A 72,089-nucleotide genomic window follows, 5' to 3' on the forward strand; every position below is an offset into this window, starting at 1 on the left:
TAGTGGTGAGAGTGTCCCTGTGCCCTCTTCAGACACTGAGGATGGTTCTTCACACACCAGCACTGGCCCTGGCACGTGTGGATCTCGGGAGATTTCAGGGTGCAGCCTCCTCCTTCCCTGAAGGACAGGAAAAACCCTCAGCACTAAAGAGTTGATGCCTGAACATCTTTTTACTTAGGCTGACAAAGTCCTGAGGAGCAAAGCTCAGTTTTTACACAAGAAAACACGGTATATATTGGATATATTTCTGAAAGCAATCATTTCTCTTGGTGATAACATTCATTCTTGTCTCCAGTCACATTTTGTTTTCATGTGTAATTTGTGTGTAACTGTATATAGGGCTGAGACTGCAAACCTAAACAGCAAATGTTATAAATAAAGACCTTCACAGAAAAAAAGAAATGCAGCAGCAAAGTGCTTTAATTTGTATTTGCCAGTTCTGGGAACAATTGCTGTGGGATGAATGCCTGGCTCTTTCTGTCAGGGCAACTTTGCTATTAATTCCTCAGCCTGAGAACAATTCTCCACTTAGCAAAGAGCTTTGGGGTATTAAAGCTGGGACAGCAGTTTTACAGCAAGCACCCACACAGGATGGGCCAGCAGAATTGTTGGATGTTTGCTTGGAAGATGGAAACTCATCCCAGAGCCAGACCCAGTCATGGCAAACATCACCTGAAATTCATTAACATCTCACTGAACAATATTATTTTCATTTATTTCCCTTGCCCAGCATCCTCTCCCCTTTTCCCTTCACATCACCAGCTGCTTCCAGCCCAGCATTTGGGTCCCACACCAGGTCAGTGTTTGAAGCCCTCAGACAAATGGGTTAATTGTGCTTTAATTGGTTCCACAGTGATAGGAGACTGCACTGACAGAAGCTCTAGAAACCACTGAGAGCTTTTGGGATAGAAATAATGTGGTGTTATTTTAATGTTAAATTCACTTTATGAGCAGCAATATAGAGGGAAGGTATTTAATTAAATAACAAGGCTTATCTAGACATTAAACATTTGGCTTTGAGCAAATTAATTAGATAAATTTAGAGCCAGTGTGGGAGAACTGGACTGACACATAAACCCACTGTGCAGTTTAGGAAACAACCTGGAAAATCAAGAGTTCAATATTAAATGTACAGAGGTGTCCAGCACTGAAGATTTCAACACAAATCACATGGAACATTTATGACTTGGAGGATTTCTTATTTCTGACTCCATTTCAGCAGCACTAAATGAAGGAATATTTAGTGATGAATTAAACATTTGTAAAAAGGAAGGAGTTTAAAATGCTATGCATTAAGAACTTAAGTTGACCATTCCCCTTTTCTTGCCCTCTGCCTTCTGAGCTCTCTTATTGGAAAACCAGATTTCCATTAATAAAGTAAATTTATTTCACTCTGCCTGTTGAGCAAGAAAAAAGCTTTGTGCAACTCCCAGCTGTGGCTTTGAGATACCACTGCTCCCCAGTTCTTGGCAACTCCTCTCCCTTATTAACATGCCTATTTTTATAATATTTTAATAATGTTTTTATGAAGTCTCAGTGTCACAGCACTCGCTGGGTGCCCTGCAGAGGTTTGGTGAGCTCTGTTGCATTTGTAGCTTCTTTTCTCACATTTTTGATCCTCAGAGCTGCTCGAGGTCATCCCTGAGCGCAGCAAGCTGAGCTTGTTTGCCAAAAATAAATATCAGCAAGAAGTGAAGAGACACCCAGGGAAAGGGAAGCCTGGTTATTCACTGCACAGCCCACAGGGGCAAAGGTGGACACGCATCAGCCAACCCACGTCCCTCCCAAACCTCTCCTGCACCAGCTGGCACTGAATACATTTCCAGGCAAATCCCAACAAAAATTATGGAAATTGCTTCTCCTACTACAGCACAAGGAAAATGCAAAGCCTGTGCTGTCCCATCCAACTGGTAGTGACAACTTTAGCACCCAAAAATAAGTGGTGAGAAAGGAGGGAAAGGAGGAACCATCTGAGCTGACTTACGTGAGTGCTTTTTTTGGCTTGGAACAGGAATTATTGCCAGCAAACCCCCACACTCTGACAGCCAAGGCCACCACAACCTGCAAAACAAAGCACAGTGACACAGATTGAAGTTTCCTAAAAACCTCTGAAGGAAAAGATTGTGGCATGTCCACTGGCCCAAATGAAATTTTGCTCCTGTGCTTTGTCCAAGAGTCAGGTGTTGGTATCAGCTCAGGACTCCGAGCACACACGATGAGAGGCAAAGTCCAACAAAACTGATTTCCCATCTCTAACTGGAGCTCTTCGTCATTCTTTTTGCTGGGTTTGAAAGCAGAACTGAGCTGTGTTTGTTCAGCCCCACCACCCTGTCACCTTCACTGTCAAATCCAGTCACTCCTGACAGATGTAGGACAACCACCTCTCCCAGGAATCCTCTCACAAACAGGGAGATCAGAAACACTCCGTGTGGTTCATTTGCCTTTTTTGGCAGGGCATTGCTGCTTTTCCCCTCCTTTAAATCAGCACTTTGCTCCCCCCAATCTCTGTGCTTTGACAGCGCTGCCTCATTCAGCAAAACCCCCTCGCTTCCCTGTGATCTGCAACTTAACAACACATATGCAAATGAAATTAGTGCTGGCAAAAATAATTATAGTTCCTCATGGGAGGATTAATAACTGAAGCCTGCCCTGCTTAAGCTGGGGTTTAATTCTGTTATAGGCACTAGAAGAAGTTAATTCTGTGTTCAGTGTTGTGTGTGGCAGTTTAGAGGTGTTGAGTGAATGTAGAGGTAATTAAGTGGAGGGGAGAGGGGAGGTGTGGGGACACATCCCTGAGTCCTGTACAGAGAAAATCATGGAATCACAGAAAGGCTGGCATTGGAAGGCACCTTAGAGACCATTTAGCTCCAGCCCCATTCCATGCTCAGGAAATGTTCCACTAGAATGGGCTAATCAGAGCCCCATCCAGTATACAACAAAATTTTATATACATATATATATACACACACACACACATATATAGACATATATAAACATACCTATCTATATAGAGATATATATAAAAGAATACATTAAAATCCACTAGTGCTCATTAGCGGGCGGATGAATGAGCAGCCCAACCCTTTTCTCTGGAAACACCCCCTGCCATCCATCATTTGAAAGGGAGCAGGATTGACTCGTTCCCACCAGGTGTAATGATGTAGTATAAACCGTGCCCTCAGGCTGGGAGTGTTTAATAAAAGAACCAGCTCCTTTTTATACAACATTTGTGGGAACAAACCAAATTTAGAGCGGGCTGTAAATCCCTCCCTCGTTACAGCATGGCTGTACTCTGGCTGTGGAAGAGGGACAGGAGGGACACCCACAAAAAAGCAGGGATCCAGCAGAAATGCACAGGGGCTGCCCTTCTATGCCAGGAATTCTCCTCCTTGGGAAGAGCTGGGTGGGAAACCCTTCCATTCTTTCTGCCCCCTCCATCGGCACCGGCCCCAGCCCGGCCAGGGGCTCAAATCCCAGCCCAGGAAAGCCCCAGCCTGCAGGGATTTAGCACCTTCCAGGCTGAAATCCCCCGGCTTCATCTGCCTGTTTACAGCCCTGATGAGCTGGATTAGCCGAGTGCAAGCCGTGGCTACGGCAGCCGCTTTTCACCTAGGATTAGCATAAAAATCAATCAGCCCCCCTTCTGGAGCCAGCACACTCCGACTGGGAGAGCTCCAATGAAAACAACATCCAGGTGGAAAATATGCGAGTTTGATGGAGCCAAGGAACGCACGTCCAGGTTGGGCCTGACCTGCTGCAGCCGTGTGCTCGCGTTTGTTTAAAATCCACAATTTAGAGCTTGTTCAGGGCTGAAATGAGGCAAAGCTGATGTTATTTGATTAACTTGTAACTTGATTTGAAATTGCTGCACACATTAAGCTTTCCAGTGTTTCACCAGAGATGCTATTTACCACAACAAGCTGCTTTTTTTGCTGTGATATCTTCTGGAAAAACACACTTCATTAGTGGGTAGGACATCTCATTAAAGCCCACAAAAAGGGTCTCAGAAACATCCTCACAAACACACTACAGTATTTGAGAGTCATTGCAAATCATTGATTTGGGCTTTTCTCTATGGTCAATGTCAGGGTTGAAATAAAGGGAAGAATATCATCAATAATCCAGTAACAAATAAATGTACTGCTATGTAAACCAGCCAGGTGGATGATAATTTACAAGAGACATTTATACAAATTCCAGTATCAAAATACCCCATTCTTATGTGCAGCCAGACAATGTGATAGAACTACCAGGTCTCTGCATGGCTGTGATATTGTCTGGCTGCATTTGTGCTGATTTACTGGAAAGCTGCAGAATTAGAGCATTTGGTGTGAGGTGGAGGCAAAACCTGCAGGTGAAGGTCACAAACCCCCAGCCAACCTGACACTTCTCCAAAATTGTGTTCCGCTTGTCCCTGCAGAGTCCTCCAAGGCAGTCTGAGCTGCCACACTGCCCCGTGCCTGCTGAGCTGTTCCATCCCATGGCCACAGCTCCCACCTGCAACTACTGCACAGGAAAAGCCAGGCAAAACCCCTTCCCGTAACATTAGAACTGCTTTTTCCCCCTTTGGTAAATTTAAGTTAATTGGCAACTCACAGGAATGTCCTTTTAATATTCTAACACCAGCAGTGCCTTGGCTCACCACAGAAAAATCCATTTTAGCTTCAAATCCAGTGTGTCCCCCAGAAATCCTCATTTGCTGCCACAGATACTGCTGGTAATTTATTGTGGGTGTGTGTCAGGCACCCAGAGATGTTCCTGTGCTCCCACATGGAGAAAACACTGCAGAATTTACTCCATCTACAAGCAGGAAAATGGGTTCTGGTTTAGTTCTTGCTCAGCTGCTTTGGTTCATGCCCCACATTAAGAGAATCAGCTTTCCCCCTCAGAATAAGATTTATTGCATTAAGACCAATCAGGATTTCCTATTAACTCCTTTTCCTGCCTTTACTTTTTCTTAACTGATTAAACTCAGCATTTCTACTTCTACCTGTCTCATTTAAATACTTCTTACATGCACCTCTTTTCCATAATAACCAGAATTATGGACTTACCTCAGTTGTTCCCATTAACCACCATAAATGGAATTATGTATTTGTTTACAACAAGCACCCTTCAGGATCAGATTTTCACCCCAAAACCCAGTATAAATTGTGATTTAACCACATACAACAGCTTCCAGAGGAAAAAAGAGATTTACTGTGCAATCCTGAATTTAGTAGTTCTTTCTTAAACAGTGAAACCTTCATAAGTGCCGGTCATTCTCCCCAATATTCTCAGTTAAATATTGCTAAAAATTCAGCTTTCAGACACTTAATTGCAGAACCACCACTCCTGCAGCTGTTCCCTGACCAGACTCCGAGGACAAAAATAACTTGTGGAAGGGACAAGTGCTGAAGCACATGGGTGCCACAGCTGTGAGCTCATTAAATTTTAAAAGTGATTTGAATCAGACACTAAAACTCCTCTCTGCAGTTCATTCCACTGCTTCTACAGGGCCACAGAACAGTGAGAGAGCCTTTGATTCTCCTCTTTTCCGGGCAGGCTGGCTAATATAGTGTTTGCAGGGATCCCTGTGGGAGGGAGGAATGATGAGGAGGACTCCATTGATAGAAGGCTAATTAATTACTTTATTATGCTATATTATTCTCTACTATATTACATTACATCCAAACTGAATCTGCCAAGCACTCAGCTCTGCACACACTGCACAGAATCCCATGGCTGTCACCCTCGGTCCTGACAAACACACACACACCTGGCCCTGATTCGGCAAGGAACAAAATCATCATCACTTTGGGTAGATAATCTCCATTTCGCATTCTACTTTGGCACAACACAGGCACAGCAAATAAGATAAGAATATGCTTGGGAAGAATTGCGCCTTGCTTCTCTCTGTGAGGAGAAATGTGGGGTTACACACTTGGCCCTGCTAGGCCAAGGAACCAAAACACCACTGTGGGTAAACAATCTCCATATTGCATTCTACTGTGGCACAACACAGGAACAGAAAATAAGAATATTCTTGGGAGGAACTGTGCCTTGCTTTTCTCTGTGAAGAGAAATGTGGGGTTACACACCTGGCCCTGACAGGCCAAGGAACTGAACCACCATCACTGTGGGTGAGCAATCTCCACATTGCATTCTACTGTGGCACAAACACAGGCACAGCAAATGATAAGAATTGTTTTTCCTTTCTCTGAGGTTCAGAGAATGTGAAACCCAGAAATATTCTTGGGAAGAACTGTGCCTTGCTTTTCTCTGTGAGGAGGAATGTGGGGCTAATGCAGCAAGGCAGAGGGAACGGGGTGAGGGTGATTAGCCAGGTGCTAATTGAGTTTGTAGGCACTCCCTAGGGTCCAGCTGCAACTCGTTGGGGGATAAGATTACGTTCTACATTACCCATTCTGTGTCCTCCTACACCCCTGGATCCCTGGCAGTGCCCAAGGCCAGGCTGGACACTGGGGCTGGAGCACCTGGGACAGTGGGAGGGGTCCCTGCCATGGCAGGGTGGCACTGGGTGATCCCTAAGGTTCCTTCCAGCCCAGGGAGTGTTTCCTCCTTTCTCACAGTCAGATTGATGCCATCTCCTCCCCTGGGCTCAGCAGACAGTCACAGCTCTCCCTCGCCTCCCTCCCTTTGAGCCCAGGCCCTCCCCAGACAGACCAGAGGCTGTGCCAGCTCGCTCTGCCCAGGGGACAATGCCAGGACCCAAAGGCAAGAGGCCAGTCAATAACCTGGCACAGGCTTTCCTCAGAGGCAGCTCCTCCTCCAGGCCAGGAGACTCCTTCCAGAGCTAATTGAGCTGGAGGTGTTTCATTTACTCTGCTTTAGCAGCGATATAAAACTGCTGCAGATTTTGCCAATATCCATTAATGGGAATAACTCCAGAGCTCATTTTTGTCTCAGACTGATTCCTAAACACAAACCCACCAGCTATCTGACAGCACTTAATAGCTATTGCTTCTTCCTCTTTTTCCCCCCACAATACAAAAAAAAAAATATGTTTTCCTCACTTTATTTTTAAAGCGGAAACATAAAGGAATCTCAGAGCATTTCATTGTCCACCATCAGTAGCCACTACATTTCATTTATTCATTCATCTCCTCGCTGTCAAACAAATGCACCTTCACACTTTCCTGCATTTATAAGGACAAACTTAAAATATTTTATCTGTTTTCCACGTGGCTTTTCTCATGGTTAATTTGTTCAGACTTCCAGACAAAAACACCTGCATTTATCTCCTCTGGCCAGGTGGAAGGTACTCATCCAACTGTGCATGAAATAAACAAACATACCCATCGCTACCTGAGGGAAAATGTTCTTTATAACACAACTGCCAAATTGCTGAAGATGCTTGGAAAAATACTTTAAAAGAAAAACCAAACCAATCATGTGATATTTTGGAATGTAATGTGACCAGCAGGCCAAAAAGCTGACCTGTGACATGATATAATACTGTTTCTGGTGAAAATGGCCTGAACACAGTCCCAGGACCATCGAGGCTGAGGAAAACCTCCAAGACCGTGGAGTCCCCACCTTGTCCCCAGCCCGGAGCACTGAGTGCCATCTCCAGGGACACCCCAGGGCTGAGGACTCCATCAATTTGAGACACATTGCTCCACATGAGCCTGATCCTGAATTCCCTCATTCCCCTGGAAAAATACACTTGTCAGAGGTGTTAAACACAGAGTGATAACAGCAGCATGTCCCTGTCACTCTGCCACTGCACTTCTCACTGGGACAGGGTAAAACCCAAACTCCACCAGGATTTAATGTTACTGTTTAATTGCATTAACTGAAAACCTGAACAAAATAGATTTCATGCAGATGTTGCATGGAGCTGCAGCAGGGATATAATTGAGGGCTGTTACCCAGAGAAGCTGCAGCAGCAGAGGGTTATGGTACTTTTAGTGCCTTATTAAAACAGCACAGACAGGAACATTTTCAGGGACATCTTGTCACATAAATAACTGGACCATTACTTTCATACATTGTACACTATATAAAATGGTAATAAACCTTCTAAAACAGCTCTACATTATAGAAACATATTTTATATTCCATAAAATATTTGGAAGGTCAGGGGAGGCGCCTGGGGACCAGGGATGCTGCTGGAGCCAGGAGAGGACATCACAAGTGGGAGCAGCTTCAGTTCATAAAGCAAATGAAAACACAACCCTGCAGAGAGCAGGGGCTCAGGGTGGGCTCAGCCCACAATTCTCACTCATTATTGAACCAGAACATCATTTCTCACCAGATAACATCTATCAGAGAAGATATATGAGCCCCAGACAGGTCCAAAATATGTGCTGTGCTTTCCTGGAGTAGCTAAAGAGCAAAACAATTCAAAGTTTGGGCTGTTTCTTGTTTGACTCAGCATGTGGAAGTCATTGTCCTCACTGTGCTCTCCTGAGGAGGGCCATAAATCAGGTATAAAAGCCCAGAGTCAGACTCCTTCCCAGTGCTGCTGTAATTTACAGAACCCTTGCAAGGCTGTGCGAGGCACTGGGGTTTGATTTAAGAGCTCCCATAACCTGTTGGAGCCACAGAGAAACTCTGGCTGAACTCAGGCCTGTCTCAAGAACCCCTTCAAACTGTCCCAAACCCAGCTGGGGATTCCAGCACCACAGCCAGCAAAGCCATTTTATTCACCAGAGACTTCTCATGGGGTCAAAGGATGTGTATGTGAGATTGGGCAAGCACCAGACCCCACAGTGCTCCCACCAGGAGGTGCTGGGCATTATTTGTCACCAAGGCCAGCACTGGTGTGCCAAGTGCTTGGCAACTGCACAGGGACAGGGCAGAAAAATAAAACCACCTCAAAACTCTGAATTATTGCTGGAATTCACTGTTTATATCGGGAAGGGAAGAGCAAAACAGGAAAATTATAGAATAAATCATAGAATGGTTTGGGCTGGAAAGGACTTCAGAGAGCATCTAATTCCAACCGCTGCCATGGACACCTTCCACTAGACCAGGCTGCTCCAAGCCCCATCCAGCCTGGCCTAAAGATCAGATAGAATATTATATCCCCAGACATCACTTAGATATAAAATATAATATTATATCCCCAGACATCACTTACCCCCCTAAACCACAACATTTGCCGTGGAAATTGTGAACAGACTCACTCCAGCCCAGCACGGGGCTGTGTATCACTGGGTACTCACTCCCTTTTCCTGTGCAGCAGCAATTCCTGCTCCCACCCCTCTGCAGAAGCAGGATCTGCTCCAATGTGGAATCACCACACAAAGAAAGGTTTAGAAAGGCACAAAACCCACGGGTTGGGTTTCTTCCTCCCTTGAAAACTGAAGACTGACACAGCCAACTCCAGGCCAAGAAAGGGGAGAGATTGCTTGATTTAAATTGTCCTGTTCTGTACCTGTGAGAGAAAAATACTTACATTAATTAATTAGGCAGAGCCAGGAGGACAACAGGGCTCTCTGTGCTGGTTTGTGAAGAGCAGTCTCAGCTGCTGGGATGTTTCAGCAAAATCATCTCTCAGTGGCTGAAACAGAGCTCAGGCTTTAAGAGGAAAGGAGCATCAGGACCAAGCCCAAACGTTGCTCCAAAAAAAGGAAATTTATTTTCATTACTTTTGAGCCCATTCTTTCCCAGCAAAGATCTGATGGAAAAATTGTTCATGGCTGATATCAGTGAATTTAAGCTGCGAGTGCTTGGCTGTCCTGTGCAGGGCCAGGAGTGGGAACTGAATGATCCCCGTGAGTCCCTTCCAACTCAGGATATTCTGTGATATTTAAATCTGATATTTAAATCCCTGAACTGCCCAGCTGGGTGCAGAATTCAGGCGTTTCACTCCTGCTTTCCCCAGCCAGGAACCCTCAGTGAAGCTGGAGGAATTTTCATTCTGTGGAGACAAACTCCTCACTCCCACTTTCAGAACGCTTGAAAGAATTTTATATTTTCTTTAAAATAATAAACAAATACTTTAAAAATCCTTTTTCTACCATCCCCTTTTATGGTGCTTAGAGCTCTCCATCAGCTCCATGGATCCAGGAGCACACCCAGGGGACAGGCAGGGACAGAATTCCTGCTGCTCCCATGGACTCGCTGACTCACTGGTGGAACTGCTGGAGAAGGCAATAAAAGCCAAACACATAATGGCTGCACTGGAGAGAAAATGTTCAGCAATTAAATTAAAATGAAAGATCTTTATATGTGCCACATTTGCATCTTCTCACCAGGCAACTCAAAAAAATAACACACGTAAAGAAGCAAAGGAAATATTTAAAGTTTACTTTACAAAGTGCTGAGAAAAATGAAGTCTTACATTCATGGTTTTATTTAGGAAAGTGGAGAAACTAATTTATTTTTGGATAGGAATTTTTTAAAGTGCTAAAATTAGGCATTTAGGCACTGGAAAAGTGTTCCAGAAGTAACACAGCATACCAAGATTATCTACTTAATGAGGTTCCAAAAATAAATTGAATCAAAATTTTGAAGCTTAGGTAAAGTGCATTAAAAACTGATAAATTAATAACATGTGACATGTAAATGAAACAGGAGTCCTGCCTTCATAGCAAACATACATGGAAAACTTCACCTCAAATGGACAAAAATTAAAAGCTCCTTAAACATTCATCACATCTTCAGATCACACTGGAAAAACTATTTTTCTGCATTATACTCTCATTAGAGTCAATAAAATGAATGCATAACTATCAGAGAGAGAAAATATTAGGGAAAGGGAATCTGTAATGTTCTTCTTAGGAATTGTATTAACTAATTAATCCTGACAAGCAACAATTTCCCTCTTAAGTCATAACGATTTCAACTTGAGCTCCCAAATAGCTTCCTGCCACTCTTTATTTCTCATGAGTTAAGTGCTTTTTTTAACAAATGCTGACATTCCCTTTCACCCTCTTTTACCTTAAAACCAACCCCCTTTCCTGTCACTCTCTGCCTGTGAACAAAATTTGCTCTCCCTCCTTTTTCTGAGCCCTTTTTAACTCCTGGAAGGGGATTTAAGGTCTCCCTGGAGCCTTCCATTCCCCAGGCATTCACAGCCTTTAAATCACCCAGGTTTCTGACAGAGAAGAACTGCAGATTTATTTAATGTCCTGCAGAAGGTAAATAAAGAAGGGGACACCTTGCAAACACCGCCTGCACTGGCTGGGTGTGTTTAGTCCCACATCCAGCATGCTGCAGGTCCCAGGGCTGGGGATTAGCAGCAGCAAAGGACAAGGACAAAGGGTTTGGGCTGAGTTCTGGGACAAACAAACCCATCTGAGGTCTCAGGGGGTATAAATGCAAATGAGCAGCTCTGTGTCCAAATATTGGCTTTCAAAACAAATGCTTGCTCAGATAATTCAGGTAATTCAAATTATCAGGGCACTGGCAGAGGGAATTCCTGGAAACTTTGGCTGTCAATTAAAGGAAACAACCAAAGAGGGACACCCAAAGTGGGTTAAAAAGTTCAGCAAAGCTGTACAAACACCGTGTGAGATACAAAGGCTCACAGGCATTAAACAAGCTGGGTCTGGCTCTGCTGCTGCTCTGCATCCCTGAGCTTTGTGCCACATCAGGAATGTTTCCCTGGAGCTGGGGCAGCTGGCTGGCCCTCAGCCTTGGCTGAAGGCAGGACCAAAGCATCCTCCAAATGGGCTGGGAAATCCTGCTGGGACTGGGGGAAGCAGCACCCAGGGGCTGCTGGGGACACTGAGTCCCTCATTGCTCCCATGGGTAACTGAGCACTCCCCATGGCTTTCTGAAAACTCAGTCCTGCCAGCACAGAAGGCTGGAAAGTAGAAATAATATGTAATATTTACTACAGGCTGCTAATTGCAGAATTAGTGTCAGGGTAATGAGACTCACAGAAGATAATGATGTCCCTAGAAGATGCACCTGCTGCTAGCTCAGAAATGTTCCTGGTTTTTATAGAGCTCCCACTCAATCAGTGCACACAGAACCTACAGCAAGATAACAACCAGTCCTCTCCTCTTTTGAGCTCAAACAAGGAAAAGTCACCAAATCTCAGTGAGCCAGAGAAGACAACAAAACCTAAATCTATGCCATCAGCTCCAGGCCATTACCCTTTGTCCTGCCACTACAGGACCCCGTGATAGGGCACACTACATCCATACACACAAATATCTACATCACAAAAGTGTCTTTTTCATAATACAGACATCCCCAAGTGCCAAAAAACCAGCTCATAAAATAAGGAATTATTCATGTGTAATATCTTGGAATTTCACTTGATTAAAACACTCTTCACTGTGGGAGCTGCTCAGAAGTGTGGCTGGGCATGGACAGCCCTGAGCCCTGCTGTCCCCTCAGGAAGGGCTTTGGACATTTTATTGCTCAGACTCTGCAATTGCAGAGATCTGTGACCCAGCTCAGCCCCAGCCTTCCCAGGAGTGTTTGCTCAGGAAATGATGGGACAGGATTACAGGGCAGGGAGCCAGGCCTGAGCCCTCCAATCGCTCCTTCCAGAGAGTGCTGAGGAATTCCTGGGCTGCTCCTTGGGATGAGCAGCAGCTCCCAGGGTCACTGAGCACATCTGAGAGAGATACAGAGAGGGGCCCAAGAGTTTTGTAACCCAGCCACTGGGCACAGCTGAATTTACAGCTGCACGTGCGAGTCGTGCCCTGCCCAGTGCAACCATTCTGCCTCTGCGACTCCAGATGGAGTGTGCCTAATGTGAGGGCTGTACATGCATTTTTAACAACTGCTGCAATAGTTACATCCCCCTTTTCAAAGGGATTTGTGCACTGGTGGGAGAAATTCCACGTGATTCCACAGATACTTGGGCATTTTGGAGCTCTGCTGTTGTATCCTCCTTTATCTCAGCCCTCCACTGTGACATAAAACCTGATCGTGGACATGAATAGCTCTGAGAAATAACAGCAGATCTGAGATTGTGCACATTGTATTCAATATTAAATAAAGCTCAACATTTCCCTCTTTCTTCCTCTGCTGCTTTACGGATCCAATAACCTTTATCTGCATTCCAGATGTCGGGAGAAGAGGAACTGCTGTTTGCAAAGCATTTGCAAATGAAAAGCATTACATAAATGTAAGGTAAGCTATTATTGCTATAGTTCCTTGAAGCTGATAATACCATTACACCCCCAGGGATGCTGGGCAGCCTCTCATAATGAAGTATAATTCAGCACAGTGAATAAAGGAATTCTGCAGAAGCAACAGTTCCCTCTTCTCCTTGGACTAACTGCACTCCACGTGGCTTTCTCTGCTCTCAGACACCTGTGCTGCTTCCAGTGGGACATTGTGTTCTGGGAAAACAAGCACTCCTGCAGAAATTCAAAATGCAAATGAAAAACCTTTGCTGCTTTAGATTATCCTCAGAAACGCAGCATCAGAAGGGAAAAAAATTATTTTATGGCTTTAAACTGAAAGAGAGTAAGTTTAATTTAGATTCATTAAATTAATTGTTCTCTGGGAGGGTGGGCAGGCCCTGGCACAAGGTGCCCAGAGAAGCTGGCATGCCCCTGGATGTGCCCAAACCAGGTTGGACAGGGCTGGGAGCAGCCTGGGACAGTGGGAGGGGACAGATCCTTAATGTCCTTCCCACCCAAAGCAGTCTGGGCTTCTGGGATTATTTGTGGTTAAGTGTACCCAGCCATCAGTGCAGGGCTGACACACGCAGAGCCTGCCTCAGCCACACAGGGATGCTGGCTGCAGTTTTGAAACGTAAGTTAATAAGAGGAAATAAATAAGAATCCAAGAGAAACCAAAACCATTGGATTGCAATAAAAAGGCATCAGTCTGATCTAAATATCCTCAAAGCCAAGCAATCAAACTTGGCCAAGTGTTCCAGCCGAGTTTGGGAACCACCAGCTGCTCATTAAGAACAGGCCCCTGAGGGCCCATCAGTAACACGAACATTTAACGAGCTGGCTTTGGGCATTCCCAGCACCATCTTCCAGGGATGAGAACTGCAAACTTCTGCCTCCAGATCACTGCTGTCCAAATGGCCTCTCCCCAGAAACATCTGAGCTAAGAGTGCTTAGCAGAAGTTGATGAAACTCCAGTGCTGCAGATGCTGGGCCTGGCCTGGGCCCAGGAAGGCTGAGCCAGGCTGCTGGGCACCCTCAGCCTGCCCTGGGTGGCCAGGCTCTTACAGCATGAGGTGATGCCTCCAGGAGACACTAATTAGAGATTTAGGAGCCTATTTGGGCCGTATTTCTGCCAGGCCATCCCTCTGCCCAGCCTCCCAAGGGACAAGGACGCGATTTAGCGTCTCTGGCTCCAGACAAGAGAGGAGCACAAGGACTGAGAGTTTCTTTTCCGAGCAACCTTGCTGTGAGGAGAGGCTGAGGTTGATTTGTTTTCCCATTTTCCTCCCACTTACACAACCTGTATTTAACTTTGCCCTAAAAAAACTGCAGATTTAACGTTGCCCTAAACAAATACTGCAAGGGACAAAACTTTCCCTCAGTGCCCTGAGAGCTGTAAAGGGAAAAAGGAAGCCAAGCATGCCTGTAAATATATTTGTGACAGACACACAGAGTTTCTAACATGAACTTTAGGACTTTTTAAATAGTGCCAAGCTCAGAGGCAGAGGGTTACACAGGATTAAAAACACCAGTAAATTCTTTTCCTGCTTTAAGGTCATTGAAACTTGTGCCTGCAGATACATTACACAAAGATTTCTGTAGTAAATGCTCTATTGCCTTTGTCTCTAACTTGTTTTTCCTTTGCCTTTTTAGTGCATGAAATAATTTTCAAATCATTAGATACAATAAATTCTTCTAGATGTTTACCACATCCTTGGAGGTCTGCATCCTTTTCTTCCTCCACAATTTTCCTTTATCCAATCTCAAATCTAAATTGTAAAAATAATAACCAGGAAAGAACATTAAAATCTCATTGTCTTCTCTGCAAAATCCATGATATTTAACTCAGTTCTCTGTGACCACCTGCTGCCGTACATTTTCCCCACAGAGAAATGACTAGAAGTTATTTTATGAGGATTTTTGGTTTCATAAGAGTAGAATTGCAGAGTAGAAGAGCTCTAGGAGGAATTGCCCCCTAAGATCAGCCCAGCTCTGAGCTGTGCCATCACTGTACCTGCCCTGCTCACCTGGGACACCTGCCTTGCTACTCCCACACACACAGGATGGGAATTGTCCCCAAATGCACCATAAGGATATGGTGCCATGGCAGCTTTCAGCATGACAAACCTCAGAGAAAACAGCCACAAGAGTCGGAGCTCCCTTGTATAAAATAGATTTCTAAAAGCTCTGATGTTACCTTGAGGGAGGAGAAGTTAAACTGGATTTTCAGCCATGGCAGACAGCAGACTCCTGATCCATTTACCTCAGGGAATGGAACACCATACCAGGGATGGCAGGAAGAATAACACAAAGGAATTATTTCCCAGCTCACAATCTGAGCCCAGGGTAGTGAGCAGGCAGAATGTGTGGCCACAGCAGCCCCAGTGCAGAGCCCAGCTGGGGGATCCCCAGTTCTGGGCAGCCCAGTGAGCACAGAGCTGAGATTGGGAGCCCCAGAAAGGAGGAGCTGCCCTCCTGATACAGCTCCTTGGTGGGGCAAAGCGCTCCCAACCATCAATCACAGCTCCCCAAAGCACACAGAGTGCTGGGCATCCCTTGCACATCTCAGGGTGTTCCCCAAAGGAGCACACACACAAGGACAGAAGGGAAGGGGCTGGGACAAGAGAGATTTCAGATATATTAAAGAATACCTGAAAAGGCCTGAATATGGCACCCTTCCGCAGCTGTTATCATTTTGATAAGAAACACTATTATTTAAATTATGAGAAGTTAAACCAGACATCACCAGCCCCAGTCTTCACTGAGGTCAGTATCCATTGGCCTCCACACACCCCCATGGCTGCAGCAAACAGGAATTTGGGCTATAAAGGAGTGCACTGGGTTTTCCAACACAAATTTTCCATTTCATGCCCATTCCATTTTCTGTTACAGAATTATTCCCACAACCACAGAGATCTGCCGCATCTAAAAGCACAGCATGCAATCAAATTAATTTCTGAATGTGGAGGAAATCAGGGACTCTTCACTGCAAATTTCAGAGCCGAGCTCGGTTCTGAGGTGCATAATAAGATTCACAGCACTCCTCTAACAGCTCAGATCAAACATTTACTGCAGATGCACTGGAGGCCACGAGGAGAGCCAAGTGCAGCAGCTCCACGTGCACCTGCACTCCCTCCCTCCAACATCTTCCCACCTCACTGCTGCTGGAGAAAAAGCCCTCATTTATTTGAAATATAATCCTAATAATATTTGAAATATTTGAAATATAATCCTAATAATAAATCCTACCTTGCTGCAGGCCAGCTCTCTTCAGGATTTCCTTTCTCTAGGTGGCACCCTGGCTGAATTTTGGAGGTGATGCCTCCCAGCTCCCCTCTCTGGGTGCTGTCCAGGAGCTCAGCACAGTGTTACAGATGTCATCTGCCAGGGGAACACACCGTGCCAGCCCCTCCTGCTGCTTGCAGATGTTCTGTGAGTGCTCACCAGTGATGAGGACCTGGAAAAATCCAGCAGCAACATCTTGGGATAACGGGTGGCTGCAGTTTGCAAACTGCCATCCAAGGTAGATAATGGACTTGGCAGAGCACAAGCTGGAAGGGAGCAGAGTCTTCACACAAAGCAGCCTGGAGGCCATTCAACCATCCCAAAAATGCTGGCACTGGCACCCAACCTCCTCTGCAGCCAGACAACCCCAGGGAGCAGCACACGGGCACCCTGAAGGACAAGTTCACAACTTCAAGTGAGAGCAGCTCCAGTTTTTAAGTTTTTAGCGAGAGTTCATGGCTCAGTGCAGAGCTGGGATGATGACCAGCACTCAGTGCCCCCAGGGGAAGCAGCACAGCCTGGCACAGCACCCAGCAGGGCTGGGAACGCAGCTCCAGCTGCACTTCACAGAGTGCATCTCCCATCATGCGTGTCCCACTTACACCATCAGAGTCTGATCACCACAGGAGAAATCCTGCAGCACCTCCGATGCTCTGCTTCAGCTGCACGTGCCTCCAGGCCTCAAACTGTGATGTGCTAACTCAGAACCAGGAATCACACGCTGCCTTGGGTTAGGAGGGACCTTAAATCCCACCCAGTGCCAGCCCTGCCATGGCAGGGACACCTCCCACTGTCCCAAGTGGATGTGCAACCCGGCCTTGGGGATTCAGTGGCAGCCCCAGCTGCTCTGGGCACCTGTGCCAGGCCTCCCCACCCTCACAGAGAACAATTCCTGCCCAATATCCCATCTATATGTACCCTCCTTCAGCTTAAAGCAGTTATTTGTTACTTCATAAGAACCCTTTTCTGTTTGAACACCTCCTTTCCATTCTGCCTCACTGCATGGAGTCAGGGAGCTGTGATCACCCTGCAACAGCCATTCCTTTCCTTGCTCTGGCCTCTCATGCAGAGCAAATTTTTTATCTCCATTATTTAGCACTTACAGCATCAGATATTGTTTTCCAACACAGAAGAGGAACAAAACTGGTGAAACAGGAAAGAAAGGAGAAAAGAGAATTCCAGGTCTGGGTTATTACATGCCAAATTTCTACCCAGAATAAATTTTCACAATGGATCACATTGCAAATGCTGACAGACTCTTAATTGGAGCTCCACAGAGCTCACGCACAGCTACAGAGCAGCCATTTGGAAATGTCTTGTTTAAAATACATTGAGGTTATTCAAAGCAGATATTGATATTCTCGTGTAGTACGAGATGCCAACAACGCCTCGCAGGCATCGCGGAGCAGCAGAATCCTTTCCAGCAGCAGGTGGGATGAAATGCTGACAAATGGGGTGGAAGCAGCACACAGGAATAAACTCTATAATATCCTATTTGTTTCCCCAGCCTGGCTGCTGCTGTTGTTATTTGTCAGGGGCTGGCAGCTGAGAGCAGCCGGAGCTCAGCCCATTCCCGCAGCTCCGTCCCAAGGGAGCTCGGCAGCGATTTGGGCTCGCTGTGCTCTCCCCAGGAAAGCACAGAGTGTCCCTGGGGCCACTGCTGCTGAACAGAGCTCTGCTCTTCCTCCAGAGCAGCTTTATTAACCACAGCACCTCTGCCATCCCGACAGGGACAGGCTGCCAGCTCCCAGCCTGCACTGCCCCGCTGTCCCTTGCGTTGGCTGGCACACGAGGGACAAACGGCTCCTGTCGTGCCCAGCCTCACAGGGCAGCAAAACCCCTCCTCTAGGCATGGACTCAGACTCTATCAGGTGTACTTACATCTTGGGAAGAGCCACGATATAAAATCCTCACTCAAGCAGAATGAAATAGCAAAGGGAAAACAAAAAAATCGACACCAGGTTTTCAAAGCCTGTAAATTACAAAAAAAAAAAAAAGTTATTTTGTTCTATGAATCTTGTTTGGGACCCATGCAGGGAGGGCTTAAAACACCTAGAGAGACTCTCTTGAGGAGCACGAGCTCTTTGCAGGGCTCTGATTCTGCACAGTTTGGGCTCAGTGGGAGCCTCGCCAGTTCCTTGGCTTGGCCGGATTCTGGCCAGGCACCACGGCAGGTTTGCTCATCATTTATCATCATGTTGTCTCAGCTCGTGTTGCCTTAGCCATGAAATGAGACAATAAATATTTGCCTGCCTCCCACAGCTGGGGGGAGGCTTAATGAGCTCAGGCCTGCTCGCTGTCTGTGGGAATGCCAAGTGTGGAATTGCCTTGCAGTGGGGGAGCAGCACAGCAGGAAATGCAAAGGTCGGGCAAACTGTGCTCCAAACGACCTCCGAGGGGCTCCCTAATCCAGGAGTGTTCCGTCATGGAAAAGGGGTTTGGGGCTGTCATCCCACACAGCAAACACGGGAGAACTGCCCACAGTACAGACAGAGGAGTCAAGGGCACCTTGCCCTGGGTGCCAAACGTCCTTGAATGGAAGGGAAGCTCTATATTGGGATTTATTTTTTTAAATTCAGAAATCACAGCATCCCAGAATCACTGAGGCTGGCACAGCCCTCCCAGCCCATGGAGTGCCAGCTGTGCCCAATGCCCACCTTGTCCCCAGCCCAGGGCACTGAGTGCCACCTCCAGGGATGGGCACTGCAAACCCCCCTGGGCAGTGCCAAGGCTGACCCTCCTTTCCATGGAGGAATTCCTGCTGCTGCCCAGCCTGACCCTCCCCTGGCACAGCCCGAAGCCTTTCCCTCTTGCTCCTGGTGGCAGGAATGCTGCTCCCTGCCAACACAGGAGTGTAAAGTCAGACCAGAATCCTCATAAACAGCATTCTGCCTTCTTTAGTAAAATGGTTTCAATTTTTTTCTCTAAGCTGTCCATCTAAGCCTTCTTGGCACCCCATTTCTGCACTGCAGCACCTGCTCACAAACACTGTCTGTGGAGAGGAACCTGGATTTGCTCAGTCTGAGCTAACACAGCATTTGTTACAGATCCCTGAGGGAATGTTCCTCCTCCCAGGTTTGGGGAGGGATGGGGGGCACAGGACACAATGGACATTGAGCATCCTCTCTCTTTCTCTACATAGAGCAAAATAAATTAAGCTGAGGAAAAAATGGAGCCTTTTTTGGTGAATTTCCAGAAGGGGGTTATGAATAATGCTCTTTGAATTCCAGGATGAAAAGTGACTGAGCACAAGAATCAGGGTTCTTCTGTCAAGCTGATTCTTCCAGGAAAGGAAGCACAGAACATTCATCCTCTCTGTGCTGGATGCACTGCAAGCCTCATCTTTAGGGAAAACATGGGTACATTTTCACCTTGCTAGAGAAATAGTAAAGAGAAAACAACTCTCAGAGTCCTCTGCAGTGCTCTTCAAAGCCAGGGGCTGCCACAGCTCAGAAAACCCGCCAGGCACCCACAGGCTCTGCCCTCCTGGAACCACTTCACTCCAAGTGCTTCTCCAGCATTCTACAGCAATTAAATTGAGATTTATCACTCAGATGTCCAGAAAAGCTGTTTCATAAGTGATTTAAACTCTGGTTTAAGCACAAACACTCAGAACCTTCCCAGACCCTTGTATTTAGCGTGCCACAGTGCAACCAACACACAGCCCAGAATAATGCAGTCAGATCCAGTTAATGCACTGAGATTCAGCTCGTGGGCTGAAGGGTTAAAGTGCCTTCAGCCGCTGCTTTACTCTAGCACAGAATTTTAATGCTGCCTCAGAGCAAACATCACTTATCTTGTCTTTTACTATTGCAGTTTTTAAGTCTCACCACAATCATTTGATTACACTACAAGATGTGCATTTAATGCTCAATATTACCTGTGGGTTTCTGAAACAAAAATCACATTTTATGCATTTTTACATCTATAAATTGCTCTTTTTTTGTCGCTGTGGTAGAAATCCTACTCACTCAGAAGCAGTTTGCCTTTGAGTGGAGCAAGGACAGATTATTCCCCAATGCTGGTGTGCCCTTGCACAAAATTTGACTCAAAAGTTTCCCAAATATTTGGGGTCAACTTCAGAGAAGTGTTTTCTACTTTGCAGGATAATAAAGTCCTTTGCAGTAACAACCATGGGACTAAGTGACAAATACAACTTAATCAAGGAAAAATCTATTTCAAACAGAAGACAAATTGCCTCAGGCCTTGGTAATTATCTCTCCGGGATTAATAATCAACTCTAATTTAATAATTGGCTTAATATTTCCTTTTTCAAGTTTTCAATAATTAACCTGCAGTCTCTCAAAAATAATATTCCCAGGCACTTCACAGAATCATGTTATTTAATGAAAATAAAGTTAGATAAGCTGTCACTGGATTAAAACTCAAAGAGTAAATTCTAAGCCTTAGAAGGCTTTCACAACCCACAGATGTGCAGGGAACAGGTACCAGGAGTGCTGTCATTCCATGTGTGTGGGGGCAGCAGGAGGAGGTGCTGGATGCCCAAAGCCAGGCTTTAAAGCAAGGCAGGTGAACCTCTGGAGGTGCTGGAATGCCTAAAGCCAGGCTTTAAAGCGAGGCAGGTGAACCTCTAGGAATGCTGGAATGCCCAAAGCCAGGCTTTAAAGCAAGGCAGGTGAACCTCTAGGAATGCTGGAATGCCCAAAGCCAGGCTTTAGAGAAGGCAGGTGAACCTCTGGAGGTGCTGAATGCCCAAAGCCAGGCTTTAGAGCAAGGCAGGTTCCCCTCCAGGAGCAGCGAGGCAAGGTGCAGTCCCACATCCCAAACCCCATTCCCACAGAGCACCCACCTGGCACGTCCTGCACGGATCTGAAGTTTGTTTGCCATCAGAGCCCCCTCAGTGTTCTCTCCTGGCCAGCTAAGGCAGTGCATCACAAACAGCTGAATTTATAAAATCTTTTCACACCAGAGCAGCGCAGGGGCTGCCAAAGGTCAGGAAATAATCAGATGATGTTGGGAAGGTGCTGGCCCCTCTGCAGTGGGGTCTGGCCATTTTAAATACATTTGTGGCTGAACTGCTGAAGGTCATCCCTGGATATTTCAGGATTTTCTTTTCTTGCACAGGAACTTGAAGCCTCACAGTATCTCCTATGTGGAACAAGACTTGATAAAGCATTTAAAGATGCTCAGCTCAAGGCACAGCCTGAGCAGAGGCAGGCAGGGCACACCCTCAGTCTGTGGGGGCTGATCTGCTGCAAGCCCTGGGGCTTCTCCAGCATTTCCAGCCTCCCTCATGGCTCCTGGCACTTGTGGAGGTGCCCATCTGAAGGGCTTTGCATTCTCCAGCTTTGATATCTCCTGGTGTTTACTAGAAAATCCCATTCTGAAAGCAAATCACAATGCAGAACTTCACATGGCTTTTCAGGTGTCACACATTAGCTCTAATTCTGCTGAGAAATGGGTTTTCCTTTCATGAAACCCCAATCCTCTCCAGCAGCATGACACAGAGTGCTCTGATTTCACGTGGCCCTTTCATTGCCGGAGCAGGGAGAGCTCCCACGCTGTCTGAGGAGATTGGGATTGGAGCTCAGCATCCCCAGGCGTGGCACAGGGGCTGCTCGTTCACTCCGTGAGCCTCTCTCACACTGGCATCAAGTAATTGCAAATCTGAAAAGGTGAGCTACAAATAACAGGCTGAAATAACACCGAGATCTCTGACCAAACTCACCCACAGGACTGAATTATTCCCTCCTTCAGCTTTGTGAAATCAGCCCAAATGAGGTATTTCAGAGCAGAGTGGCTGGATCCTGTTAGCTTTTTGTCATGGTTCATTTCAGGGAAGTTGGGTCTCAAGTCAGCCTCAATTTGGAACTTTGGCAGTACCTGCAAAGTTAAAATGCGCTGGGCAGAGAAAGTCTGTTCATTTATTTTCTAATATCATTATGGATCCAGAAATCAGTTACCACTCATTTTATAAATAGAGAAGAATAATAAAAATAGTTTAAAAATCAGTCTCCTAGCCTCTTGGGATTTCTAGGTGTTTTTTTAAACCTGTTTTCTTTTCATAATCCTCTTTCACCCAAACACAGCACTCCCTTTGAAGGCAGCAGAGAAAGAGCTGTTCTCACACTGCTCCAAAGTCACCTTCCCCCTTCAGTTTGCCTGTTTACCACTTTATTACTCTTCTTACTCAAAGTTTTCTACCTTATTATTACCTGATTTTAAACAGAGCTAATCCAGAGCTGGAAATCAGATTCAGCTGATGTGGGGGCAGCTGCAGCCATTCCTTAAAAACCGCCCCCATCCCCATGACCAGCTTACCTGGTCCAACACCAAAACCTCTGTCAGTTTTTCCCAGCTCACAAAAATCAGGGGAAAGCAGGATTTCAACCCATTACAAATCCAGATAACTCAGGGTCCAGCAGTCATTCCTTAATCTGCTTTAAACTCCATTTCCCTTCTGAGCTGTTCCTATCACAGTGCTCCCTTTGCCCAAACACAGCTGGTATTTCAGGATTCCTCACAGAAATGTGTTGCTTTTCCATTTTTTTACCTCTTTATGTTAATTTTCCCCTTGATTTGCAGCCTCTGAAGGGAAGAAGCATGCAGAAAAAAAGCTGAAAATGTTTTGAAGACCTCTAGCAATCAATAAAGGCAGGGCTCCAGAAAGCAGAGTGCTCCCTCCTGCACTGCCTGCCCTGGAAATATTGATAGTGTTGTGGGAGAGCTTTTTTCCTTCCTGCTGCCTTTTGAAAATACTGATAATATGAATGTTCCCATTAGCAAGAAATGTGTCACATCAACATTAATGGCATGCAGCCAATAACAATGCAGCTCTGGCTGCCACGTTAACTCCATTCCAGGACAGAGCAGTCCTGCCATGCAGAGCTCACTCAGAGGCAGAGATGGATGCAGGTGATTCTGCAGGCTGCAGAGCCTTGAGGAGAGTGCCCAGATGCCAATGACGAACTGCAGCCTTCACAAAACCCTTTTATTGCTGCTGGGCACCGCCCTGACCCCACACCTGCAGCAGCCCCAGGGCAAGGAGGGAAGGGGGAATGCTGTCACTTCACCTCCTCACAGCCAGGAAGGGTCAGACCTGCTCTGGGTGTTTGACCATCTTGCTTTGCTCAGTTTCAGGTCTTAAAAGCAGACCAGTGTCCTCTGCATAATATTTGACTCCTTTTTATTGAAATATTCAACAGCAAGTTAAACACTTGTAAAGACAATGGAGATAAAAGATTTCTTTGCTTGCTTTTCTTATTCAAAAAGGACTCTCAAAAGATAAAAATGTGTTAACAGCTTAGCTAAGCTGCAGCAGAACCAGACTGGAGGTATCTGCCACAGCCTCCAAGACTGACATTAAGTCTTTATTCTGCAGAAGGTTATGGACAGATCAATGCTCCGGGGTGATTAAGTGACTAAATCATTTCAGATGAGCAGCAGATGTTTCACGGGCAGGCAGTGGACAAAGGGAATCTGAAATGAGGTTGCAGACTGAGGGGCCCACAATGACACTGGCACAAACCTTAAATATTCCAGGTACAACAAGAATGTGACATTGTGACAAATTAGCAATGCCAGCAGCTCCTGTGGTATGAAATTGAGCATTAATGACAATAAAAACACAGCTACCCATGCTCCAGACACTTTAACTGTTTCCTGGCATTCCCAGTGGTATTTTGAGAAATACCCAAGCATTTATCCTGTTGATATGATTAGATAAACACTTCTGAAAATTATATTTGGTGCCTTTAAGAACAAGTCTGCCAGACCTGGTTTGATGAATGCAATAACTTTTAACTCAATCTGAATTTCCTTCCAGACTAAATTGCTCCTCACCATGACTAACCTGGTTTAAATATTACAGCTTAAATTCAGAATTTATACCTGGAAAAAATCCTTCTGTGCTTAGCAAACAGGTTTTCTCTTCTAGCTCCAAATCCTGTGGCATCCCAGCCAAACTGTGGCCAGAGTTTCCTGCAGACCTCATTGCACTAGGCATTCTTGACGATTTCCTTTAAATTCCCATCAGCAATGTTTGGTATGGGCTGGGCCATGTCAGAAAAGATGTTTTCTCAGTTTCACTGCCAGTGACCAACACTGGTTCCCATTCTCCAGCCAGGCAGAATTCACAGGGCAAGCACAGCAATAAACCCCAAGGAGGCAGCCTGGCACAGCAAACACAGCTGAAATCACCTTGGCTGAGGATCCCTGGGGCTCTGGCTGGTTTCAATCAGGACCCCCTGAATGCCACCTTGGAGGGGATGGAGTGCTGATCCCCAGCAAACACAACGAGCTCCCACAAGAGCCTGCTCAGGACCCATCACCTCACAATAAGCAGGGGTGGATCACGTCGTTAACAAGCAATATAATGAATTAATAACAAGAAATCTGAGAGCAACAGCTTCAAAGCAAAGACTCAGAGCATCCCCTCGATGTTCTGGGAGCGTGTCCCCCCCAGAGCTCCTGCCCAAGGCCCCCAGGGTGTCAGAGCAGGCTCTGGAGATCAAACCCTGCCCTGCCGCTCTCCCTTCCCCTCCATGCACCTCCATCCCTCTGTTGTGTCAGGGAAAACGCCTCCACCAGGCCCTGCAAGCCAGGCTGGAAACACGAGGAAAACAAACAGTAAATTGTTATGAGGAGAGCACAGAATTAGATGTAAAATTGCTGTGGACTCGCTGCACTTTCAAAAACCTATTTGGCTGCTACCACTAGAGAGTGATCTTCCAATATTTCCCTTGCTTTAGAACAAGCACGGTTTGTTTTGCAGTATTTCTGCAGAAAGAAAATTACTCCTGATTATACTCTCTGCAGGAATCTATTTTTGAATCTATTTCTTCTTTTTCCCCCCTCGACTCTTTTTTTCAAGTTCAGATATGCTCTTTTCAGGCTGACAGTAAAATCAGGAACTGATTGGAGCCGCTCTGAACAACAAAATCATCTCAGAAGCCAAGAGGTGATGGGAGAGGTATGAATGTAAACTAAGGAACTCCTGGTTTTCACCTGTAGCACAGCACAAAACATCCAAATGAATCAAATGATAATTTCATTTCTTTAATCAGTCAAATATATTTGTTTTTATACCAAGTGCTTGAGGTTTTTTGAGCTGCATTTGTTTCATGAGCCATAAAGAACAACTGTTTGCCATCTGAGAATAAGATTAAAACAAACAGATATTTAATCTATTTATTATATTTAACCATGAGCATTTCTTGAGTAATTGTTCACTATTTAGGATCTGTTTGATTGCTCTTTGACCCCACACTCAAATACAAATTAACTTCACTCACAGATGTCATTGGGATTGTTAGAACTGAGTGAAGGGATCAGGGCAATGCTTTGGAAGGTGTCAGAAATTATGGAATTATTAAGATTGGAAGAGACCTTTAGGATCATGAGTCCATCTCCAGAACAATGGAGTAAGTACTACAACAATATCAAAGTTGTAATATGCAAGAACTAACCACTGCTGTTGCTTCATGAATATTTGATGGTAATATTAAAATATTATAATCACCTTTTCTAAACCCAGCTCTGCTGAAATGCCAATGAGATCAAGGTGATTAAAGGCACCACAATATTCATTAAGGCTCAAATACCAGCACCAATGGTTTCTTTTCCATCACAATTACACTGAATTATTAAAATATGTATTCCATATGTTGTACATCAAAGTTTTACCTGTGGAGACTTTGCTGGCATGAAAATGCAGATCTTAATGTTGGTTAACAGCACAAATGAGGGAAAAGCCCCATCAGAGAATGTGATCATTCAAAACATTTTTTCATTGCCACATTAAAACTTGGAATGAAGTGGCAAAGCAGCTCCACTTGCTCTTAAGCACAGCAGCCAAAATCCTCCATGGAGAGAGAGCAGGAACTGTCCAGAACAGTGTTCAGGGCACCACCTCCACACTGAGACATTATCTCCATGTATTTTCATTTGAAGTAGCCACAATTTTCAGACTTATTTTGTGCATGTGAACATCCCCTAATTTCAAAGAAAAAAAGGTCAGGTAAATTTACAGGAAAACCCTGTAAATATATAAATGTATTATTTATAAATTTATAAATATATTTATGTAATCCATAAACAGATTTTGAAGCTTTTGGAAGCCTCAGCCCTGCAATGTTCTCGGGCAGCTGAGTTACAGACACTCCTGAAGGAATCTGTCGCTCCGGATCAATATTGGTGTAGGAGGCGTCTCCCTTTCCCTGGGTCTGACACCCTCTATTGCAGGTGAATCCTGAGCCCGTGCTCTTACCACAGTGACTGCTCCAGACCTCTCCCAGCTCCTGCAGCTCCAGGGGATTTTGGACAGCTGAGTCTGATACAGCTCCTGGCTCATGGGTGGCAATTTCATCCTCCAATCCATGGTCACTTCTCAAAGTCTATAAATATTGGAGTTTGGAAATAAACTGCCCTCTTCTCGCCTTGGACATCTCAGCTTGTGCACGTTGTTCATTTTGTGTCCTATTGTGACCCAGCCTGAGCCCAGTGAGCGGCTGTGGAGCTCCAGCCAGCCTGGCCAGCTCCTCAGGGCTGCAGTGAGTCCCAGGCTGCCCTGGAGCAGAAGTGTCCCAGGTTGGTCACGTTTTCACAGGGGGAAATGCTCCAGCTGGGATAAAAGACTCCATCCTCTTGCTGAGCTCTGTGAGCTTTAATGCCTCTGCGTGGTGGTGCTCTTCCTTTGATCTTAAGCACATCTTTTATCCCACAGCTGCCCAGGGGAGATGAAAGGAGGAGACAGGAGGTTAATCAGAGCTGACAGACTTGGTGGCGTTCTGGGAGGGAGCCCTGGTGTGGTGGAGAAGGGAGGAGCTGGGCTTGTACCGGCACTGGGTGCTGCCCACATGCCAGCCTTGTCTCCAGAATGGACACTGGACCTGGAGGGATGTCACCCTGATTTTTAAGATTTTTTTAAGCTTTCTGATGTTTACATTCTTGTAAGGAACTTTCTCAAGCACTTTCTGTAAATAACTCATTGTTTTGCATTCTTTTATGGAAGAAGAGAAATTTGATGCACTGTTGGTTTGTGCAGTGTCATTGGAGAGGTGGCACTGTCACCCTCCAATCCACTGCCACTTCTGGAAATCTATAAATATCGGAGTGAGAAAAGAGAAGTCTCTTTTTTTACCTTGGAAAAAGCAGCGAGTCCACATCATGTTGTTTTGTGTCCTACAGTGACAGAGGGACAGCTCAGGATGAGGAACTGTCTGCTCCAGGAGCTCCATGTCCATGCAGGGAGAGCAGAGAGCAAGGATGGCACTGGCACTGACACTGTGTGTGTCACACTGACACAGGCAGGGGGATTGGAAATTGGAACACTCTCTCCAGGTGTCCCAAGACACCACAGTGGGTGCTGCTGGAGGGAAGGGATGCATCCAGAAGGATCTGCTGGATCCAGAGGGATCTGCTGGAGGAAAGGATGAATCCAGAGGGATCTGGCCTCGCTCCCTGCAGCAGAGCTTTGTCTGCTCAGACAAAACCCAGCAGAGACAATAGAAATGTCCTGGACTGTCACACACTGACGTGCCACAATTCCACCCATTCCCACTGGGAACACTCTCCCTGCTGCTTTGTGTCTCCTCTTTTGTTGGAGTGTAAGGTAGAAAAAGGGAAGGCCATTCATAATTCAGAGCTGCAGAAACAAAAACATCCTGAGGGCTGCAAAGTCTAGACAGACAACAAACCAGGTTTGGGCACACCATCTTTTCTCAGGGCTCTCTTTAAGGACTCAAACAGCCCAGTTTTCCACAGAAATCCTTTTGACCTTAGTTTTGTACATCTTTAGCTCAGTTTCTGGAGACTTTTCTACAACTGTGCCTGTCTCAGGAATGAGACAAGTGCCAGAATTGTGCTGGGATGGGCCTGGAATATTTTAAATGGAAAAATTCATGGGGGAAAACGTGGTCAATCTAAGGGGCACCAGGGCAGAACACCCCAAAGGGCCTTGGGTACTTCAGACCCAGCAGTATCAGGCTTGAGTAGACAGAAAATCACCCAATTATACCCCTAGATCAGAAAAATCCTAGGCACAGCTAAAAATCACTTTAACCCCCACTGTGGGCACTCAGAGCTCCATAGAATTTTAGGCTTTGCTTTTTTAATTGCCTTTAGGGACATTGCCAAAAACCTGCACTAAAATGAGCTTTTTACTCCAAGCAAGTTCCCAGAGAATGGGGCCTTTCTACAACTGTATCAGCTACAACTTGTGTTTTAAGGCAAAAATGTTTTCTGAACAAAAATAAAGAGTTTAGTGCAGTGCATAAACGGCTGAAATACAGCAGCTATTACAGGAATGGAAAGAGGACTACAATGCCTACATAAATTGATGGCTCCATTTCTCAGTGAGATACACAAGCTGGTAAAATAAACCATGTATTACAGTAATGGCAGAGCAGAGGAGCACCTGGAGAGGTCTCTGTGCGTAACAAATGTACATGAACTCGTCTCTGCCATCTCCCAACACACAATTACTGATTTACCGAGGAGTTTCCAAAGGTATCCTCACAAATGGGAGCTGGTGGGGAAGGCTCTGTTAATTCAGTTTGATTTGTACCCGACAGCAAAGCAATGCTGGGAAGGGCTCAGCTCCTCCCTCAGACTCAGGGCTGGCAGCAAACACGGGGTGAAGGAGCAGCTCCTGCTTCTCTCGCCCAGGTAATCATCATTATCATGGGCAGCTACCCACAAGGACATTCCCTCTGATGTGCTGTGCCATGTTTCACACACTGCTCTCCTCAGGCTTTTCTCCCCTTACAGGATTTTATTTTTTCACATGGCATTAGCCAGACGAGATAAAAATGGGATAATTAACACTTCAGCCAGGGTTTTCTCTACAGAAAGCGGCCAGCTGCACTGACTGGGCTCTCTCACATTCCCTGTTTATTCCTGACTACAAATCCACCTGTGGAGCACTGCAGTTGGGAGCTGGCAGCATCCCTCACTGGTGCCCTGGCAGCCAAAGGTCAGCAGCCAGCCTGGCAGCAGAGACCAGGAGCTCTCTGCCCCTTTTCATCAGAGCACTGCCCAGGAGCTTCAGCTGGAACCAGGGGCCTGCCCCAGCTGCCATTGGCAACCCAAAGCAGCCGCATTTCTGCTGCGAATGATCCATTACAGATCATGTACAGCACAACATGGGAGTGTAAGGGACCGAGGGCATGGCTCAGTGACCCTGCAAGGGCCAGCCCCTGATCCTGCATGGTCAGAGCCCGTGGGCAGCGTTGTCTTATATAGCACAGGAGTTCTATTATCATTATAGTGCAAGGATTCCCTACTACCAGTTTTGTACCTCCTCCATGTTTCTCACAGGCAGCCCTCCAAGCACTGACTGTTCTGGTCCTTGCAGCAGCCATCTGACTCCAGATCCCACCAATCCACTCTTTTATGCCAATGGTTCTTATTGGCTACAGCTGTGGCCTGTTAACATCAGGCCTGCTCCTAATCTTCAGTAACTGCTCCAGCTGCAACTCGCTGGGGGCTAAGATTACATTCTACATTACCGTCATTTACCCATCCTGTGGCCCCCTCCGGGGCAGGGCTGGGAGGGACCAGAAGCTGTGCAAGGGGCCAGGACCCTCCATCTAACACAGCCCATTCCAGCAGCCCCCAGGCTGGGCAGGGTCTGGCACCGCTCTGGAGATGGTTCAGCATCAGTGACCCCCCAGGCCTGCAGCAGCAGCAGCTCCCCACTCCCAAATCCTGCTACAGAGCCCCCAGCACTGTCCATGGCAGGCAAACAGGGCCAGCCCTGCATGGTGAGGGCACATTCAGGTCTGTCCCCAAGGCAGAGCTCACCCACACCAGGGTTAGACTCACCCTGGCTGGGCTGCACTGCAGGACCACAGTTCTGCCTCTGAGCTCTGCCCATCCTGCAGGATCCAGCTGGGTTTCATTGTCCCCGGGTCCCCGAGGGTTTGGCAGGAATGGGGCTGGCTCTCCTATCATCCTAGCTGATTTACCCTGCAAAAATGCAGGGAGAATTGCAAATAAACAAGGCACAGGGTGTTGCAGTTTGCAGGAGTACACAGAAAGGGGAATTCGTGGGGTTTTCCTCCTTTTGCTCTGTTAAAAATGAATGTGAGAACCATAAACTGTTCCATTTGAATACTATTTCTTTTTTAATTTTGAATGCCGTTTTCTCCCTACCCCCAAGAGCCTGCTGTTCTACAGGATATTGTCATGGCTCAGAACTGCTTCTGTGGAAATGGTCTGCAGCTCTTGGCAGTGAGAGCAGAGCTCCAGAGCAGAAAGGCAGCAGCAAAGAGGCTTTGCTGGTTCTGGCAGATCTACCAGCAACCGCGGGCAGACCTGCTCTCATCAGCTGCTCAATTGTGTCCCCAGGGGTCACCCAGTGCCCAGCACATCCCCACCCCGGCTTTGCCTTCTCTCACCTGTGCCAGGACAAGGAGTGAATTCCTTCAGAGCCCCAGGCACAAACTGGGGTAAATAACCACACACAGTCCTTGGGCTCTGTCCTTTTTCCAGTCAGTTTTGTGCTGTTCAGGATGCTCCAGTGAGTCAGAAGTGGCTGAAAGCACAGGAACATTAAAATGGAGCCTGCCATGGGAGCAGAGTGCCAAATCCCTGCCTGTCAGGAGGCAGTGGTGGGCTGGGAGCCATCCCTGCACACCTGCAGGCTCAGCACAAGGGATCTCCTGGGACCAGGCTCTGTCCTGCTGCCCCTTGTGCCCAGGAAAGGTGGGAAGGGGCAGCACCACCTCCCTCCATCTAGGAATGTATAAAAATGAAGATATTTACAGACATCTGCTTTTTAATAGATCATGAAGCCATTTAGGTATTTGTATTTATCCCATGGAGATGCCATAGGACACACCTTTAGCCTCAGCTCTGAGCTGTTCCATGCCTTCCTTCCATGTCCTGACCCTGCAGGTACCTGGGAGAGGCAAAGCCCAGCTCCCAACCCAGCATCTCACTAAGCCACACTTCATCTTCTGGGCCAGGTGCTCCTAAACCTGCAAGAAGAGAGGGAAGGAAAAAAAAACTGACCTGAGGGGGCACTTCAGACAGTGACAAGGAAGCCCAAATTCCATAATCATTTGTTTCCAAGACAAAAACTGAAGTAGGAGAAAAAGAAACCAGCAAATGGGCTTCTTAAAATATAAACTTCTTAAAATAAAATATAATCCTGTCAACTGTTGTCTCACTGAGAGCTCAAGTGCTATGCTAAGGCTGCAAGGTGTATTAAGAGTTGAAGAACCATAAACTGGACCATAACTCTCAGTAATTTATGGCTGCCTGACAGTTCCCTTCTCCTGAGCCATTTACTTGATGTATACCTGACGTCACCTCCAGCACACATTGAGAGAGAAACACAATGGCAGGGGATAAACAAGTTTGCTTGGGAGACTTTCCAAAGTTGGCCTGGAAACCACACCTGGCTGAGGAACCTTCTCACTCCTCCCCATCCACACGTGGCCCTTCCCACACACAGAGCCTGGGCCAACATGCAAATTCTGAATCTCCCCTCCTCAACATCTATTCTAAATATATGTTTGTTTGTTTCCCAGCCAGGGAGAGATTCAAGAGATTTTCACCAGGATTCTCTGTGAAAGCTGATAAAAACAACTTAAAAGGTGCTGGAAAGGGGAGCCTTGTCCCCATGGAGGGCCCATTGCCTCACTCCAGCACCCAGACAATTTCCAGCACACAAATAACGTCACTGTAAACAGTGCTGAAAAGCAATTTATAAGATCAAGGCTAGAATATCCACAACCTTTCCTCATGAAGCCTCAAAAGTACGAGGGAGCCTATTAAAGCAGCTTCCTAATAGAACATCTCCCTGAAGAGCTGATCCTGACCCTTTTCCTCTGCACAGCAAATGTTTATGGAAATCCTCAACAATTAGTGCTGGCAAGGAGGAAAACCTCACTCACATCACCCTAGAGATAAAACGCTCATGGCAATGAGCTGCTGCTCAGCACTGCTGCACTGCTCTGCCCTGTCCTTACCCTGCCAAGGCTCCCAGAGAGGAGCTTGGGTTTCTCCAGGCATCGCTCCTGCTCTGCAGCACCCTGGCAAGGTCCATCCATAACCCCTGGCCAGCCAGGAGCAATGACAAAGGCAATTCCTAACGCTGCCACTGCAAAACCCCTGTCACCAGCAGCACAGTACCCATTATTAGCTTGTCAGGAATCTCTGATTTAAAGGCCGTAAAAGTGGTATTTTTCCTGGATTTTGCTATCCCAAGGAGTTTCTAGCCTGTGTAGGATGAAATTGCCAGGGAAGGAGAACTCTCCAGCCCTACCTGCTGCTGGGCACGTGGCTGTGCAGGCACAGGGTGAGGGAAATGAGATGTCCAGAGAAGCTGAAATGCTTCATTTCAGACACCTCTCACTCAGTCCCCCCGCCTGCCTGCACCCTCCCTCTGGCACAGGACAATGTATTCCAAGAAGCCGATTGAGGTACACAACAGATTTCTTATAAATTCAGAAAATGAGGTTAAAAGTGCCTGCTCCTTGTCACGGGCAGTTTTTCCCAAGGAGCTGTTTGCAGCAGATTTTGCAATACTGTTTTCCCATAACGTGGAGGCATCTGCATCCTGTTCTCACTTTGAAATCCAACAGCAGAACTCTCATGTTCCATGTGGCAAGAGAATGACTGCCCAGCTTCCCTTCCAGGAGAGCAGAAATGGCTGGGAGGGAAAGAATCTCACCAATTTGGACAGAGCTGCTTCCACCAGGGAAGAAAAGAGTTATTTCCCTTCTGTCAAAACAACCTGTCCTGAAATGTGCTTCAATTTTCTCACAAAATGGACCAGAAGGGAATGAAAAAAAAGCCCATATCAGAAAGACTGCTGAAAAGAGAAAATGCTCTCACTGAAGAATGATAATGTAAGGCAGAAATATTGGGAACTGTTTCAGGGAAAGGAGAGGCCTTGGAGCTGCCTGGTGCAGGCACAACCTTGGAGAAATTTGAATTATAGGACAGAAGCTTAAATCCCACCCAGTGCCACCCCTGCCATGGCAGGGACACCTCCCACTGTCCCATCCAGCCTGGCCTTGGGCACTGCCAGGGATGCAGGGGCAGCCACAGCTGCTCTGGGCACCTGTGCCAGGGCCTCACCTGACATGAAACACTTGGAGCAGATCAGGAACCCCTCTGACCCACCAAAATCCTTACTGGAACCACCACTGGTTAATGGGAAGAAACCTTCCTTGCTCCTGTTTGCTTGGCAGTGCCAGCCCTGTGGGTGACAGCCCTGGGGTGTCCCTCAGTGCCCCCCAACAGTCCCAGCTTTGCTGGCAATCCTGAGTACTCCAAGCTGAGTTTTCCCACCAACAAGGTGAAACCCAGCAGTGCTTTGTGCCTCCTGTGACACTCAAAGCACCAAGGAGAAGCCCCAGGACTTCCAGGAGCTCTCCAGCCTTGCAGGAGGAGCTGTGACCCCAGGGAGCTCACACAAGAGTCAGGAAAGGCGTGAAAATCCCTCCCGGGTACAAACATGTTCTGTTTGTGCTTTCTGTTGGGTTTTCTTAAAAATTCATGAGGTCTTGAGCACTGCACAGATCCAGTGAGCGTTGAGCTATTAAAAACAACACAGAACATTAAAAAGTACTTGGGATTTTTTCCCCTCCATAAAAAAAACAGTGCAGTCAAGTGGAAAAAAACCGGGAGCAGATCTCCTGCCTTGTGAAGGTTCCTGCAGAGCACAAACCAGCCCTGCTCCTCTCCTTGTCCCTCTGCAGGCTGGTCCTGCCATGCCCTGGACCCTGACCTGCCCTTGGGCTGGGTGTCCTGGGAGATGCTGGAGTTTGTCCCATGGAACACCAGACACTGGAACAGGCACTGAGACACACAGATCTAAAATCCCATTAAGCTGTGAGTCAGCAGAGACAAATCAAACTATTTAAACAAGTATTTCTGCTTGGAAAGGCAGGGTGCTGGCATGCAGGGCTGGGCAGGAGGGGATACTCCCCTGGAGCTCTGTTGATGTGGAAATTCAAGAGTTTCACCAAATGCTTTGAGTTACTGAGTGAATTCCCAGCAGAAGGCAGAAGAGTGGGGAATTTTCATAAATGTAAAAGGAACTCACCACCTTTGGGACACTGTTTGATCCATCAGCACTCTGCTGGAAGCAGAGGGGTTCCTGGCACGTCCTGCCCCCTTTTCCCCCTTGCCCAGCTGGGCACAGCCTGGTAATGCACAGTGAGAAAGGATTCCTGCAGGTGCAATCAAGAGGCTCCTTCTGTCTGAGGCAGCAGCAGCTCCTGCCCATCCCATCTCAGCTGGAGTTTGCAGATCCTATGGGCAGCACAGTCCCACGGCTCTTTATGTGTTTGCTGAATATTTCCCTGAAAGCAATCCACCGGAAATAAATAAATAAAAATAAACACAACCAGCAACAGCGCACTGAGCAAACAAGGAGAGCTGAACAGCACTGCTGCAATGCACTCTGCTGGAGGAGAGCAGAAATCCTGCACACAGGGAGGGCGATGCCAGGAGAGCAGCCCTGAGCCCTGCTGGCTCTGGCACCCCTCAGCTCCAGGTGCTGCCTTCCTAAAGCTCTGCCCTGAACAGGATAACCTTACCCAACACACAGAGAGGGGCAGGAGCTGGCCAAACGCTTCCTCGTCACCAGGATGTTCTCTGAAATATCCCTTCGCCAGGAGCTCTTCTCCTGGGAAGCTGAGAGGCCTCAGAAAAGAATGAAACAAGAATTATCTGATTGCTTGGGAATGTGGGCTGGAGATCGTTTACCAACAGGTGCATCTTTGATTGGTTCCATGTGAATTGGTTTTAATTAATGACCAGTCACCATCAGGGTCAGACTCTGAGTCAGTCCCAAGCTTTCACTATCATTCCTTTCCAGCTTTCTGATGTCTCCTTTCTCTTTAGTATAGTTTTAGTATAGCATTCTTTTAATATAATATCATAAAATAATAAATCAGCCTTCTGAGAACATGGAGTCAGATTCTCATCTCTCACCTCGTCCTGGGGACCTCAAACACCACACTTCCTGAGTGACAAAAACCAGCAAAGAGGTGCAAAAGTCCAAAAAACCAATTTGTTCCTCTCCCCGGGAGCCTTTCAGAGCCCTGCGCTGCGCATCAGCACCAGGGACAGCTCCAGGGTCTCAGGGGCGGCTCTGGGCCGCTCCAAGCTCCCGGGCCGGATTTAAGGAACAGCTCCCATTCCCAGCAGTGGCTCATTTTCCTGCCTCCCAGGAAATTCCACCCTCGGAAGCCACCAGGACCCAAATCAGGATTTTCTCCTGCAGAAGAGAAACCTCTGGCTGTGTTTGCAGGAGAGCCATGCTGGGAAAGTGGGACAGCATCAACAGCCCAGCATCGCTGCTGGAAAAGGGGATGATGAGCATGACCAAAGCACTGGAACAGCCATTAATAAATAATAGTGATGATAATGGGGGAATAATAACTTATTAACAGCCAGGAATAAAGAAAATTTCCATGCTCTAGGGTGCTACTCAAGATGAGGAGCCACTCCAGACATCAGCTCATTAATAAATTGTATCAGTTGCTCCCTGAAATGATTTGGAGGACGTGGTTTGGGTTTGAAAATGCTGCACTGGGGGATGGCAATCACAAACCTCAGTCATGGCTCCAGGAGAAACGAGCAGGTTTAAAATAAAAGAGCAACAAGCATTCAGCGGTATCACAGCAATGAATAAACCCAACACTGGTGATTTTTGGAGGGGTCCCCACTGCACATGGCAATGGCACAACACCCACCCCACAGAGGGGACACTTCTGAAGGACATCTGAATAAACCATAAATAAGCTATAACATGGGAATAAATGCAAGAAATGTCTCAAAACTCCACAAATAAGGAGCTCTATTTCTTAAATAAATTGTTTCCTAAGCATTATAGTTAATAATTATTTCTCCAAATTTCATAATTTTCAATCTGTCCATTAAAAAAAAAAACATTTTTACCTGAGATATCCATACTATTTATATTACTTTGACACTCACTCACTATAAAATTCAACCCTTTTGGTGACTGGGCATGCTTATTTGCTGCTTAATAAATAGCATTTATATTTGTCACTATTTTTCTTCTAAATATTAAATCACACTCTGATTTTGTTAAATATACAGTGTGATGAAAAATTATATGTGATACTTAATCAGATCAAAATAAATTCAACCTAGCACTGACATCTCCACAAGATAGAAACATTCTTTTATTTTTATTTTCCAGTTCATTTGAGCTCTATTTATGTCTGTGGAGTAAATACCAGTAAAATTAAGCACTATTTATAATTTCAAATTATAGCTGTGCATATACAGCAGGATATTTGTGTTCCCAACAGCTGCTGGGAAGGAGGGGCAAATGGAAGGATGAGGTTTGCTCTGCCCTTATTCCCATGTAAAACAACCCCATTACCCCAGATCCTATGGAATGTGGCATTCTGCAGGAATAAAAACCAAACTTGGATAAATGGAGATTTTAGAATGATTCCCAGATTGGAACCTTTTTCTCAAACCCTGGCTGAGGTTGCTCTGAACCCATCACTGGAGTTACTTCCAACTGGAAATGAGCTTTAGGAAGGGTTTTCAGGCAAGTGTTCCCCAAAGTAATCCTCCCTGGGCACTGGGAAAGATTGAAGGAACTAATCTGGCTCTCCCCTCTGGAGCTCCAAATGTATATCTATTAACAGGAGATAATAAATCATCAAAGCCTGGCACAGCCAGAGACAACAGAATGAGTTGGACAGCGAGGATTAAATAAAGTTTAATAAAAAACTATTATGAAGCAGTGATAAATGGGAACCAATACTTATTGTGCAGTTCTGCCATATTTCTCTGACATCAAATATCCCAAAATGTCCAAGTTACTCCCAATATTATCTGGTTTTCAGCTCAGAAAACATTTCAGGGAGAGCCAGAGACTCTTACTGGGGATCCCAGTAAATGCTGGCTATTAAATAACTGGGAAGGGACAGGTCCTGCCTCGGCTTGTCTGGGGATGGCCAGAGCAGCCTTGGGAGGAATTGTACTTACAGCAATCCAGGGGAAAGCAGCAGATGGATTCTCTGGGAATAAAACAGCCAGGAAAGGGCAGGGGAGGTACCTGGAACCAGGGGATGGTCACTCACAGGACACCTGGAACCAGGGGATGGTCACTCACAGGACACCTGGAACCAGGGATGGATGGTCACTCACAGGACACCTGGAACCAGGGATGGATGGTCACTCACAGGACACCTGGAACCAGGGATGGATGGTCACTCACAGGACACCTGGAACCAGGGATGGTCACTCACAGGACACCTGGAACCAGGGGATGGATGGTCACTCACAGGACACCTGGAACCAGGGATGGTCACTCACAGGACACCTGGAACCAGGGATGGATGGTCACTCACAGGACACCTGGAACCAGGGATGGTCACTCACAGGACACCTGGAACCAGGGATGGATGGTCACTCACAGGAGGCTCCAGGTCCTCATCTTCCCATGGCCACTCTCAGCTCCTCTCCCAAGGCTCTGCTCCAGTGAAAGCAGAAGGATCTGTTTAAAACCTTAAACCTGGAATTTAGCACAGTTGGCATCCTCATTTCTCCATCATCTCCAGCCTAGTGAGGGAAAACACAATATTAAACACAATGCATTAAAATTCAAACACAAATGAATATTTTGGGCAATTCTTGCTGAGATTAAAGGGATTAATTAATTATTTCAAGAACTGCCAGGAGGTCCCATACACTGAGCTCCCCCTGGAAAAGCCCAGCTGTTATTTTAGAGGGGATAAACAAACGGGAATGTCACAGGAACTGCTGGTGTCACCTCCCAGGTTCACAGCTCCATCCTGCTGGAGAAGCACTGGACATGGCCTGGGTTTATTCCTGCACACTGGGAGCAGGCACGAGGGGAATTGAGAAGCACAGTCTCCTGAGGAGTGTTTTGTTGGGATGGATGGATGGCTCGTGTTTAAAGCTTAATAGAGCTCAGGCAATTTCACCTCGCTGCCCATCCAGATGAGGAAGAGCTCATAAATGAGTGAACTCTGAGACAAAATGAGACCTTTTCCTCCATCCAGGGAGATTGCTGCACCTGAAGTGCAGGAGCCAGGGATATTTCCCGTTTGTAAGGAGCTATTCCCAGTGATCACTGCTGCATTCTGGAGAAAAATGCCTTCAATTTCCACCACCAGAATGCACCAAGCGATTTGGCCAACTCAGATCCTTCTTTGTTAAACATTCCATTGCTGCTGGCAGAGCAGCGAGAGCCAGGCCTGCTGCTCAGTGGAACCACAGCCCCTGGATCCAGGCACAGGGGAGATTCCCTTGGGCATGACCCAGGGAGACAGGGGGTGCAGAGCCCCAGCAGCACCACAACGATTTCTGCCCCTGCCCTGATCCCAAGCACAAGGAGAGTGATGCCCTGTGCAGGCTGCCCTGGAGCAGGGAATGGATGGAGTTCCAGAGTAAAGCAGGGATGTATTCAAAGCATCTCCTCCATGGACCCACCTTGGGCAGCACCAGAGCCCAGCCAGGGCTGCACCCAAGATGAACCAAAATGGCCCCAAAATGCACGGCCGGGCACGGGCTCTGTCCCTGGGATCAGCTCTGCTCCATTTGCCCCTTGCAGTTCATTGTCCCATTGCAGCTTTAGCCCTGCAGTCCCACCCTGCTTGTTTTTCTCTCTGCAGCCCACGGGGTTTGTGCTCCTGGGCTGAGATTTGGGTCATTTGTCCTTGGTGCCCAGCTGGAGCAGGAATTGTTTTGTCTCCCTGCTCTGTGCACAGAGCTCAGCATGCCCTGATGTGAATCCCAGATTCACACACTAAAGCAGCACAGAATGTGGAAAATAGAAAAGCCAAACCTGAGGCATCCAGAGGAGCCCACTCCCACTCCCAGCCCATCCCTCACCCCTCATTCCCAGCCCCAGCTCTGCTCCCTGCAATCCCTTTAAGGCTGTCAGGCAGCCCAGGCAGGGTTGGGATAATTCAGCTTCCTCTGCTCACAGCAGATTAGATACCGTGGTCAGTGAGTCTGAAAAGAAGAAATGCACAACTCATTTGCATCAATGCTTTCAATTTGCTCAGAATGTTTTCCCTTTTAATTATTAGCCCAGAGTAAACTACTTATCAATTAATTGCTAGAAAATGGAAGTGAGTGTGTGTTATTGCTTAAATCTCTAATTGGCTAGACTGTTGCTTTCTTGTTAAATGCTAATTAAAGTTTTGAAACAGGCAAACATTACTTAACTTTAAATGGCTTAACGAGACCCACCAAGGTACAAACATTTACATTACACATTAGTTTTATGCCAGATCATGGGAAACCCAAAGCAAAGATGACAAGAGTTGATTTTCACTAATAAATTACACAATTTATTTGGATTTTAATTAAATTAAAAAGGTCTTTTTCTTAATCTCATTTGTCAACTAACTGGTAAATATTGCAAATAGGACTTATCCCATCAGTGTTTAGATGTATTTTTTTTCTTCTCAGAACCACAGAACAGTTTGGGATGGAAGGGACCTTAAAGGGCCTCTGGTTGCAACCCTCTGCCCTGGTCATCTCATTGCCATGAGGATAAATTGGGATTTACCACCAAGTTTATCATGCCACCATAATCACCTCAGCAAGAACTTCATTTTTGACCTCCACACACTTTCTAAACCTATGGGACAATTGAAAACTATTCCTGAAAAAACATCAAACTAGATACTGATGTTAAATTGAGTTTGTGGAACTCAGCCAAAGTTAAGACTATAGGCAGGAGAAGAGCTGCAGCAGCCCCAAATGTTATTTTTAGTGTGGCATTTCAAGCCTCAGATTGAGTTCAGCGACTGGAACCAGAAATGGGAGAGATTAAAGCTCAGCCACTCCCTGAGGCATTGCTCTGTCTGGAGAGGTTTCAGTCAGAAAAGGAAGGTCCCACATGGGCAATGCCACCTTCTCAGGGCAGTCTCTGACCAAAGAGGGAGGTGTTGACACAAAAATGAGATGCAAACAAAGCAGTTTGCAGCCAGTACAAACACTGGGGTTCCTTCTGATGCTTCCAATTTGGGAGTTACAAATTATTTCATTATAACCCCAGATCTCAATGAAAACGTATCAAGGTTCATTGTTCACTTCAAGCAGATCTGCAAACTCCATGTTGAATTAGACTTTGGGCAAAGCTGATTTATTTAGATCCTGGAAATCAGACAGGGAATTGAGGCCTTGACAAAGAGGGATGAGGGAATAACACAGAGCTTCACCTCTATGCTCTAGGTTGGTATCAAGAGTTTTAAAAATGTGATTTAACCCCCCAAGGTGTGCCCTGAGCACAGCTCCCAGAACCTTCCTCACCTTTATGGAGCAGAGTCAGACAGGCCCAGGTGGAAGTGAGGAGCTGCAAAACCCAACCACAGCCATGAGTACTCGTGGAAATGAGAGTCATTTAGAGCCCTAAAGATGGGATTTCTGAGAGTGCTTCAGTCATTAGAAGTGTAAAAATCCCATTGATTTTCAGTGGAACTCAATCTCCCTGGGCAGTGACAATCCCGATCTGAATGCCAAATAAAGAGGCCAGCAAGGAGCAAGTTTTGGCTGAGATCTGAGTGCCACAATCCCACCTGGATGTGCCCTGAGCACCTGCAGGGCCATCCAAGCTCCTGGAGCAGTTTCAAGCTGCTCTTTGAAGCAGGAGCCTGTGCCAGAGGGTTTATTAACCTGGAAAGGATGAGCAGGGACTGCTCCAGAGCTGTTCCACACCCCACTCCCAGACAGCTCATAAAGCAAACACTGCCTGCTTACAGCCAATTATTGTCACTGCTCAGCACTCTCTTCCTTTCCTGAAATCAGCAGAAATAGAAAACTCCTTTTTTTTTTAAATCCCAAATTGTTCTGCAGACTGACTGAGCCATTAGCAGGCCCTGGATGCCCCTTCCCTGCCTGATAATGAGCATTTTCCCAGGTTCAGTCCCAAAGTCAGCCCTCGAGGCCGTGTTTTGCAGGGATTCAGGCGCACGGGGAGGGCCCTGCTCCTCCCCAGGCAGCTGCTGCTCTCACACTCACTCTGGGGGCACCAGGGAATTCAGCTCCATTTCCAGCTCCTTTCATTAACCTGAGACACAGCAACAAATTAAAACTTCAATTACCTGCGAGTCAAAATGGAGAAGCTACAGAGACTGAGGAGATAGGCGAAAGCATTTAGTCTGCTGAAGTGATAGCCCTTTTTCCAGCCTTAATTGATTCCTAATTTCAGGCTGTTGCCATGGCAGCCACACTCCTGCCCGGCCCATGAGCCAGCCGTGTCCCTCTGGATGCAGCAGCACCTCTGCATCAGGAGCACTGTGGTGCCAGGGATGTTGGAGCAAATTCAAATATTGGGCAAAAACACGTCCTCCTGTTGAGACTGTCAGCTGCTTGTGGGAAAGCTGCACGGGTACAAAGCAAAGGTTGGAGAGCTCCAGGAGGTGGAAACGTTCTGCATCTCCACGACACCCAGTCAGTGCCTCCATGAGAGGCAGCAGGGACAGAGCTGCTGCAGGCTGAGCTCCAGCATGGGTTAAAATCCCTCCTCTGGCACAGCTGATCCCTATTTAAGATCATCACTGTGAAAAAATCTCTCCACGTTGAAGGTCCTGCAGGGAGAAAGGAGAAAGTTCATGAGAAAATTGCCTGATAAAATAAGAGGGGGGAAAAAAACCAAAAGAGATTTAGGGAAGAGCTGCCATCCAGGGATATTAGACTGAGCTTGAGAACAGATTCTATCTGATCAAAGCTCATTCCTCTCCTGGAATTTTAATAAGTCTGAGGCTTGTCTGGCTATTTGCATCCCCACCTTTCCCTGGCAGAGAGGGGCTGGGGGTCTCAGCCCCAGGCTGGGGAGAGATAAAGCAAATCCCTGGAGCCCAGGTTAATTAGAGAGAAACCTCTGCTTGCTGTTTAATGGAAATAAACCATCCCATGAGACAAACTGCCCTGTTGGAGGGGAGCACAAACCTTCTGGAGGCTCTCCTCATCTGCACCTTGCGCTGGGCAATGACGAAAAAACATATTGGAGCATTGAGAGGATGACACTTTCTCAGAGGGACATGTGCTGCTGAGGCCACACTGAGGGCTGGCCCAGCCTGCAGCAAAGCCCCTTTGTCCCCAGCAAAGCCCCTTTGGCACCTGCGGGCAGCCCCACCGAAAGGGAGAGCTGGAAGAGCTGCCAGGAGAGGTTTCTGAGCAGAACAAATGTGATTCAGGAACTGGAGCCCAGGTGAACAGGAGCCTCGAGTTCAGCTGGTTTAGAGGAAGCTCAAGGGTAACAGCCTCCTGCAATGCAGAGTGATAAACAAAATAAGCACATAAATTAGTGATTTCTATTAAAAATAAGCTCCCCAGCACATTTTGGGACAAGCACCCAAACCTCCCCCTTAAACACAATTCCAAAAAGAGCCAGTTGTGAGCTGACAGTGTTTGGTGGCATTGTCACATAAATGTTTATGCCCATTTCTACACATATATTTGTTTTGTTTATAGTTCTGGTTATGATTTCACATTTAAAAGCCAAATCCTAAATAAAATGACAAAACAAACAGCATCAAGTTCCCACCAATATCCTCCAAAACCATCAAAATACCTCCACCAGCCACACAGCTGCCAGCAAAACACCACACAGTGCTCTTTTCACTAATAGTTCTCATCTCTCCTCCCAGCCAAGGGGATGCAGGGGCAGAGGGGACCTGGTGGCCATCCCTGTCTGGGGAGAGAGATGGCACCTGAAGGGAATTCCCCACCTGCCTGAAGAGCTGAAAAATGGAGCTGCAGTGGATATTGTTCATGTGATTTGATGTCAGTGGGCTGCTAAAAACCACCCTGCCATTGGTAAAAACAATATTTCAATATTAACTTTGTTATTTAGATGAAATGTCTGTGGTGTAACAGCATTGCCCTTACAGCTGTGTGGGTGATGTATTGATGCGCTGCACATTCTGGCTGAAGGAAAAAATAGTTGTGATATTTTTAATAAAAACCTCATTTTCCTGTTCATTTTTGTACACAGCAAACAGATTTCACCGTAGGTGGTTGGATCTAATTCATTAGCTCCATCATCACTGATACCACAGAATAATCTCCCCATCAGCCCAGCTGCCTCCTTGCAGCTCTCCTGAAGGTGCTTGGAAATCCAATTTCCATGTAGAATATCCATCAGCCCGTTGTGACTCGGCCAGGGAGGCACAAAATGGGATTTTGGACCCTTCCCCTGGGTCTCCCTCTACTTGGGCTGGGACATCCTGGGCTCTCCTTGGCCCCCAAAAACCAAACCCTGTGAAACAAAATGCTGCAGGACTTCCCCCAGTCATGCAGGGGATTGCTCCTGGAATAATCACAGAGGCTGGAAAAGCTGCTCCTGGTCATGGAATAATCACTGAGGATGGAAAAGCTGCTCCTGGTCATGGAATAATCACAGAGGCTGGAAAAGCCCTCCAAGGCCAGGGGAGCGGAATTTCCTGGAGTTCAGCTGGTTAACAGGCAGCTCAGGGGTAACATTCTCCTAAATTAGAGTGATGAACAAGCTAAGCATATAAATCAGTTATTTCTATTAAAAATGAGCTCCCCAGCAAGTTACCAAGGCCATCAGTTCCAGCCACACCCAGCAGTGCCACATCCACAGGAATTTTAAAGCCCAGCAGGGAATCCTGCAGGACAAGCACAGGGATCTGTTCACACCCAGCCACTCCATGCCCTGCTCCCCTCACTCCAGGCAGGGAGTGTCACCCAGCCCGTCCCCTCTCCTGAAGGAACGTCACCCCACAGGGCACCTGGGTCTCTGTCCTTTCCTTTCACCCTTAGATAATTTAGATGGGGGAAACAACTCAACAAAACCACAGCTTTTACAAGTGTATCCTCAGCCAAAAAAAATATCCCATAACCTTGAGGAGATGAACTTCCCCAGCAGAGATTTCAATGCATATTGCTACAATCAAAAGACAATTTTGTTCCCTGACAGTTATGATATTTCTCAGAGAAAATATGGCCTATCACTTCCATTTCCACTGATTCATAAATCACATTGTTGCATTCTGCAATGCTCTTTCCAAAACATTTCCATGCACTCTGGCTCCACCCTGACTAACCCTTCCAGAAGGGCTTTCAGTGCCCCTGGCATCAGCAGGTTCTACAGAACATCGTGGCAGGAATTCTTTGGCACTGGGCTGTATTTTTAAGGATATTTGCCATTTCAGCCCACATTTCCCACCAGTAAATCCCACCCACCCATGGCACTGATCCACTCTGAACACCCCAAACCTTACCAAAAATGGGTCTGAGTGGTAGAAAGGTCATTAAATAATAACAGGAATTTCATCTCCGAGATAAGCAGCATGGGGAAAGGTGTGTGCTGGGTTTGGGGAGAGGGAACACTACAGGGAGAAGGCTGAGCCTGAAGGACTCAGGAGAGGAGAAACCAAACCACATTATTGGGATGTAGCAGTGGCCTTGGAGCCCACATCCCACCAGTTACTGCACCCCCGGGAAAACCTCCTGGCTGGTAAAATATTCTTTCCTGGAATTGCTGCAGCTCACAAGCAAGAACCAACACAAAGAGAGAACAATGGCATTTCAAATTGGAAAAAAAAAAAATTCTCAGGTTCTAAACCAGTTTAGGAAACACTAAACACATCTCCACATTTCTAAATCTCTTCCAAAAGCAGAGATGGAATGCTGGCTGTGGCAGCTGATGGGCTTCCCCAGGGACCAGGAGGGTGTCCCAGCATCAGAACCTAGCCCTGGAGCTCCGGTTCTCCCCCAGGGACCAGGAGGGTGTCCCAGCATCAGAACCTAGCCCTGGAGCTCCGGTTCTCCCCCAGCCCCCAGATCTGAGGGCATTTAAGGGCAATTTACAGCACCAGCCTCACATGCATGAGGGAAAATCCCACTGGAACAAGGGTTTGCCAAATGTTTTCAACCATCCTGTTTCAAGGGATGAGCCTCAGTGGTTGGTGTGCAGGTCCAGCCCCACAACAGAGGGGAAGTTTGTGAGAGGGAATTTCTCCACAATTCCTGAATCCACGTGGATCCAGCTTCGGCAGTCTCTGAGCTGGAAGTGGCAGCAGGCAGAGAGGTTGGAGCAGGACATTTCTTCCTCTTCTCTCTCAGATCCCACAGGTGGCACTGCCACACCAAAACACAGAACAACCCTTGCAACCCACAGGTGACCCCTGTGGGCACCTCAGAACTTCCATAAGGAACACAATCCATCCTTCCACCACCCCTGGAGCCTCATTCCCTCCGTGGTGGCCACAGAACGGCAGCAGAGGAGCTGGTCCCAGCTGAGGGGCCCAATGCAGAGCCCAGGTGCATTGGGAGCTCTCTGGGGATTTCTCTGTGCCTGGCAGAGGCTGCGGCTCCATCCCCTCAGCGCTGTGCCCGCTCCATGCACCGATCACTGATCCCAGCAGTGACTGATCATCGCTTCAGGAGGGATTCACTAAGAGATCCCTTCACACAAACCCCTCCCAAACCACGCTGCAAACTCCTTCAACAGAGCACCAAGGAAAGGTTTGAGCAGCCTGTATCAGTATTGCAGCAATGGGAGCGAATGCAGCCCGTGTCCACTGCTCAGGGTGAAGCAGAACAGCACGAGGCACTCGGTGCTGTTATTGCCCAACCTGCCAGCAGCCCTGGGCTGGCTCTGGCACAGGATGGGCTCCTCTGCAATCTGAGCTCATCCTGGCAGCTGTGGCAGCAGGAAAATGTGTCCTGTGCTGGAGCCCAGGCCTGCCCAGTGCTCCCAGTAAAGGCTCTGCCCTCCACAGGCCATCACTTGTACCCCAGGCCTGCCCAGTGCTCCCAGTAAAGGGCCAGCCCTCCACAGGCCATCACTTGCTCCCCAGGCCTGCCCAGTGCTCCCAGTAAAGGGCAGGTGACCAGGTGACCCTCCTGGGTCACCACTGGCACCCCACTGCAGAGCACCCTCATTCACGCAGCTCACCTGCTCAGGCTGAGCCCCTGGCCTGCTCAGCAAAAGGGATTTATACCCAGAGCTCTCTGTTATCTATTATTAATGCAAAGTTCTGTGTCCTTATCAGCACAGCCCATGTCACCCTGCCACTCTCCTGACCCAAAATGCAACATTTTATTCCTGTTTTACTCTTTCAGTTGATCTCAGAACCCAATCAAGTGCTCAGAAGCTGCCGTGTGTGTTGTACAATTTAAATGAGCTATACTCTAAATTACATGATGTACAAAGCACAAGCCCAGCATACAGAAATGATGCTGAATTTTGGATTAGCCTCTTTGGGGGATTGTTCCTGTTATTTTATCCTCACCTAGAAATGCAACTTAGACTAAGCTCCAGACACTGATTGGAGCCAGCAACTTCATCCTTTCTCAAGAACTGCAGGAAAAGCTTTGCTAAAAAGGGTTGGAATCAGCTTCATCCAAGCATTTAAAACTGTGAAAAGACAAAGACAGAGCAGGCAATTGTCTGTCTGTTAACTCATCATGGAACAAGGGGACAGAAATAGCAACAACCCCAAATAATGAGCAACCAGCCCCCAATGGCAGAAGAGGAGAGTTTGTCTGACATGCACAGAGCTGGGTCTGCCTCCTCCCAAAATCTCAGTCCCTTATTGCAGTCAGGATTCCTCAGGAACGCTGGACTGTCCTGCTTGTGGCTTTGCTGCTGGTTTAGATATAACTGATATCAAATAAAACAGCTGAATGTTGAACTGCTCTGTCCACCCCAGCCCTGCCAACAATAGCCGTGTCCAAACTGCTGGTAAGGTCTGGGCTTTGGGGCTCCCATTTGTTCCCACTTTGGGAATCCAAGGGATTGGGCAGGACAGCAGAGTGGCAAATATTACAGAGCAAGCTAAGGATATAAGAAAATGTAAAAGAAAATAGTCCCTAAGCAATTTAATACTAAATTAAAAATTGAATCCTAAACCCAGTTGAATCCTAAATTCCCCAGTAATGGACTATTTCTAATTAATTACCTTGTGTGTCTATAAAGATTTTTGTGGACTTCCCAGGCATGAGTCATTTTAGCAGGGCTGTTTCTACAGGAACTCGTTTATCTCAGTGAATGGGGCTCAAACCACATGGAAACAGAGCTGAGCTTCACCTCCCAGCCACAGGGGCAGGAACATGTGCTGGGGAAACTGAGGCATGGGAGGATCAGAGGGATTTGGGCTCTCCAGACACACAGGACTCTGTGGACTTGCAGGATTTACCCAAATTGATTTACACAGCAGAGCTGTGCCTGTCTCTGCAGGGCTGGGATTAAAGCCTGCTGTTCAGGAGAGAGAAACTCATCCAAGGCAACAACACCAGTTCCTAAACTTCAGTTTGACTCCAACTCACAAACAGTAACAGTGACCCTGTGCAGTCAGGAACAGCAGGGATCAAACAGCTGAGCAGAATTTCACAGGAATTATTTCGCCATTTCACCTCTGCAGAAGGGCAGGGATGTAACAAAGCCTAAAGATCAGCCAAAATCCTGATGAAAGCACCAGAGCATCCAGGAGAGCTCGGGCCCATGGAAGCAGCAGGAGCAGTTTGCCCCACTGAGAACTTCCCTGAGAGCAATTTCCTGATTGAAAATAAAAAATTCTAGGAATTATATTGTGAGGCATCTGTTAAGCAGTTATAACAGGGCTCTTTCCCCCCTCCTCATGTGCAGGTTTTTCAGGAAAACACCAAATCAGAGATCAATTCCCTGTGATTTCCCTGAAGAGAGAGCAGGTGCTGATCTAACAGCAGAATCCCACTGAACCAGAATTCCAGCCCAATCAGGAATGGGCACAGGATAATGGGAACACTGGTGGGTACAACAAGAAATTCTGCTTCTAAAAGGACAATTAGAAGGGCTCAAGTGTTGCCTCAGTGGGTGAGAGCCTCATCCATCCTGCAGCAAAGCAGAATTGAGCAGCACTGAGCTGTACTTTGCAATTATGGCCAAAGTGAACTGATAACTGCATTTGTTTGCCAGCTCCCTGCATGTCAGTTATCCAGAGCTGAACAAGGGGCAGTTGATATTATTAATATTGATGTTGTTGTTGATATTACCATTCCTGACCCCTCTCCGCTGCCCCTTCCATGATCCCAGCCCAGGATATTCCATTTCCCACAGCCCCAGGCCCTGATCCCACCTCCCTGCAGGGCACCAAGCACAGGTGAGGCTGCTTTGGGAAGAACCAGGGAATTAAAAGCTCCAGAAGAGCAGCAGTGATGCTCCTCAGGCTGCTGTAACCCAGCAGGGTTTTATGGACACGTGTCTGAGACAATCCGGGGAGGAGTCCATAAAATGCAGAGTTCAGCCTCACTGACACATCACACCAGGCACACAGGGAATAAACAACTCAGAGTAAGCTCCTTTATGATCCTACAGACTCTTCCCTTTCTTTACAATCACTTCTTCTCTTCTAAAAGATGTAACCACAGGTTTTTTTGCAGGTGTTTTTTGCTTCTGAGCTATTTTCCATTCTTTAACTTATTTATAATTAAAAGGTGTGTGAAATGCCAAGAGATTATTTGCTGTTCCACGAGGGATTTAAAGAACCATCACAATAAATCAATGAAAGGTTCACTATAAAGGGAGGGAGATGGACACTGTCAATATGAAACAGCAGTGAACTGTAAAAATAAGAATTAGGCTGCTGAGCTGTTTGTCAAACATGTGGAGGCACTGACAGGGAAGGCAAGAAATTCTATTAGAATCACAAACAGCTTAGGTGGAAGGGAACTTAGAGCCCATCCAGAGCCATGGCAGGGACACCTCCATGTCCCAGGTGCTCCAATGCCCAGCCTGGCCTTGGGCACTGCAGGGATCCAGGGCAGCCACAGCTGTGCCAGGGCTGCCCACCCTGCCAGGGAACAATTCCTTTGGTACACAACCTCCATTTCCCCTCTTCAGTGGCTCTCCAGGCACCCTGGGTCTCTCTTGCACCCAAAATCCCAGCAAATTCCTCCCCTGCTCCCTCCAAAGCAGGCAGGGCCAGAATTCTGCTCATCCCAGCAGAGCTCCCAGCACAGCACAAGGGCAGTGCTCACATCACTGTGTGCCTTCAGGGCTCACCAAACTCCCCAACACCCCAGGAACTGCAGGAAGACAATCCCTGCACAGCACAAGGGCAGTGCTCACATCACTGTGTGCCTTCAGGGCTCACCAAACTCCCCAACACCCCAGGAACTGCAGGAAGACAATCCCTGCACAGGGGCTCCTCTGGGCCAGCAGGGTCTGGGGGCTTTGGGGCAGCCTGTGGGGCTCATTCCAGGCACATCCCTGCCAGAGCAGGGAAATCCAAGCACTGGAGCACCAAAGAGGCTGCAGGAAATGCAGGAACAGCTCCCTGCAGGCTCCCCTCTCCCAGGGATGGGTCACTGATGGGCAGAGCGCTCTGCTCAGGCCAAAGTGAAGCATTTTTGGGGGTGTCCGTCCCCCTCAGGGGCAGGAGGGTCACTGTGAGGAGCAGATGCCACGTGCAGACACACAGACCCAGCCCAGAGTCCCTGAGGAATCCATGATTTACACTGGAACCCAACCTCTGCTGATCCCATGGTCCCACGAGAGGATAAATGAGCAGTAACAGCCTCAGGACACTCCTTAGGGCTGTATTTCTGCAGAGGAGAACATCTCCACTGCCTCAGACAGCTCACAAATCACACTGGAGTGAACTCACTGATCACAGCATCCAAAGACTTGAAAATTCCCTCAGTGGGCACCAGAACCATTCACCAAAAGCTCCACCACAGAACGAGCCACAATTAACTCCTTGCTAGCCCCTCCTGGATGATCTCCTCATCCCAATAAAAGTCAGTTTTATTCCCTGAGTCAGTGCTCCTTCCCTCAGACCTGGCACAAAGGCAGCGAGGCTGGAGTGCAGTAACAATTTATGATGCACATGAGCCCATTCACATGCACACATCCAGTACTTAAATTATCCCCCTGCCGTCTGCCACTGGGTTTGAGCAGCCCCAGATTGATGGGGATTCTGCCCAGCGTTTCAGATCTGTTCTCCAAGCAGAGCCAGCCTCCCCTCTGGTGTTCCTGGCGTTTATCCCTTCCAGGGCTGGATGCAAAGCAGAGCTCAGACCCACAGGGCTTCAGAGAGGTTTGCTGCTGATAGAAAAGGGGTTTTTATGGCCTCCAACCCCAAATCCTTTTGGGATTTTGGGGATGGCAGATTGCTTTATGCTGTCCCACAAACAACACTGAACCTGCTCGGAGTTAGCGCTGATGAAGGCAAGAGCAGCAGGAAGGCTCTCACAAAAAGGAGATTCAGCAGGAGATTTTATTCCAGTTTTGTCTTTTCCAAGACCCCTAAGACAAATGTAAATCACTCCACACGAGCTCACTCCCTTCCCCCACAGTTTATCCCAGATTATTTTTCCCAGACCTTGAAGGAACGTGCCACACCTGTTTAAACCTGAACAATTCAGCAACAGCTCTGAGGCTTTACAGAATCTTTCATTTCATTCTTTACTCACAATTAGACTTCACACTAATTCCTGTAGCCCTCAATTACGAGCACAGTTTAACAACATACCTGAAAGAATTTGAGAGACATTTTATCTCCCGATGCAGCCCTGAAAAAAGGCCATAATTGCTTGTCATTCAAAGGAAATTAAAAATCATTTGGGGAATGATGTGAATGGAATTTGCAATTAATCTCAGGGTTTTTCCCTCTCCGGGAGGAGCCCTGTGCATTGGAGGGCCCTTCAGCAGCCAGATGAAGGACAATGACTGCTCTGGGTGAGGATTCCACCACACCAAGGGCTCCCAACACAAATTTAGATGTTCAGCTTTACCCTCGGATGACCTGGACCTAATCACGCTGCAATTCTCCTCCCCTGCATGGGAATGAAGCTGTCAGCAGCCTCTGGAAGCTCTGGCAGCCAATAAAGGGCAGGAGCTCACATGTGGCAGCCGCTCATCCCATCTCCTCCCAGCTGCTGCGAGCCTCAGAGCACTGACCATCATTTCCCTGATGCCACCAGCACAAAATCATGGCCAAATTAATTCATCCTCAAGCAGGTGGGCTTTCAGGCACATCAGGGGATGTTCTCATATTAACAAAAAGAAAACCCAATAAAAAAAAACAGTTTTAGTCCCTGTCTACATTTATTTTTCTCTTTAAAGGTTCAATTGAGAATAAACCATGTATTTTTTTCCTGTAGAACATCTGTCCCTGTAACCCATAACACATTTTCCTATCAGAAACCACCCAGAAATAATAAGAAGATAGAATTTCACAGGGAAATATTTTTCCTAATTGAAATTTAAGTGGTTCATTTTTTTAAATAAAAGTGTTCATGTTTTTAGTGGTTTTAGTACCAGCTCAGGGCAAAATCAGCCAGAACATCTCATTTAAGGCCCTCGATAATTACAGGAATTAGTGACATGGCATAATTTTGTCTTTCCATCCTCAGCCCCACCTGCTCCTCCATTTGCAAGTCTTTAATTACATCATCAGCCCTTCCCACTGCTCTGAGCACACCGAGCTCCATCCTCCCTCCCAAACCAGCCTGGATTTAATATTTTGGGGTTGCCTCATTTCTCAGTGTGTGCCTGAGCCTTATCTGCCGCCGACTGTCCAAACACTGCTCCCAAGAAAGAATTTTTCATTTCCTTTGGGCTTTTCTCGCCTGTTTGTCGCTATCTGAATGCTCCACAACATTAATTAAACTGACAAGGTAAGGCAGCAAAATTATCTCCACTCTGCACACAGGGGGCTGAGGCAGAGAGTTCAAGTTGAAAGGAAAGCTGGCCATAAACTCCACAGAAATATTGTGGTTGAAACAAACTCCAAAAGCAGCATTGCCTTTCCATGAGGGCACAGAGGAGGACCTGGACAAGCTCAGGTTTCAGGCAAATGCAGAAAAAACCAGCCTGAACACAGAAAATTTCCATTTGGCCTTTGAAGGCTTGGGTTTACACTTTGAGCCTGAAAACAGAGTTTGGACCAGAGCAGCCCCAACCAGCCCCACACTGGGGGGCAACATTCCAACACTCCATGCTGGGCTTCCCAAGTCAATGCACGGATGGAACTGGAAGTGAAGCAGCCCCAAAATACAACATTAAGGGATATAAAGGAAAGGTTTCAGAGCTGAGGAACAAGCAAACACCACTCTCCAAGTTCAGGTAATGAGGGATCCATGCAGCCCTAAAAAGGCAACACGAAGGGAGCAACATTAACCTTTCTAAAGGAAAGGTTTCAGTGATGATAAAGAAGCAAACACCACTCTCCAAGTTCAGGTAATGAGGGATCCACACAGCCCCAAAAAAGCAACATTAAGGGATCTAAAAGAAAGGTTTCAGTGCTGATAAAGAAGCAAACCTCACTCTCCAGGTTCAGGTAATTGGGGATCCCCCGAGCAGGCTGCACAGCTCCTGCTCTGTGGGGTCAGCACTCACTTTCCCTGTTCTCCACCACCAGGATAAAGCAATAACAGAATAAAGGGGCTGCTTGAGCCTCCCCAGCCCTGGGCAGCCCCTGAGAGTCACCCCAAACCCCCAGCTCTGGCTCCAGATGGATTCTGCTCCTTCTGCACCCACTGACAGCTTGCTCACATCCCAATTCACTGAATCCCATCAGAGGCACCCAAACAAGGCTCAAAGGAGGCACCTAGACAAGGACAGATAATTCTGGATGCTCCTCTTGCTGTGCTCTCCTCTTGGCAAGGCAGAGCTTCATCAGAGTCCCAACGTGCCAGACACAGCCCCAAAAATAATTTATAGGCTTTCAAAGCCAATATTTTCAAAAAATAAATGACAAATATAAAGACAAAATCATCAAAACACTTGCAGAAAGCAAGGGTTTAAACTGCCAAAGAAATGTCATAACATTTTCTCTGAAAATTATTCATAGCCTTCCAATCAGTTCCAGAATCTTCTGCTTCTTTCCCTCCCTACCAACTGCTATTAAATGCAGCAAGGTACTGACTGCAGGGCTGTGCCTCTGCTAAATCCCTTCCCAGCATGTCAAGTGTATCAATATTTGAACAGGCAATGGCAAATTCCACAGCCTTACAGATATATTTATTAATTTCAATCATCAGGCCGGGGAGGTGTGAATGAGGGCACTGTCATTTAGGGCTGTAATTAATCATCCTGGACACTTCCCTGTCAGGGCCCATAAATCAAGAAGCAAAGTGTTTCTCCTCCTGAGTGATATGGAAGCAGCATTAGCAGGGTGACAAAAATCTAATGCTGTCAGTGAGTGGGAGATATTTTATCTGCCTTTGACACGGGGCTGTTCCACACGGGTGCCCTCCACCTCAGAATTTATTTTCTGCCTGTAGAGCACACATCTTAAAAATATGAACAGAGCAGAACAACAAGGCTGAGGTACGAAGTTGCCAAATGCCAAGACAGAGGAAAGTTCCTGAAGGAAAAGGGGAAAAAAGCCCTGACACATCAATCCAAGGAGTAACAAACACATGTTGGGAATAAGAAGGGACAAATCCCTGTTAACAGGGTGTGGTGGTGTTCACAGAGATCCCAGGATGAGGAAAGAGATGAGAATCTTGACTCCATGTTTCAGAAGGCAGATTTATTATTTTATTATATATATTATATTCAAAGAAAATTATATATTAAAACTATACTAAAATAATAGAATAAAAGAGTCATCAGAAGGCTGGAAAGGAAAGGAATGGAATGATAATAAAATCTTGTGACTGACCAGAGAGTCTGAGCCAGCTGACTGTGTTTGGCCATTCATTAGAAACAACCACATGAGACCAATCACAGATGCACCTGTTGCATTCCACAACAGCACATAATTATTGGTTTTCTTTTCCTCTGAGGCTTCTCAGGAGAAAAAAGTCCTAACAAAAGGATTTTTCATTAAATATGTCTGTGACAGCAGGGCAGTGCAAGGAATCTCCTGGACTGAACAGTTCTGACCCAGCCCCTGCTCAGCTCCACACCCAGCAGCCACGGGGTTGTTGAGGAAAATACAATGAAAAATGAGACTTAAGGCACTGATTAAAATAGGAAGAACTAAATCTCCCTTTCAAAAAATAAAGCCTGAGAGCACATGTGAGAATCATCCATAACACACAGGACATGTCCATGGTGAGGAGGCGCCAGGCTGGTGCTCCTCAGCTCCTGGCAGGGTCACCACCCTTCCCTTCCCTGCCATGGCATTGCCTGCTCGTATTCCACACCAGAAATGCGGAATATGAACCACTGAGCCTTCAAATTTTCACTGCTCCAAGAGATTATTTCCAAGTGCAGCCATACAGGAGCATTTATTGCCTTTAATATTTGGATGGAGCTGCTGAAAGCCAGACCTGAAGCAGCCAGGCTGGTGAGAAACCTGCATTTGAAGGGATCCAAGCCCTGCACTAACAGCTTGTCTGAAATGCATTCAAACACTCGAGATGCTTTTAAATAAACCTCGTTAGATCCTGGGAATGACAGTCAGCATCGTTTTATTTGACATTTCTTCCCCCTCCAGGTGCCCCACGTGCCCCTTGGATTATTCAGAGCATCTCCTGCAGGCACTGTGATGCTTCTCACAGCACAAATTACCTGGGGGTGCTCTCATCCCCAGACAGGAGCTGATGCAGGCTGGTTTCAGGGCTCTTGCTGTGCCTGGAGCACCTGAGAGGGATCTCAGAGCCGCCATGGGGAACGCTGGACACAGAATTTTCTGGAAGGGTCCAGCTGAACAGAGCCCAGCTCTGAGATGATAAACCACAGCCATGGACACACCTCCCCACCTGGCACTAAACACAGCTCAGGGCTCCCCCTGAGACCTTTCATCTTTAAATATTTGAGATCTCAGCACTTCAATTCTGCCAGTAACAATTCAACCTGCAACTCCTCACCCCACTTATTCGCAGGCTACAAACTTTATAGCCAAAATCAAACCTAAATATATCGATTGCACTCTACCATGGGAAAAGAAATCATAAAATTCCTTATTTAATCACACAATTCTATCACCAATCTGCTGAAAAAATAGATGCACAAGGGCATTACTGCCTGTGCTCTGAGTGCTGAGGTGGAATTCTGCCCACAGGCAGTAACTATAAACCCAGGTCTGAGATAATCCAGCTGTAAAACACTGAGCATAAACCACATGCTTTTAGCCTCTGATGGAAGCATTCTTCTCCAAAGCACAATTTACATTTAAATTGATATTGTAGGGAATCAAATACTCAAAATAAGTGTCAATGTTTTCTTCTTCACCGAGTTGTTTCCTAATTGGATTCAAGTGTTTTGCCTAACCATTTCATAGTCTTATTTTGTTCTGGAAATTAAAAATAAAATCTTTCATTATTCATGATCCCTACCTTCTGGGAAGTGCCTCGGATTGTTTTTGTTAAGAAAATCAGAACAGGCTGTTTCCATTTAACTGCTGGCACTCAGCAAGCAGAAGGGAAGCAGCAATTGCTCCTGATGCAGTAACAGCAGCGAGTTCTGACGGGAGCCAGCAGAAACATCCACACCCAAAATGCCTCTCCTGGCCTTCCATTCCAGGGGGACAGAGCCCCTGGGACCTGGGAATGAGGTGCTGGAGTCACCCCTGCCTTTCCCTGGCTCTGCTCCTCTTCACACCAACCCCAAAATCTCAGGGGAATGGCAAACTCACACTCTGGGCTCCCCACAGGACAACTGCAATGCTTCAAAAACGAACTAAAACAAATGTATTTTCAGCAATAAAGCAGCAGTTCCTGAAGGGAGCTTTGTGAATGAATTATACAGCTGAGGAAGCTGAAGAGCATCCGTGAGCAGGGTAAATCTGGTGCCTCCAGGAGCAGGAGGTGCCCACCACAATCTGCATTGCTGACAGGGCTGGTAGGGAACAGAATCTGCTCAATTCCTCCTCTGCCTCTGCAGGGACAAAGCACAGGTGCTGCCATACAAATAAAACACATTCCGTGGTGAAAGAAACCCCTTGAGCAATTCCCCACCAAATTTTGTTGTTGTTGTTCTGGCAAAAGTCACGGTGGGAACAAAGCTCAGTGAGAAAGTTCTTTGTGGTTAATGTAGAAAACCAATCAAGCACTGACATCTCCCACAGAAGCCACACGAGGTCCAGGTGGCTGCAATCACAAACTCTCGAGTTACAAAACCCTTCCCAGCCCCAGTTCCTTCATTTCTGTCCCGAGTTTGAGGAATGTTTGAGTGAGCCGGGGCTGTTTAGCCTGGAGGAGGCTCAGAGGTGCCCTCATTGCTCTCTACACCTTCCTGCAGGGAGGCTGCAGACGGAACCAGAGGACACACTCTCCAGCTACGGCAGGGAAGGGTCAGGTTGGATATCAGGAAGAAATTTTTCACCAAAAGAACAATAAAGCACTGGGATGCTCTGCCCAGGGAGGTGGTGGAATCACCATCTCTGGATGTGTTTATAAAAACACTGGCCATGGCACTTGGTGTTAGGGCACAGGTTGGATGATGCTCTCAGAGGTCTCTTCCACCCTCATCATTCTGTGATTCTGAGCACCCAGGAGCAGCCCCACACACGCCCTGGCCAGGCTGGGCTGCAGCTCGGAGCTGTTCACAGCCGGGTGTGCTGAACCCCCCAGGCTGGGCAGGTCCATTCCCAATTCCCAAAATCTCCCCCTGCACCTGGCTCCCGTCCTGCTCCTGCCAAGCTCTGCTGCTGTAATTCCCTCCCAGCCGATAACATCAGCAGGGAAATTCCACTCATCGCCTCTCCTTAGAGCTAAATGTGCCAGTAATTTGTGAAATATTTCACCTGACCCGTCAAACCAACCCGACACTTCCCTGGCCTTTCTTCCCTTAGCGTGATAACCGATTCAAAACCACTTATTCCACTTCATTAAAATCAAAAGTCGACCTGAAAAACAATAGCTGGGGCTTGAATTGAGTCAGCTACACATCATCAATGCAGCAGGAAAACAACAGCAAAAACCAGAATATTGTTTGTCTCTAAATGACCATCACCTTGGTAGGGATTTATTTTTTACATAGCTCTTTTGCCAGTTTATATTGGATTTAAACACCCATCTCAGCAGGCCTGTCCAAGGGAAGGGAACATCCCATCCCATCCCTCCCCATGGAGCAGCCCCATCTCCAGTGTCTCCAGCTGGGATGGATAAATGGGGTCACATTTAGCCCCCCTAAAAGCAGCCAGACCCTGCACAGCCCCATTCAGCCACCCAAGGCCAAAAGCACAAAGATGCCTTCCCAAAAATTCCAGCTCTCCCAGAGGAAAAGGAAGGCTAAAATAATGATGTCTATAAAACCCAACAGGCTCAACAAGCTGCTAAACACAGTTCCTAAATTAAGGAGTGGAGAGGTGAAAGGAATGAAGAGAATTTACTTTTATTGGCACAAGAAAATCCTTCCCCTTAACCAAAGGGCAACGGCTGGGTGCAGTTCAGGTTTTTAAACACATTTATGAAAACCTTTCATTCAGGAGACATCTATATTTTCAACCCAAATTTCCAGCTAATAAATTTTTATCAAATTGCTACAATGCCATCAGGAAAAAAGAATGTTTTAGGACCTCATTCCCTTTTCCTTAGAGGGTGACCTACACCACAGAGCTGCTTGCAGGGGGGCAGAGCAGGCAAACTCAGGCTACAAAAATGGATTTTGAGAGCACAGAAATTAAATACTACTATTCAGTTTGGGTTAAATAAATTCACCCCAGCACTTGGGTTGGCTGACACAACTTAAGACCTAAAAAATTACCTGTGGAAGGAGCTGGATGAGGTCCTTGGCTGGAGGGAAGCCACAAACGAGGCTCCAGCTCAGAAAAAACAATGGAGGAGGAAATTGGGAACCTTAAATTCGCTCTGCCCCCACCCCTGGGAGGGACCATCCCGTGAGGACAACAAGGGAATGGGGAACACCTGGGATGCGCCCCAGGATCTGCCAGAGCCGGGCAGGGATTTGTGCCATGAAATGGAATTCTGGAATTCCCAACCCTGCTCACTGATGGGGCTCTGCAATCACAGCGTGTGAGCTCCTGTCACACGCATCTTTTATGAAAATACTTCCCTTAGGATTTTTCCTTCTGAGAAGCTGAGAGGCCTCAGGAACAAAATGCAAACAATGGTTATCTGCTGCTGTGGGATGCAACAGGTGCATCTGGGATTGGGCTCATAGAGTTGTAATTTATAATTAATTTGTAATTAATGGCAAATCACAACCCAGCTGGCTCGGGCTCTCTGTCCAAACCACAAACCTTTGTTATCATTCCTTTCTATTCTATTCTATTCTATTCTATTCTATTCTATTCTATTCTATTCTATTCTATTCTTAGCCAGCCTTCTGATGAAATCCTTTCTTCTATTCTTTTAGCATAGTTTTAATGTAATATATATCATAAAATAATAAATCAGCCTTCTGAAACATGGAGTCAGAGCCTTGTCTCTTCCCTCATCCAAGAACCCCTGTGAACACCACCACAAGCTGCCATGCTCTGAAACAGGGAATTCCCAACCCTGCTCAGTGATGGGGTTTTGCAATCACAGTGTCTGAGCTCCCTGCCAGCTCTGAAATGGAATTCTGGAATTCCCAACCCTGCTCTCAGTGATGGGCTCTGCAGTGACAATGACACAGTGTGAGCTCCCATGCAGGGCATTCCTGCTTGGAAAACTCCCTTGCAGGACAGAGCAGAACTCTTGAGCTGTCTCTCAGCAGCCCAAGCCAGCAGCAGAACTTGTTGGAATTGTCATTTACTCGTTTGACAGAGATGAAATAATTCGAATTAAATAAAGGTTTAAATTAAACTGAACTTCTGTGCAAACCCCACCTTCTTGGAGGTGTGGAATTCCACTTGCCCTGGAGCAAAATGTTCTGTTCCATCTGCCTGGAAGTGAAATAAGTGGCACAAATGGGTAAAGATTTTCTGTGGTCAGGTGTGATCAGATTTATTTCCCTCAAACTGGAAGCTCAGAACTCCTTACATTATTCCTCTGGGAAGGGTAAAGTCAGAGAGACCTCAGACACTACTAAATTATTCTGCAGTGGTTAAAATATAACAAATGTTATTATGTGTCACTTAAAGAGGAGGCCATCATTATAATAAGTGTACAGCATGCACACATCACAAAGATTTTTATTCAATTGTGTTGGAAATTACAGTCACACCTTTCAAACACTGAAGTGACAGATTTCTCTGCCAGCACTGTCTCAGAGACTGTTCAGAAACCCCTACTGTTGTTCATCAACCTGTGCAGAATAATTGGCACTATAATTTTATACCTGTCAGAAATGCAATGTGCAGCATTGACTAATTGCTATTTTGTGTGCTCAGAAAGGTATAAAATCAATGTAACCACTGTGGGAATCAACAAATCCTTTTGTGAAGCTGCAGAACACTAAACAGAATTATGTTTACTACCGCCAGTCTTTGGGAGGTCCAGACTGGCTTCTATCACACATCATGCAAGAGCTCAGAGAGCAATCCTGTAAAGCTCTTAAACCCCTTCCCCCTGGTGAGAGACCTCAAACCTGGCAGGTTCTCCAGGAGTTCATGCTTTGCACGGCTGTGGAAATAATGGAAGCTCTCTGAATCCCCAGTGATTCACTTTTTCCTCTCCTGGCCCTTGTAATGTTGCCTAAATGAATGAGCATCAAAAATCTGAAAAGCCTTTTTAGGTTTGGAACGAGTGGATACGTGGCAAGGCTTGTGAGATGGAAAAACCCTGCAAAATGCTCCCTGTTCCCTGTGCCTCACGTTAGAGAGCTTCACCCACTGCCTGTGCATGAAATAAATGTTATTTTTCTCTTGCTGGGCCCCCTGCTCCCACTGAAACAAACAACAGAACTCCTCCAGAAGCCTCTCCCATGAATGCCACTTTTATCAGGCCCTGGAAAGAACTTAATGAAGCTGGAAGTGCTGCCATCAAATTTCATGTCTGTGTGTTGCAGAAAACAAAGGCTCTGTCCTGGTTTTACAGCAGGTTTGGGCAGAGTGTTCTCTCTGTGCAAACAACCCTCAGTCCCCCCAACGGGGTTATTGGCAGCTGGGCTGGATCCTTGCAGAGGCAATAAAGGCAGAGAAAAAAAAGTTACAGCCCAAATAAAAGGGTTTTAGCAACAGGTAACTGCAGAGGAAGGCAGTGCCAGCCCAATTCCCTCAGCTTGCAGTAATGGATGTGCAGAGAACAAACAAGCAGAGCCCTAAGGAGCTGATGGCTGAGCAGGAGAAACGCTATGGACATTAAATAAATCTAATAAATTTAAATGGATTTATTTGGGTTGAAATGCAGCTGTGTATTCCGACACAGGTTTCTGTTACATCAGTGAATTTCACATGTCCTGCAGGAGCTGGGGTTGGAAGGCAATGACCCAGAGGGTGGGGACTCCAAAACCCACCAAGGTCCACGTCCCCAGGTGCCAAAACCCACGAGGCTTTAAAGTCCCTGCAGGGATGGGAACTTGGATGCAAGGCATAAAACCATGGAGGCCAAATAGCACCAAATAAAATTGCTTTGCCCAGACCCCCCTCAGCTGTGGCCCCGCTTTTCAGCAGCCGTCACCTCTTCCAATAGGAAACCACATCCTCCTGATATAACCACAGAATGGCACTTGCTTTTGCATTTTTTGCATTAAAAAAAAGGATTTGCTTTTGCATCTTTGCTTTTGCTGTCTTAATACATTTAATTAATCCATAACATGACAGAGGCAGCACGAGAACAGACTTAAGGCTTAGCCTTAATAAGCATTAACTCAGTTAGGCTGGGTTTGGCAGAGCAGCCCCTCCTAATTCTTCTCTTCCCAGATTGCAGCCCTGGAAATTAATGATGTGTCACTGGACTTGCCTGGGCTCTAATGAAACAGTTAGTCAAGTACAAGTAAAGTCAGGTGGAAGAAGCTGCCTCTTCCTGTTTGCAATGAAGCCTTTCCCCCTCTTTTGCTAACAAATTCAATTAGTTGAGAGGAAAAATTTAATTACTCTCATGCACCATCTTCATATTTGTGATCAAAGAAGTGCCACTCTGGGAGCTTTGTAGTCCCTGCTCTGCTGGAATGGGGGAGAAGGAGGAGAAACTTGGCTGGATATCAGGATAGATTCAGAATTTGTTTTCTCCAAGTTAAAAAAAAAATATATATATATATATATATATATAGGGGGGAAAAAGTTTTATGTCTTCCATTTAAATTAAAAAGTTTATTTTAGCAAAACAGTGAGAGCAGCACTGCTGTCATGTCTAAATGAGAGGAACTTAATTATATCTGTCTGATGCACTGTCCCTAAGCCACAAAGGGACAAACCCCTTCCACCTCCTGCTTCTGAAAATAATTCTTGTTTGATGACAGAAATACAAATGTTCCAATCTTCTCACTAGCTCTGATAGCATCACACAAAATTCTGAAATGCAGAAATGCAGGTGACTGGCACTCCAGTGTAACATGGTTATATCAGAAACTCAGGATTGTCTGAATATTTTCTACTTACTGCACCTTAAAATACATTTCCTTTTCTTCACAATAAAGCCAGGATTTTGCACTCTTTTGTGCCATTTTCTTAGCAAGCTCTCGTTTAAAAAAAAAGCCCAAGCAATTCTAAACCCTTCAATTTCCTGGCCTATAATCCTGTGGCAATGTTTCCCTTAACCTGTTTCCAGTCCTGTCTCCTGAAGAGTCCCTGAGATCTCAGGCAGGATGTGACACAAACACTTCTGTGCCTCCAGGAGCTGGGCTTGGACAGGTGAGAGGATCCATCCTGATTTCCCTGCTCCTTGGATGGGGCCTTGGCACCTGCTGGGCTCAGAGCAGCCACTTCAGCTCCTCCCTCCTGATCCCTTTGGGGCGATGGCTCAGAGAAACCACCCCACATTTCCAGGGCTCAGGAGGTTTCCTGGGAAATGTCAGAGTCTCGGGGATGCTGAGCTCAGCTGACCCCCTCACATGTGTGTGACACCCCCCAGGCTTTCATGGCCCAGAGCAGGGGATAAATTCAGCTTGGCTGACTTGGATAAGCAGGTTTCAGTCAATAACATGGCAGCAAACCTTCCAGCCCGCGCACAGCTTCCAGGAAAACAGGGAAAACAAAAAGGTCCTTGCTGATAATGGATTCTGGGGCTGCCAAGGTGCCACACATCAATGAAATCCATGGCTCTGCTGCCCTGGCCATCAGCAGGAGCTCCCCAGCCCTGTTTGAGTTGGGGTCACCCCCAGCCTGGTGCCAGGGCAGGCCCAGCAGGTCCTGCAGGGCACAGAGCCCCACAGGGAGGGTGGAGTGAGCAGCACAGCTCCCAGCCTGGGAACAAACCCCAACAAAACCCCCAAACAAAACACCCAAATGAAACCCCAAACGAAACCCCAACAAAACCCCAAACAAAAACCCCCAACAAAAACCCCAGCAAAAACCCCAGCACAGCTCCCAGCCTGGGAACAAACCCCAACAAAACCCCCAAACAAAACACCCAACAAAACCCCAAACAAAACCCCCAACAAAAACCCCAGCACAGCTCCCAGCCTGGGAACAAACCCCAACAAAACCCCCAAACAAAACACCCAAATGAAACCCCAAACGAAACCCCAACAAAACCCCAAACAAAACCCACAACAAAAACCCCAGCACAGCTCCCAGCCTGGGAACAAACCCCCAACAAAAGCCCCAGGGACCCCAGCACAGCCCCCTCCTGAACCCCCACTGGGGTTAAACTTGCCCTGAATTATGGGGCTGAGCTCCACTGCCCCCAAATCCACAGTCCCTGCCTGCTCCCAGGCAGATCATACTTCAAACAAACCCCCAGGGCCGATCCAAACCCCAGCAGCCTCCAAGATGCTCTCTTGCTTTTTGCATCTGTAAGCTGGAAAAAGTTATGCAGTTCTGGGCACTTTCCCTGCTCCGCTGTTAATGGTTTCTCTCTTTTTCCCCCAGAATTGATGTTTAGCATCCCTCAAGCCCTCTCTGCAGGAGGAGGAGCTGTTTTCCTTTGGCAGAGCAGAACTGAACTACAACAGAGGGGAAACTTGAGGTGTCCTCTGCTGAAAGGAAGCCTGAAATTTCATTTCTTTGCTTTCTTCATTGTTTGTGCTGGCAGTGGAGAGGATGGGATGAGATTTGTGGGCTCCTCATGGCACTGGCAATGCCAACATCACCTTCTGTGTGTCCTGATAATTAAAATAAACAGCAAGCAGGGCTTTCCCCTCCTGGTCTGTGTAAAAGGAATTTTTCCTCAAACCATGGGTATTTCAATGCTATAAATGAATTACCAAAGGACCTTTTTGTTCCTAATGTCACACGTGGATTGACCTCTGGAAGCTCCTCAGGACTCCCAAGGGCAGTGGGACCACATCAGCAGCAGAGCTCTGAGGGTTCTGCCCCAGCTCTGGCCAGTCGAACACTGAGTTTTGGGCACTAAACTCTGAAACGAGCTCTTTGCTCCTGGCCTGCAGCCTGGCTCTGAGGGTTCTGCCCCAGCTCTGGCCAGTCGAACACTGAGTTTTGGGCACTAAACTCTGAAACGAGCTCTTTGCTCCTGGCCTGCAGCCGGGCTCTGCCCCTGGGCACACCTGAGCTGCTCAGCTCACCTGGCCCTGGCAGCCAAAGTCACAGAGGTGCCAGGTCCTGCTGCTTCCCCAGAGCCCAGCACCTGCTCCAGGGCTGTCCTCTGTCCTGGCCATGCTCTGAACCAGGAATTTCCCTGTGGGCTTCTCCTGCGGCTTCCACCAGGTGATATCTCAGTGCTCCATCATGGAAATATTTTATGAAAAATCCTTTTGCTAGGATGTTTTCTCCTGAGAACCTGAGAAGCCTCAGAGGCAAAGAAAAACAGTAATTATCTGCTGCTGTGGAGTGCAACAGGTGCATCTTCGATTGGTCCATGTTGATTGTTTGTAATTAATGGCCAATCATAGCCCAGCTGTCTCAGACTCTCTGGTCAGTCACAAGACTCTATTATCATTCCATTCTTTTCCTTTCAAGCCTTCTGATGGATCTTTTCTTCCATTCTTTTAGTATAGTTTTAAGATAGCATTTTAATATAATATATATCATAAAATAATAAGTCATCCTTCTGAAACATGGAGTCAAGATTCTCATCCCTTCCCTGGTCCTGGGATCCCTGCAAACACCACCACAGCGCTCCATTGCCTTTCCTCATTTATCTGCACACCCACCCTGTGTGGGTTATTCTCCCCAACAGAACCCAGGATAAAAGATCCAAAATGCCCCCAAAGGTGGCTGATGAGGTCTGAGTGCATTTGCAGAGCATTTCTCATCCTCTGGAGCCCCACAAGCAGAGAGCAGCAGCAGGAGCTGAGCTGAGGCAGGGGAGGTGAGAGGACAGAGGGAAATGCAGACTCTCAGCACCTCCTCAGAGCCAGCAGCAAAAATTACGGAGAGCAGTTCTAAATGAGCTTCCATCCCTGCAGCTCCTGGGGGAAGCAAACAGTCCAAATCCATCTGTTTGCTAAAAACACCTCTCCCACCTTAAACAAACACCAGTTAATCCCAGCAGCACAACAAACACTCGCTGTTTGCACAGCAGCACAAGTGAAGCAGTAGGGAAAAAATGGAATTTGTAATATTCTCCTCCATCTCCAGCAGCAAGAGCACAGCAGTGTATTTTTCAAACTGCTTCTTTGTGAATATGCATGAAACACATGTAGTGGTGTGGAACAGGCTCTTCTTTCAATGGGCAACTCATTTTTCACACACAAAAGGAAAAAAAGAAATAAAAATAGCTTTTTGGGGTTTTTTCGAGTAGCCACAGAGCCTGCTGCTTGTCTTTTAAATTCAAGCAGAGCACGGGGCCAAACAGGAAACTCTGAAATCCTAAAATTCTGAGAGTTTTAGGAAAGTTCCGAGAATTCCAGAGTGGGTCAGGCTGGAAGGGAACATGGGGGTCCCCCACAGCTCCCTGCTCCTGGGAGCTGGGATATATATCATAAAATAATAAATCAGCCTTCTGAAACATGGAGTCAAATTCTCATCCCTTCCCTGGTCCTGGGACCCCTGCAAACACCACCACACTCACCCCCTCCCACCCAGAGCATGGGGGCAGGCTCTGGTCCCTGACTCCTGAGGAATGGGAGCCAAAGCAGAGCCTGGGGCTGGAAAAACCTGCAGTGACCCCTCCCAAACCCTACTGGGCTCAGGAGGTCACGGGTGAGCTGTGGGATGATGCCAAGATGTTGGATGTTGGTGAGCTGGTGGATGATGCCAAGATGTTGGATGTTGGATGTTGGGTGTTGGTGAGCTGTGGGATGATGCCAAGATGTTGGATGTTGGGTGTTGGGTGTTGGTGAGCTGGTGGATGATGCCAATGATGTTGGGTGTTGGGTGTTGGTGAGCTGTGGGATGATGCTGTGATGTTGGGTGTTGGGTGTTGGTGAGCTGGTGGATGATGCCAATGATGTTGGATGTTGGTAAGCTGTGGGATGATGCCAAGATGTTGGATGTTGGGTGTTGCTGAGCTGTGGGATGATGCCTGGGTGTTGGATGTTGGGTGTTGGGTGTTGGTGAGCTGTGGGATGATGCCAATGATGTTGGGTGTTGGTGAGCTGTGGGATGATGCCTGGCTGTTGGATGTTGGGTGTTGGTGAGCTGTTGGATGATGTTGAACTGCTGGATGGTGCCATGGGGTTTGATTTGCACAACAAACTCAACAGCTTTGTGAAAGTTGTAAAGCCTGTATGCTTATTACAGTGCTGGACACACGTGGAGATTCCTCTCCTTAGAAGACAAGTGTACTTCTGGGAACTCCAGATCCTTTTTTATCCCCTTCTCAAATCCATATGCATGCAATTTCACAATAGGTTAATACATATTCATTTTTACTGATTTTGCCTGACATTTGCTGCTAATTCTTCTTTATCAGAAACAATTCCTAGGTCAGGTTGGCCTGCTCTCACAGCAGTCTGTCTGTCTCTCTGTCTGCTCCTCTCTTATTTCTCGATCTTCTGCTGCAGCAGTTTTTCTGAGCACAGGCTTTTTTCCAGAACAAGCAGTCAGACCAAACATCTACGTTTTCAAACTGCAGACTTAACTCAAAGATGCACATTTCACCTAAATCAGAGTAGATTTCTACTCTAGAAAACTTCCGCTCTGTCTCAGGTTCCTGCAGCCTTTTGGTGTTGGTGCCAGGGCCGTGCAGCTGCCCCAGGGTGTCCCAATGCTGCCCTGCAGGAGATGCCACCATGTCACGGGAGAGGGACAAGGGGAGCTCTCTCTGCTCCCTGCAGCAGCAGCAGCTCAGAGCCCTCACTGTGATTTATGGCACTCATTACAGCCACAGCAAACATTGCCTGGGTGCACGCACAAACACCCCATCTCCATCCCAGTTATCTCCCTTGCCCAAAGCCTCCTTCTCTCTGGCATTGCCTTGCCCATTCTCAAGACTTCTCCATTTAGAATATTCCACAAATTGCTTTTCCCTTGTCTGTTGTCATCCTGAACCAAACCTGGGGTTATCCTTTCCCTTATATCCTTCCTTCCTCTTCTTCCAAAATATTGGTTTGGGGGTTCTTTTTGTAAATTAAAATAGCAGTTCACAATAAATTGCAGGTTACCATCACTCAGAAACTCAGACTAAAACCTTTCACCTGTCACAGTACTGGACTCCACAAAACTTCCTCCTTCATCTGCATTTGGGGTTCCAAACCAAACCTAACCCCAAGGGTCCCAAATCCTCACCCCTGAAGTCTCGTGGCATCCTGAAGTTTTTGTGTCTTTAACTTTGGCTTTTTAAGCCTCAAACAGACCCTTCAGCTGTGCCACAGACCAGTTCCAACCACCCATAACAAACTGGGTTCCTTCGAGGGTCCTCCCTCCTCATCCTCACCATCATCACCCCCTGCTGCCAGCAGGGTAGCTCTCCAAAAGATAAAGGGGGGATTTCTCCTTATCACAGCAATTTCAGAGTTAAGAGAACAAATTACTGATTCCCTGAGTATAGGAGCTGCTTTCCTGAACACTCTTTCATTGTGCCTGAAAGAACCCACAAAAATCAAAGAAATAGGGCAGGATTCCAATGACCATGTTTTTAAACCATGTTTGTAAACCATGTTTTTAAACCCTTCTAGTTTCAAGCAGGTGATTTAGCAGGAACTTACACAGCAGAAAGGGCCTTTACATATTTCACTTCCCATTCCTACAGGGGAGTGCATGGCCCTGATTTTCAGCTGGAGTGATGAGGACAATAAATAGAAAATTTTCAGAAATTTTTCCAGAAATCCCCTCAGAAACTCTGGGAAATTCCTTGCTGGGAACAGTTTAACTCTGTATTTTATCACACGAGGAGCTATTCATGATTTTGGGCTGCACTTCATTTAACCAGTAACCACTGAGAGACGACAAAAGCCTCCTGGATCTCAGGATCCCAGAGTGGTTTGGGTTGGAAGGGACCCTCAGGACATCCCATCCCAAACCCCTGGCACAGGGGAAAACTTCCACCCTGCAGAATCCAAAGCAGCCCTTTGGGATCTCGTGTGAGCTCCTCAGCAGGAAAACCAAACACCGAACACTAAACTACAACCATCAGCCAAGCAAAACCAGAAGCTTTTCAAAAGGGTATTTTGACATCGTTGTTTAAAGTTAATTATCCGTTTGTTGAGGAAGATGTCCCATCACTTTGCATTTTGTAGGGAACAAACATTCCATGGTGGCTGCTGTTCCTCAGCTGACATGTGACAGCTGTAAAGATTAATTTGTGCTACGTGTGCTCCTCGGGGAGAGGGATGTGGGGGGGAAACACCCTGAAAGATTCCAGGCAATTAATTAACAACAGAATGCTCAAATCTAATTAGGAACCCATCAGCTCGTTTGTGCTGGGGCTTACACGGGGTGGATGAAGGAATCTGCAGTGAGGGGAGCCTGCAGGATCACACCTGGACACTTTTGTGGTGTCCAGCCTCCCCTCAGGCCCTGCTGCCCCGCACTCAGGCACTGGATGCAGAAAAGCAGGGATGAATGCAGGAACAATAATCTGAATTCCTGCTGAGCTGGGGGATAATTCTCAGCCTGGGATGTTCAGAGCACAGCCAAGCTTTTGGGGAGTTTTACAGCAGAAATGCTGCTTTACAGCAGAATCAGGAGCAGGAATGAAGTCCAGGGACACACATTCCAACCAGGATTGGAGGGATTCAAGGCACCTGCTTTACCCAGGCTCAGCACATCCACAAAACCCTGTGCAAAGCCACAGAAAAGCTTTCCCTGCCTCCTCTGCTCCCAGAGCTGCTCTGGGACTTCCCATCCCACATTCCTGTCCTGCCCTCCCTGGCTTATCCCCCTCCCTCTGCTGAACACAGACAGATTGCTGAGAATGGGCAGTAAATTTCCAAAAGAGCCTCTTTGCTATCAAAAACCTCTGCCTAAGCACCACAGACAACACTTAAAAAACCTCCTCAGTAAATCTTGGATCTCATCAGAGCAGCCAGAAGTATTTACTGCCTGTGTTTCCAGTGGCAGCCTCAAACCTCCCAGGTCCTTTCAGCCTCACTCCCTTCTTTCCCAGCCTCGGAATTCCTGGTGAGCTCCTGGTGAATTCCTCGGAATTCACATCCTGCAAGAGGAGGCTCCAGCAGCCTGGGGCAGGTGCTCCAGAGGTTCCTCTGCAATATCAGTGCTGTGGGGCTTCTCTGGAGAGTCATTCCTCAGCCTTGGAGGGCTGGTCCCTGCCAGGGGATTCGCTGCTGCCTGCTGGATGGTGCTTTTGTCATGGAATCATGGAATTCCAGAGTGGCCTGGGTGGGAATGGACCTTAAAGATCGTCTCATCCCATCCCTTCCCATTATCCCATCCATCCCAACCCATGGATCCCATTCCATGAATCCCATTCCATTCCATCCCATCTCATCCCATCCCATGGATCCCATTCCATTCCATGCCATCCCATGGATCCCATTCCATTCCATCCCATGCCATGGATCCCATTCCATTCCATCCCATGCCATGGATCCCATTCCATTCCATCCCATCCAATCCCATCCCATTGATCCCATTCCATTCCATCCCATCCAATCCCATCCCATTCCATCCCATCCAATCTCATCCCATTGATCCCATTCCATGCCATTCCATCCCATCCCATGGATCCCATTCCATCCCATCCAATGGATCCCATTCCATTCCATCCCATGCCATGGATCCCATTCCATGCCATCCCATGCCATGGATCCCATTCCATGCCATGCCATCCCATTCCATTCCATTCCATCCCATCCAATCTCATCCCATTTATCCCATTCCATTCCATTCCATCCCATGCCATGGACCCCATTCCATTCCACTCCATTCCACCCATGGCAGGGACCCGTCCCACTGTCCCAGGCTGCTCCAGCCCCAGTGTCCAGCCTGGCTCTGGGCATTTCCAGGGATCCAGGGGCAGCCCCAGCTGCTCTGTGCCAGAGCCACCAACAGGCACAGAGGCCATCCATGGATCTGAGAAAAGCTCCAAGGGAAATATTATCAGAGGAGCTTTCTTCTACAAGGGACACAAAAGCTGATTTATGCCCTTAAACAGCAATAATCATGGCATGTAAGGTGATATTCCAGTCAACAGCATTTTTCCAGCGAATATACTGGAAAAATAATTTTTTTCCAGCAGCAAAAATGCTGCTGAGCTGTGTTCAGATCCGTGCAGGTTCCACGGAAATGCACAAAATAAGCATCAAATTTAAAGCACATTGGAACTGGACATGACCTCAGCCATGCCTGTAATGAGCACAGCACACAAAGTGGCACCTTGTGCTCCAAAGGAGGATGGAAACAGAGGGAAACAGCAATTCCCACCTCCTCACCCCTGTGGGGATGGTGAAGGTGCTTAGGTACCCCTTTGCACCCCACTTCAACTCCATGGCCTCTGTGGGAGCTGCAGCAATGTCTGGGGGCACACCTGAACCACAGCAATTAAGGAAATTAAATTAAAAAGTTGCTTTTTCACAGGAGCCACGGTTAGTTAGGAACTGTTCTTTTCACTTCTACAAGAATTACATGGCTTTTAATTGAAATATTCCTGCCTAAGTGGTCAAACGTTAATATTTTAATGATCTTTACACGTTTTCCTACTTCCTCTGTGCTTTTTCAAACCCACATTACCATCCATTGGGCCCCTTATTTCTCCTATTTCTTCTCCTAAACATGAGTTGCTCTGAAAGATCGCCAGTAATTTGCATAAAATATAGAGCTGTTACTTTTCTTTTCTTAAAGGAAGCAGAATAATTGCAAGCTGCAACTACTGGAGCTGAAAATAACTCTCCAGACAGTTGCACATGCAGAATTAGATTAAAATGAGCTCATTTCTTTAAATGACCTGATAATTTGTGAAGGGAAAGGAAAAAAACAACCCTATCAAAGTATTTTCATCAGCAGAGAATGTTACAGCCCTCAAACCAAGGAGGAGGTGCCTCCCTGCATGCAGATGAGGCCAAAATGACCTAGAGAGGCCAAATTAACAGAATTTTGTAGATGATGTTGAAATAACCACCAATCCCTTCTTGTGGAAAATGCAGCAGGGGCAGATGTGGGACATTGTGGTGTTTTTGGGGTCTCCCATGGTGGGGAGAAAAGATGAATTTGATTCTATGTTCTTAGAAATTATATATTATATTATATTAATTACATTATAGACTAGAGAAAGGCTACATACAGAAGGTTTAACAAGATACTAATGAAAAACTCATGATTCTCTCCAGAGTTTCCACATAGCTGTGATTGCTCATCAAGTAAAAACAATTCACATGAAACCAATCAAACAACAACCTGTTGGATAAACAATCTCCAAACTACATTCTAAAGCAGCAAAACACAGGAGAAGCAAATGAGATAATGTTGCTTCCTTTTTTCTCTGAGGCTTCTCGGATTCCCAGGAGAAGAATCCTGAGCCAAGAAAATTTTTCAGAAAATATGATGTATATTATAATATATACTGTATTATAATATACAATAATATAATATACAATAATAATATACAATAATGTAATATACAATACTATAATATACAATACTATGCCATACTATACTATACCATACTATACTATAATATAACCCACCCTCCCAGGAAAAATGTTTTCAGATCAATGGTTTTTCCTGACCAGGTGGGCAAATATCACCAACATTTCAATCTGTTGGCCAATTTCATCATATTTTCCCAGCTTTGCTCAGTCCAGAAGCACCTCGTCATTTCTGGGGGACAGTTCAGAATCAGAGCATGACAAAGTCTGTCCAGCCCTCCCTTTGCAGGGATTGCCACCAGGTACAACTCCTTGCAACAATAAGTTCTGGCTGGGTTTATGGTTGACCTCTAGTATTGTCAATATTATTGGAACCCCCTTGAGTGGGCTTTGCAGGTTTATAAATACACCCAATTATCATGTTTTTGATGAGATTTCATTTAAATCCAGCAAAAAATATTCCCAAGCGAATCATCTATTATTCATAACTGAAGATGAATTCAGCCTCCCTATCACAACTTTTCCTCCTCCTCCTTTTTCAGACCCATTGCTTCGACATAAATTAAATCCTTCACTACATGCATCCCAGTCAGATTTCCTTTTGGAGAGCCATATTTTAGAGAAAGCAATTACATTTGGTCATTGATGTATCACCCAGGCTTTCAGGGCCCCCCAGAACAGGGGAGGGGGCTGAGATGGTAATCTGAACAAACGTTACACTTTGGGAATAGCTCAGGGAGGAATCAGAAATCATCGTCCCGCAGAATGTCACCCACCCCAGGCACTGCCAGGGCAGCTTTGGGCTGGGCTGGAGGTGCCACTGGTCACTGCTCACCAGGATGGGAGGAATGGGGGCAAAGGGAGAGGAATGGGGACAATTTGTGCCATCAAACCTCCCTGCATTGGGACTGGACCATCCTCACCACAGAGCTGAGGGGAAAGGAGCAGGAAAAGCTTCTGCTTTGGAGTTAAACCCCACAAAATCCTCACCTTCCTTCTCAGAGCTTTTTCCCCTCATTTCCTGGTGCTTTCCA

At 46.8% G+C, this 72,089-nt stretch overlaps 1 long non-coding RNA gene across 1 annotated transcript; it reads right to left on the bottom strand.

Annotated features, from left to right (window-relative positions):
• Window positions 1-39,443: 39,443 nt before the first annotated feature.
• On the bottom strand, window positions 39,444-57,944 carry LOC132078289 (uncharacterized). The gene is made up of 3 exons (XR_009419239.1): window positions 57,892-57,944; window positions 42,225-42,542; window positions 39,444-41,863 (listed from the first exon to the last, which is right to left on the bottom strand). It is a non-coding gene; the product is annotated as an uncharacterized LOC132078289 (long non-coding RNA).
• Window positions 57,945-72,089: the final 14,145 nt, after the last annotated feature.

Source organism: Ammospiza nelsoni, chromosome 11, assembly GCF_027579445.1.
Source record: "Ammospiza nelsoni isolate bAmmNel1 chromosome 11, bAmmNel1.pri, whole genome shotgun sequence".
Lineage (NCBI taxonomy): Eukaryota > Metazoa > Chordata > Aves > Passeriformes > Passerellidae > Ammospiza > Ammospiza nelsoni.